Source organism: Cetorhinus maximus, chromosome 34, assembly GCF_964194155.1.
Source record: "Cetorhinus maximus chromosome 34, sCetMax3.hap1.1, whole genome shotgun sequence".
NCBI lineage: Eukaryota > Metazoa > Chordata > Chondrichthyes > Lamniformes > Cetorhinidae > Cetorhinus > Cetorhinus maximus.
This window is the reverse complement of record NC_135912.1, coordinates 2,547,806-2,608,753: the sequence shown is the minus strand read 5'-3', so window position 1 is coordinate 2,608,753 and position 60,948 is coordinate 2,547,806. Positions and strand designations below refer to the sequence as shown.

Genomic DNA, 60,948 nt, shown 5'->3' with positions numbered 1-60,948 from the left:
CCATTTACAAACCTTTCATTATCAAGACTACCATATTGGCAAGTCATGTCTGGTTTAGCTAGTATTAACCATATAAACGTTGGCAGTACACAGAGTATGGAGCAGAAGCATGATGTTGGTAAAATATTTTATTGAGGCGCCCATCTTCCTCTTCACTTGTGGCTCTCCAACTTGGCAACTGAACAGGAGGAGGTCATTCAGCCCCTTGAGCCTGTTCCGCCAGTAAATTAAATCATGGCTGCTCTCTCCCTCAACTCCATCCACCCACTCCGGTTAAAAAAAAAATCTATCAATCTTAGTTTTGAAATTTACAATTGTCTCCCAGCTGGAGGAGTGTGTTCCAGATTTCCAGTACTCTTCGTGTGAAGAAGTGCTCCCTGGAATCACCCCTGGACGGCCTAGCTCTGATTCTAAAATAATGACTCCTTATTCTGAACGCCCTCATCCTGACCAGAGGAAGTAGTTTCTCTCTATCTACCATTATCAAACCCATTAATCTTTTCTCACATCTCAATTGGATCACGCCTTAACTTTCTATACGCAAGGGAACACAAGCCCAGTCTATGCAACACGAAGAAAATGAAGAAAAGAAGTGGCCATCTTCACGAATACAAAAAAAAAAGTTGCATTTATATAGCACCTTTCACAGCTACCAGATGTCTCAAAGTGCTTTACAGCCAAGGAAGCATTTTTGAGGAGTTGTCGCCAGGGCCAGGGAGAGAAATCATGGGCTCTGGTGCTTCTCCTGTTTCCAGGCCCCTAATTCCTACCCCCCAACCGCCATCTCCCACCTTTAACCCTCCCCCTCACATCCTTTAGGTGCCCAGAATTGGGAACCATAGTCACAGTGGGGTCAAACTGTTTTATATAGGGGTGTCAACTGTGGCTCAGTTCATAGCACCCTCGCCTTTGAATCAGAGGGTTGTGGGTTCATGTCCCACTCCCGGAAACCAAGAACTGTGATTGTACTCAAAAGAGTTGCAATCTGTGACTGTTGATAACTCGAAAGAGTTTCAGCAAAACTCGTTGGCTTTTGTACTCTATGCCTCCATTTAGAAAGACCATCAAAAGCTGAGCTTTCAATTACAATTGCAGTCTTGTCAGGCAATTACACGCAACTTGGTCATTCATATTATGCAAACATCTCTGCTTCTTTGAACCAGGCCCTGTGCAATATCCAGGCATCAACATCCAAAACACTTGAACCTCACAAGCACTATAAACAACAATCCTATGTGCAAATGAGAATACCTTGAACTAACAGTGACATATTGTATTGGCGCATACCTCCTGGTTTTGCTTCCAAGTTTAGGGATGGCAAAACCTTCCAGTAAATTAGCGCTGACCAATGTTAACAGAAAAATTACATTTTGCATTGAGTGATAAATATTTTTTCATTTTAAATTGAAACTAACCACAGTTATAAATTCCCAGCATGGAGCACATAATAGGACACTGCAGATGCTGGAAATCTGAAATATACACAGAAAATGCTGGAGACACTCAGAAGGCCAAGCAGCATCTGCGGAGAGAGAAACAGGGTTAATGCTTCAGGTCTACGATATGCTTTAAATTCTGACAAAGTGTCGTCAGCCTCTGTTTCTCTCTGCACAGGTTCAGCCAGACATGTGAGCATTTTCAACACTTCCTGTTTCTATTGGAGCAAAATTAACCCCTTTTGCCAGCCCTCCAGAAAGCAGTCAGACTTCAATGTGAGTCTCTCATTCCCCATCAGCAAGATACCCAGCAGCAGCTGCCTTGGATCTGGTTTGGCACAGCATTAAACATCAATGTCAAAGAAAAAAAGTTAAGGTACGAAGAAAACAAACACATGTTGCTGAGCAAAAAAATAATCAATGTCAAGGTGATAAATTTATCATTTAAAAAAATAGTGATTAATGAAGATGATCATTAAAAAGTGCCAAGCAGCAGAGCTAACTAATAAAACCTTTGTTGTCTTTTCACTTAAGAAGGAGAGCTAGAAAGAGACAAACTAGGGCCCAAGATTCGGCCACCTGGGAAGAGGGAGGGAACCGGGTCCGAGCTCAGGAGTTGGGTTTAACTAACACTGACCTTACGTTCGCCCCTGGTGGTACAGACTCCAAGCTGGCCTTGGTGGGATTCGTATGAAAGTGGGGGTCGGAGGCAGGTTGGCTTTCAGCCTGGGTTTTCTTCCTCTCCCTGGCTGGTGGGGTAGGTTTTCGGGGAGGGAGGAGCGGCCGGGGGCGGGGGGAGATCAGGGGCAAGGTGTTTGTGTGTGTCCACACTAAGCAGCCTGTGTGTGTGTGTGTGTCCACACCAAGCAGCCTGTGTGTGTGTGTGTGTGCGTCCACACCGAGCAGCCTGTGTGAGTGTGTGTGTGTATGTCCACACCGAGCAGCCTGTGTGTGTGTGTGTGTCCACACCGAACAGCCTGTGTGTGTGTGTGTGCGTGTGTGTCCAGTTCACTCTCAGTCTCAGGGTTCTCACTCAATTTCGAGGGAGGGAGGGATTGTCCCCACTACAGGATGTGCATCTCATCTTGTCAAGGTGCCAACACCACAGAGAGAAAACCAGAAATAGAGATTCCATCCCGAAGGTCTCATGATCAGTGAATTAGGAAACGGCAGGGGTGTGCCACCATAGCGCCCCAGGTCAGGTCGCAGTGAAAATAAACCTGGGGATACAGAAACACGGCGCACGCTTCGAGACCTAGGCGGTCATCGGTTATTTCTCGTGAACCTACCTCATTATATTGATGAGATGGAGCTGAAAGGATTTTACACAGGATATGGCAACCTTTCTTCATGTTAACACCAAGAGTAGTGGCTGAGGGGGTGGGAAAGGGCCTGGCACAGTGGCCTGGGCCCACACACCATCGAGGGAGGAGGGAGCGGGAGAGGTGAGGCACTAGGCGCTTTACCTCTTACAGAATCACAGGCCTTACTCTGCTCCTGCATATGTTCTTTCCCATTTCTATTTTGAAAAACAAACCATCCAGGAGTTTTCACAGCTTCGTTTGAACTTTGATAGCAATCTTTTGGGTTTCAATGGGTTTCAACAACTGCCCTTGTGCCCAGCCCTGCACCTTTGCATATGAACTCTTTTATCCCAAAATCCTGCTGGACTGTCCTGTACACTATTGAAATTCTACTCAGCTTCTCAGTCGCTATGTCTACCGCCTTGGACTTCCAGGCCTATCTCTTGCATGCCAAATACCTGCAGTAGATTCTGTGCCAAATTAAATTTTCATTAGGCGCCTAGTAGAAGGATTTGCTGACACAACCAAGGTACAAGAAGGATGATACGTCAAGGTATGGAAGGCCCTCAATGGCGATCAGACTTCCAGGTCTCAATTTAGCATCTTTTGCTCCACCTAACTGGAAGGACCTTGAAGGCAGACTCGAATTCCATTTATGGCCAACACTAGCAGTCTCGAGCTGCCCAGCTTGCCCCCCCAATCCCCTTGCGCCACCGCCGCTCTATTACCCAGTGCCACCCAACTCGACATCTGTTGCCATCAAAACTGGCCAGATGCACGGGGGCAGGAGGGGAGGTAGAGGGGGCTGGCTTTAAATCTCAAAACGGCCCCCGGGGGCCCAGGAGTTGGTTCCAGTGAATTGAGGATTTGAAATGGATAATTCAGGCCTGAAGAGGAATCCACTTGCCCGCACTTTACAGGGGAAACAGGTGGGGGATGAGGTGGGGGAAATGGTGTGAGGGGTACCTGCTTTAAAACAGCTGTCACCAACCCACTTGCGGTCCAGCCAGGTCTGAAGATTAAGGAAGCAGCAGCACCTCATGACGATGAGGCCCAAACAGGAATCTGACGCGTCCTACTACTCAACCAATTATTGTTGTGGTTCAGAACAACATCAATCATTGGTCAAGTAGCCTGTCAATCGGGATCGTCTATTTGCCGGATTGGCTGCTTTGGATACTGACCATCCAGATTGACAGGTCTCTTGGCCAATGAGTCCAGACTCCCCAGAGGCATGGACTCCAGTGATTAGGACTGTCTGCACCCCCCTCTCCCAGGCCCTGGTTGTCACTGTTGTCATGTAAAAAACACAGTAGCCAATTTGCACACAGCAAACTCCCACAAACAGCAATGTGATAAGGTTCTGATGAAGGGTCATACGGACTCAAAACGTCAACTGTATTCCTCTCCGCAGATGATGTCGGACTTGCTGAGTTTTTCCAGGTATTTTTGTTTTTGTTCTAGATTTCCAGCATCCACAGTATTTTGCTTTTATTATAGCAATGTGATAATGATCAGGTAATCTATTTTGTGATGTTGATTGATGGATAAATATTAACCAGGAAACCAGGGAGAACTCCCCTATTGTTCTTCAAAATGATGGACGTGGGATCTTTTCCATCCACCTGGGAGGACAGATGGCGGCCGGTGACTAGTGGAGTTCCGCAGGGGTCAGTGTTGGGACAACTTTTCACTTTAGACATTAATGATCTAGATGAAGGAACTGAGGGCATTCTGGCTAAGTTTGCAGATGATACAAAGATAGGTGGAGGGACAGGTAGTATTGAGGAGGCGGGGAGGCTGCAGAAGGATTTGGACAGGTTAGGAGAATGGGCAAAGAAGTGGCAGATGGAATACAACGTGGGGAAGTGTGAGGTCATGCACTTTGGTAGGAAGAATAGAGGCATAGACTATTTTCTAAATGGGGAGAGAATTCAGAAATCTGGATGGCAAAGGGACTTGGGAGTCCTAGTCCAGGATTCTCTTAAGGTTAACTTGCATGTTGAGTCGGTAATTAGGAAGGCAAATGCAATGTTGGCATTTATTTCGAGAGGACTAGAATATAAAAGCAGGGATGTGCTGCTGAGGCTTTATAAGGCTCTGGTCAGACCACATTTAGAATATTGTGAGCAATTTTGGGCCCCATATCTCAGGAAGGATGTTCTGGCCCTGGAGAGGGTCCAGAGGAGGTTCACGAGAACGATCCCAAGAATGAAAGGCTTAACATATGAGGAACGTTTGAGGACTCTGGGTCTATACTCGATGGAGTTTAGAAGGATGAGGGGGGATTTGATTGAAACTTACAGAATACTGAGAGGCCTGGATAGAGTGGACGTGGGGAAGATGTTTCCATTAGTAGGAGAGACTAGGACCCGAGGGCACAGCCTCAGAGTAAAGGGAAGACCTTTTAGAACAGAGATGAGGAGAAGCTTCTTTAGCCAGAGAGTGGTGAATCTATGGAATTCATTGCCACAGAAGGCTGTGGAGGCCAGGTCATTGAGTGTATTTAAGACCGAGATAGATAGGTTCTTGATTGGTAAGGGGATCAAAGGTTACGGGGCGAAGGCAGGAGAATGGGGTTGAGAAACTTATCAGCCATGATTGAATGGCGGAGCAGACTTGATGGGCTGAATGGCCTAATTTCTGCTCCTATGTCTTATGGTCTATGACAGACAGGACCTCAGTTTAACGTCTCATCTGGCAGTGCAGCACTCCGTCAATATTGGCACCTGAGCGTCAACCTGGAATTTGTCTCTGGAGGAGGACTCGCAACCACAACCTTCTGACTCAGAGGCAAGAGTGTGCTACCTAATGGGATGGCTGACAGAAATGATCTGGGGAGGAAAAAGAAATTTGTATGCTTTGGGCAACTGGTTGCAACAAAAAGGAAAATAAACTTGTGTCAGTGAGCACACTCACGACTGAAGCACAAGGTTGTGGGTTCAAATCCCACTCCAGGGCTTGAGTGCCAAGATCAAAGCTCACACTGCAGAGCAGTACCGAGGGAGTGCTGCACTTTTGGAGGTGATGTGTTTCGGATGAGATGTTAAACTGAAGGCCACATTAGCCTGCTTGGGTGAATGTAAAAGATCTGATGGGACCAGAGGGCAGTGGGAAACATTCATCCCTTAACTAACATCATGAAATAAAGGTCATCTGGTCATTATCACCGGGACATGGCGGTGTAGTGATGATGTCACTGGGCTAGTAATCCAGTGGCCAAGGTAGATTGCTTTGGGGACATGAGTTCAAATCTCAACACGGCAGCTGGTGGAAGTTAAATTAAATTAATAAAAAATCTGGAATTGAAAGCTAGACTCAGCAATGTTGACTGTGAAACTATTATTGATTGTGGTAAAAACGCATCTGTTTCACCAATGTCCTTTAGCGAGGAAAATCTGCCGTCCTTACCTGGTCTTGGCCTAGATGTGACTCCAGAACTGCCCTCTAAAATGGCCTAACAAGCTACTCAGTTCAAGGTCAATTAGCAGAACCAATGCTGGCCATGCCAGTGATGGCCACATCCCATCAGGGAATAAACCACATCGCTGTTTGTGGGATCTTGCTGTGTGCATATTGGCTACTGTGTTTCCTACATTACAACAGTGACTGACTACACACCAAAAAGTACTTCATTGGCTGTAAAGTGCTTTGACAGGTCCAGTGGTGGTGAGTCAACTAAATTGGATAGAGTTGGCCTTTCAGGCGGCCATCTTTGATTTTCCCCTCTGCTACGGTTGGGCGGGGCTTTCCATCGACGTCATCACGCCCACCCTGCGTGCCCCGCCTCGCGCGCCTGGTGGTCGACGACGCGCACCCCCCCTCCTTCCCCGGGCCGAACGCGGCGTCCGGTGTGTGACGACGGGACGCAGGGCACGCAATGACGCACGCTGCGCGCGTTGGCGTGGGTCAGGTGCCCTCCGCAGGAATGTGCCGGAACAGCAGGATGGAAACTTAGCAACCGTGCGGCGCCAGCGAGACTTTCGGCGCTTCTTGTCGCCGAAAAAAAATTCTACACCCCTGCTTCCCTTCCCGGCCACATAATTAAGCGGCGAAAAAAATGGATGAAATTCGGAGACGCGACGATTTGATTCCCTGAAGGACTTTTTCGCGTCCTCCCCCCCCCCTCCCCCTCGCGGCTCAGTCTTTGGTTGGGGCCTTTCCGTCGAGGCTTTCGTCGGCTTCGAGTTGGTGCTGGCGGAGGAGGGGGCCGGGTGGCTGCTGTGTCGACGCGGGGCTACGCGAGCCCGAGGCTGTACGGCCTGCAGTTCACGCCTCCCTCCTCTCGATGGCGCAGGAGGAGCGGATGGAGGTGGACCAGTGCGCGTGCGCGGCGGCCGGCGCGGCAATGCCGGCAGGCAGTGGGGGAGGGGCGGTGCTGCGCAGGTCCAACAGCGCCCCTATGATCAGCAACATCAGGTAAATCAACCAGTCAATCAATCAATAACTCTCTTGTCCAGGCTGTTGACTGAACTTAAACCCAAACTGCACTGACTGAAATGCTCCTGAACAGTGGCCCTCACTTTCAACGCAGTTTGTTTTGAAAGTATTGCAGTACTGGGAATTATATGCAACTGTCAGATAGGACAAGAAGTCAGTGTTGCTACTAGCATTTCAGTAAAGTGCAATAGTTCTGTTCTCGTCCTATGTTATGTGTTGGTTTAAGATGAAAGTTTGTGTTTTAAGCAAGTGTTCTCATTAGGCATGAATTGCACAAATTAAGGTTTGTTCACCCCTGGAATTTCAAAGCTTAAGGGTGATTTGATCAAAGTTTTCAAGATATTAAGGGGAACAGATTGAGTTGATAGAAACTATTTACTCTGGTTGGGAAGTCTAGGAGTCGTGCAATTAGGAAATACTTCTACACACAAAGGACGGCGGAAGTTCGAACTCTTCCGCAGAAGGCAATTGTTGCTATATCAATTGTTAGTTTTAAATCGGAATTTGATAGAATTTTGTTATCCGTAGGTGTTAAGGGATATGGGGCAAAGGATATAGAGTTAGGGCGCAGATCAGCCATGATTTCATTGATGGCAGAACAGGTGCGTGGGGCTGAATGGCCACCTCCTGTTCTAAGGCTGATCCAATTTGTAAACACTGGAGGTCAATTACTGGGCAAGTCTTAAAAGCCAAGTGCGAAATGGCTGTCTTTGTTTGGCATCAGTTACTAAGATATGAAGTGCAGCGGACATGTCCTGGACGCACATTTGCGTATAATTAGGCCCCCCCCCCTTACATCGAGTAGGTGAGAAGTAACGAATGGTAGTACATCTGGATGTTGAATTCACCTGAAACATACAAGAGTGAAACACCATAATACCGTTGGTCGAAGCCTTTATTCACTGATGGTTGTAGGAATTTGTAAAGAGGTTTGTGGAAATGGCTCACAACCATTAAAGACCATTGATCGGATACACGGCCCTGTGAATGAATTGAAATAAGGCACTTAATAGAGAATTTGAAGATTTTGCCAGCTACGTCACGGTGGATAGCATTTGCCTGCCTCTGAGTCTGAAGGTTGTCGGTTTGAGCTCCACTTCAGAGATTCGAGCACAAAATCCAGGCCTACACCTCTGGCGGTACTGAGGAAGCGCCGCACTGTTCAAGGTGCCTTCTATCGAATGGGATGTTCAGCCATGCGAGAATGTGACACAGTTTGAAGAAGAGGAGTGTAGTTTTCCTCCGACGTTCTGTCCAGTGTGTATCATTTCACCAGCATCAGTTAAAACAGATTATCTGGTTATTTATCTGTTTTTGGGAGCTTGCTATGTGCGACAGGGCTGTTGTCTTTCCCTACGTTACAACAGTAACTACACTTCAGAGGTCCTTTGTTGGCTATGAAATATTTTGGGGTGCCATGAGGTGAGGAATTGCACAGTGTAAAGGTAAGTTCACACTTTACTTCCTTCACATGCCCCAGTCAGTAAGGTAGACGTTCTTGGAGGGGAGCTTGTAGATAAATGATGTTTCCATGATACTGCTGAGTATGGCTTTTTCAATGGTGGAGGTCTAAGGGCTGGGAGAAGTTGTTGAAGTATAAACTCGGTGCTCCTTCTGCATCTCTGAGGAAAATTAATTGAAAATGCCTGACTTGGATTTTAGAAGTTTGCGCAGAGTGCGTTCCCACATGTCTGACAGTACATAGAGAATATGTTGCTACTTTTTTACTCCCTGATGGGATGTGGGCATTGTTGGCAAGGCTAGAATTTGTCATCTATCACTAATTGCCCTTGAAATGAGTGGCTTGCATCACCATTTCAGAGGGCAGTTAAGAGTCACCCACATTGCTATGGGTCTGGGGTCATTTGTAGGCCAGACCAGGTAAGGATGGCAGATTTCCTTCCCTAAAGGAAGAACCAGATGGGTTTTTACAACAATCAATGACAGCTTAATGATCACCAATAAAGAGACTAGCTTTATATTCCAGATGGATTAATTGAATTTAAATTCCAGTAGCTGCCGTGGTGGGATTTGAACCCGTGTCCCCAGAGCATTAGTCTGGACCTCTGGATTACTAGCCAGTGACATTACCACCGTCTTCCCCCTAAAATTTGTGGGGGAGACCAAAACTAGCAATCGTCAACAGAATTTAGTCACTTAAATAAATAGATGGAATATAATTTGGGAAAATGTGAGGTTACGCACTTTGGCAGAAAGAATAGAGGAGCTGAATATTATTTAAATGGAGAAAGACTGCAGAAAGCTGCAGCACAGAGGGATTTGGGGGTCCTCTTGCATGAATCACGAAAAGCTAACATACAATTCAGGTAATAGGGAAGGCAAATGGAATGTTGGCCTTTATTTCAAAGGGAATGGGGTATAAAAATAAGGAAGTCTTGCTAAAACTATACAAGGCACTAGTTAGACTGCACCTAGAATACTGTGAACAGTTTTGGTCTCCTTATCCAAGGAAAGATATACTGACATTGGAGGCAGTCCAGGGAAGGTTCACTAGGTTGATCCTGGGTATGGAGGGATTTTCTTATGAGGTGAGGTTGAGTAGGTTGGGCCTATACTTAATGGAGTTTAGAAGAATGAGAGAGTTTATTGAAACATATAAGATTCTTAGGGGGTTTGACAGATTGAATGCTGAGACGTTGTTTCCCCTTGTGGGAGAGTCTAGGACCAGAGGGCATAATCTCAGAGTAAGGGGTCACCTATTTAAAACGGAGATGAGGAATTTCTTCTCTGAGGGTAGTGAATCTGTGGAATTCTTTACCGCAGAGGGCTGTAGAGGCTGGGGGTCGTTAAGTATATTCAAGACTGAGATGGACAGATTTTAAATCAGTAAGGGAATCAAGGGTTATGGGGAAAAGGCAGGAAAGTGGAGTTGAGGATTATCAGATCAGCCATGATCTCATTGAATGGCGGAGCAGACTCGATGTGCCCAGTGGCCTACTTCTGCCCCTATGTCTTATGGTTATGGCCTAAATCCGATAGGGAATTCAGGAGAAACCTCTTTACCCAGAGAATGGTGAGAATGTGGAACTCGCTACCACAGGGAGCAGTTGGGATAGATAGCATTTATAAAGGGAAGGCAGAGAAACGTCCGAGGGAGTAAGTTGAAAGTTATGCTGATGGAGTTGATAAAGAGGATTTTGGAGGAAGCTCGTGTGGAGCAAAAACAGCCGCCTGGACCAGTTGGGCAGAATGGCCTGTTTCTGGGCTCTTATCCCTATGTAATGTAGTAGGGAGGGTGGGGAAGCAGTAGCGTTGGCAAAAACTTGGGGTTAGTGATCATTGAAGATGGTTAGGTCAGCAGTGCAAAGTGCGGGATGTCGAAAGCAGACCTTGAGGTGGGGGGAGTGCCTATTTTAAAAATAGCCCCAATCTTTCAATTCTGTTTTTGTAATTGTATTCCCTCGTGCCAGATCAGCAGCCTAAAATCTGTACTTGCGCTCTCTGCATGCCTGTTGGCGTTTGTGGTGTGGAGCCTAGATTTGCATAGAGTAGATATAAAATCTCTAACTTCATTTTAAGCATTTCAAGATGTGGAAAGTAAGCACTCTGGAATGGAAGACTTTCCGTTTCGGGTGCCCAGCGTCAGTGCCAAGTCTTCCCAGGACAGGTAGACAGACTGCTGCCGGATCCATTGTGCTTCACTCCCTAATGTACCAGAGTGGCCATGCCACTTGTCGCCACACCAACCATCCTGTGGCTCCTGAGTTAATTTGCCGGTTGGTGTTTAATTAGGGATATTGGTGTACAGAACAAGGGGACATACAGATGTAATATTAATTTGGAAAGATATAGGAGCAGGATGAAGTTTTTTTTTTACGCATAATTGTGAGACTATGGAATGCGCGATTAAAATGAGTGGTCGAAACAGATACTCTTGTTATGGTTTAAGATTTGAGAAAGGGCAATAAAGTAACAGGATGGGTATGTGAGGATAAACCCCAGCACAGATGGTTGGGCCAAGTGGTTCATATTCTTCCATTCGGAAATGGATTGAGGAGGCCCAAACTTAGGGGAACCATTATTTCATCGGCCTAATTACCCTCCTCCATCACTACAATCCTCCGAGATCTCTGCATTCCTCATGTGCCCACCCCCCCACCACTTCCTTCGCTCCACCATCGGCGGCCTTGCCCTAAGCTCCAGAATTCCCTCCCTAAACCCCGCTGCCTCTCTATCCCTCTCTCTCTCTCTCTCTACCTTAAAACCTAGCTGTTTGACCAAGATTTTGGTCACTTGTCTTAATATCTTCTGTAGCTTGCTGCCAAATTTTGTCTGATCCTGCTTCTGCCAAGTGCCTTGGAACATTAACAGTGCTGTATAAATACAAATCCTTGCTGTTAACTGGATTTGAACCCAGGTCCTAAAGGTGAAAGGTTATTGTCTAACCTACTGTTTGACTATGGCCGATCTGACCTCTACTGGAGGAGCTCTGTGAAAGTACAAGCGTCAGTTGTTTTGACGGCCACGTGAAGATCAGCCAGGCGGGCAGAGCTGCTGGAGGGTAGCCAATGGCCTTTGGTGTGAAGGAAAATAACTGTCTATCCTCAGACAGTGTCTCTGTCATTTCTGGGCTCGCCATTGCTGGTCACTTCAACTCTTCCTCCCCCGCCCCACCCCCTTATAGGCATCGATCTGGCTCTTGCCAGATCCAGGATTGTTGGTGAGCAGTCCGATTGGAAATCGGGCTGATTGCCATCCACTTGGATTCCGATCGGGAGGCATCCGTGCTTGGAACATTCAGTACTGGCTGCGCATGCAGCAGCTGTTACTTTTGATTCTTTCTGTAGAGGAGACGTGGAGCAAATCCTGAGTTGGCTTTCTGTGTTTTGGAAGGCGCTGCCTCTTTCCGGGGTACAGTCCTACAGTAACCAGCGGTTTTCTGGCCATTCCTCATGTGTGAGCCTCGACGGTGAGTTTTAATGGGCCATTAACCACAGGCAGCAGCGCAGCCAGCTCCAACTGACGTTCTGCCCTCTTCCTGACCCGGTATTCCAGCGAGGTCATGTGATGGGAATATGAAGCTGGAATCCCATCAAACATTGTGGCCAAACAGTAATGATCAATACTCGGGCTTGTCTCCACACACACACCGGGACCAAGCCTAACACTTGCCTGACTTGTACTTTACGTGGCACTGTAGTTATGAACCAAACGATATCTAAGTTATGGAGTGCTTCCTCCTATCAGTAAATAGCAGCAGTCCACGCCAGGAGCATCATTGGCTGAGCACTCCTGCTTCGTGAGTTACATACGGCAGATGGTATGCCTTGTGGAGGCTCAAACATGCAACCTTGCATGTCGAACCTTGACTTGGTGACCCTTTGCGTGTCCAAACTGGGGTGGTCTCAACATGTCTCCTGATTGTGAGACTATACAACAGGTCACGTGTTCTTGGACTGAGGGCAGGGGGGTGAAATTTAATAGGATTATAGTTTGAAATTGATGCCTGACATTGGCAATGGTGACAAGGTTGAGGAATTTTCCAAAGATACGGATTCTCCAATTTTTCTGGAAGAGAGTGAAAACCTGACCCACTGAGTTTAGCCTCGGCTGCCATGAGCTTTCTTGGTAAGAGTCCCTCCATGTGGGTGAAATTCATTCCTGAGCTTTGAACAGAGCGTAGGTTAGTAGGTGCACCATCGGGTGTAATATCCAAAGCAGGTAGTTAAAGTCAGGTAACTGGCAAACATTTACTGTGCATTGTATTCAACTTGTTTCTAATGCCTGTCTCTCCTGTGCATGTGATGTGTCTCAATATTTGTGAGAAAATACAACGAGACTGGTCCAAAACAAGCAAACTGTATTTTGGCTTGCGTACGCTAACACTGTGAAAACAGTAAGGCCCTGTGTGAGTCCTCGGTGAAAGCACTAGCTAATCCCTCTCTCCCTCTCTCTCTCTCTCTCTCTGTCTGTCTGTCTGTCTCTCTCTCTCTCGATTATTTCTTTCAGCGACTCGTCTCCAGTGTTTCAGCCAACCTTGCTCCGGTGCCGGAGGAGCAGTGCCTCAGTAAACCTCAGCTGCCCAAGCTCGGTATGTAATGCGAGACTTTTTCCCCACCGCTTAACGTGGGTTTCAGTTCTGGCGTTGTTTTGGGCACCAGGTTGACTTAAATATTTCTGGGCTGGGAATTTCTTTTCTGGACAAATTTGCTGTTTAAACAGTAACAGGGTGGGGATTTTTGGTTTAACATTCCCGGGAACCAAAATTACTATCTCCTGAGTAACAAGATTGATTCTGTGATGCTTAAGGTTCATTTTGCAACAACACCAACCTGCATTTATATAGTGCCATTTATGTAGGAAAATGTCTCGAGGCGTTTCGCAGGAATGTTGTCAAGACAAAATTTGTCACCGCGCTAGATATTACGTTAGGACAGGAAACTAAAAGCTTGGTCAGAAGTTTTAAGGAGGGGGTCTTTGATGAGCGACTGAGTAGTTCGGTGAATGCCACAGTTTAGGACTTAGATTACTGAAGGTGAAGAGAGTGGGACGGGCACTAGGCTTGAGCTGGAGGAATGCAGAGTTCTGTTTTGAGTTGGAGGACTGGAGGAGACTGCAGGGATAGAGGGGTGAGGCCACAGGGAGGTTTTGGACACGAGGAAGTAAATTTTACGTCCTCCAGGCCGCAGAGCAGCGTGTTAACCAGCTGAGTCAAGCTGACGTAATACTCCTGAACTGTTCTGTTCTGTAAACTGAGCTGATTACTTGTTGGAGCTTTGCCATGCATTTTATTGTCTTCAGATATTTTAGGACTTTGTTTAAGCTCTGACATGCATCTGTCGTATTTCCTATGCTATGACAGTGATTACGCTTCAAAAATAAAGTACATCATTGGTTGTAAAGTGATTTGGGATTGAGGTCATGAGGTCACAGAAGGTGCTACAGAAATGTACACCTGTCTTTTGTTCTATCCCATCCCAGTGCCATCCAAGATAGCAGCCGCCCAACTTTCTCTTCACCCCTCCCCCTGCCATGTTTTTTAAGCATATCCATTACCAAGAGGTGTGCAAAGACCTGTGGAGGCTGAATCTCGGGTTCCACCTTTCCAATCCTTTCCTTTCAGAAAGCGCCAGGCTTGGTATCATTCCAAAACAAAAACAGAATTACCTGGAAAAACTCAGCAGGTCTGGCAGCATCGGTGGAGAAGAAATCAGTTAACGTTTCGAGCCTTCACGACCCTTCGGCAGAACTGAAGCATAGTTAGGAGAAAGGAGAAATATAAGCTGGTTTAAGGTGGGGGGGCGGGGGAGAGAGAAGTTGAGGGTGTGGTGATTGTGGAGATAAGCAAGCAGTGATAGGACCAGATAATCAAAAGATGTCACAGACAAAAGGATCAAAGAGGTGTTGAAGGTGGTGATATTTGTCTAAGAAAAGTGCTAATTAAGAATGGAAGACAGAACACTCAAAGTACAGCTCTAGTGGGGGTGGGGCGGAAAGACTAACAAGGTTTTAGTTTTAGATTTAAAAATAATGGAAATAGTTGGGGAAAGAAGAATCTATATAAATTATTGAAAAAAAGGGGAGGGGGGGCCCTCCTCCCATCCCCACCCCGTTTCTCCCCCCTTTTTTTTAGTATTCGGTTATAACTATTTGTTGAGTCGGGACAAAACTTCAATTTATATAGCGCCTTAAGCATAATAAAACGTTCCAAGGCGTTTCACAGAGGCATTATAAAACAAAATATTTTACTGCGCCACATATGGAGCTATTAGGTCAGGTGACCAAAAGCTTAGTCCCAAGGAGGTAGGTTTTAAGGGGTGAATTAAAGGAGGCAGAGAGGTTTAGGGAGAGAATTCCAGAGCTTAGAATCAAGCCAGCTGAAAGCGCAGCCAAACAATGGTGGAGTGATTAAAATCAACGATGTGCAAGAGGCCAGAGTTAGAGGAATACAGAGATCTCGGAGGGTTGTTGGGCTGGGGGAGATTACAGAACTAGGGAGGATGAGGCCATGGAGGGACTTTTAAACAGGGATGAGAATTTTAAAACAAAGACGCTGCTTGAGTGAGAGCCAGTGAAAGTCAGTGAGCCCAGGGGTGATAGGGGAATGGGACTTCCTATGAGTTAAGACACAGGCAGCTGAACTTTGGATGACCTCAAGTTTACGGAATCTAGAAGTATCGAAGGCTTAGATGAGGTGCTCTGGCAACAAACAGTGGAAACTTGTGGTATGTAGGTGACGCACCAAATTACTTGCCCTATCCATGCTTATAAGTTGCTTTTCAACTTATCTAAGCTTTCAATTGGCATGGATGTGTAATGGCTGCCTTCTACCTTGGGTGTGCAGTGCAATTTGCAGACCTGACTGGTAATCACATAACACATGGGTCAGTGGTGAAATAGAAAGGAGATGGGGGTCTTTACATTCAGATATTCCTTACTGGAGATGCATCCTTATTTAGTCGGGATACCTGGAAAAGTGTTCCAATCAAAAGAGGGAAATCGTCCCAACGTCGTCTGGATGACCTGACCAGGGTAAAACAACGTGGAGACTGGGAATTCTTAGCTGCGCCAGGAATGCAGGGAAAGGAGACCACCTGATGTGTTTTGATCTGTTCATTTGTGCCTTGGTTTCCTGTTCAAATCCCACTTCATTTCACAGCTGCTCAGCAGAACAGAGATTCCACAGTTTAGCTGGTTACGTAAACTCTAAATATTCAGGTCAATTTCCAATTAGTAACACAATGAGTTAGTTGAATGATGGACTTTGTTTTTGTTCCCCTCCCCTCCTCCAGTCTTTCCCGCTGTCACCATTCCGAACCTTCAGCAGCCGGATTGACCAGATTAGGCAGGTAAGGGTTACCTCATCATGCCTGGTGCCTTAAACTTGGTCGGATGCATTGAGTCAGCGTCTTCCTGTTAAGATCAAGAGATTTCCTTTGCAGACTAGGTGTGAGCGGTAAATGTGCCTTTAGGTCAATTGCTTAACCACATGGCAGTGTCATTGCTACCAGAGTGTACAGCTGTGAAACAGGCCTTTCGGGCCAACTGGTCTGTGCTGATGTTAACCCTGTACACGAGGCTCCTTGCACCCTTCTTCGTCTCATCCTATCAGCAATCCTAGAACGGATTTTACTATTGTTCTTAATGATAATAGGTAAGTTATTCTCTTTTAAGAAGTATGATAGATCAATATTTCATAACTTTTGTATCCATTGTCCAGTACAGGAAATTTCCTGATTGTTCCCTCTGACTTGGGGTGATTAGCAGCTGCATGTAAATGGTTAAAGTTGGCTGGCAGTAAAATGTACATGCTTTATAGCACTGAAACCTTTTCTCATTTATTGCCATCTGGCCTTATTATGAGAACAGACTAGGAACTCTTCACAACAAATAATTTGTATTAATGCACTTGTTAAGCTTAGGATTAAAAAAAAGTTGCAACATGAATATTCATTGCTGATCATGACATAACCCTCAAACTGAAGCTAATTATAACAAACACAATAAATAGCCAATGGACCTTCTGCAACTTAACACAGATACAACCTTACAATGACATACGAATATAAATAGGCATAGGAATAGAGGCCGTTCGGCTCTTCGAGCCTTTTCCACCATTTAATAAGATCTATTTCAGTTCTACTTTCTTGCACAATCCATATAACCCCTTGATTTTCTTAGGATCCAAAAATCTATTGACCTCTACTTTGAATATACTCAATGACTTGGCATTCACAGCTCCCTGGGGTAGAGAATTCTAAAGATTCACAGCCCTCTGAGTGAAGAAATCTCTTGTCATCTTGGTCCTAAATGGGCGACCTTTATTCTATGACTGTGATCCCCAGTTCTAGACTCTCCAGCTAGGGGAAACATCCTCCCACTCTGTCAGGTCCTTTAAGAATTCAGTATGTTTCAATGAGATCACCTCTTACTCCAAAGAATATGGATTGATTCTACTCAATCTTTCCTTATAAGACAATCCCCTCTTTCCAGGAATCAATCTAGTGAGCCTTAGTTGTGTCCCCTCTGAGACAGGTGTATCCTTCCTTAAGTAGGAGGACAAATCAGCACACACTACTCCAGGTGTGGTCTTAGGCGCATAGGACTTTGGAATAGGCCATTTGGCCCTTCTGGCCTGCTGTGCTATTTGGTAAGATTGTGGCTGATCTGATTGTGCCCTCAACTCCACTTTCCTGACTGCTCCCCATAACCTTTGACTCCCTTGTCTATCAAGAATCTATCTAACTTAGCCTTGAATAAATTCAGTGATCCAGCCTCCACTGCTTTCTGGGGAAGAGAATTCCACAGGCTAACGAGAGAAAAAAATTCTCCCCATCTGTCTTAAAAGGGAGACCTGTTATTCTTAAACTGTGCCCCCTAGTTCTAGTCTACCCCATGAGAGGAAACATCCTTCTGGCATCTACCCTATCAAATCCCCTCAGGATCTTCTATGTTTCAGAACCTTCATTCTTCTAAACTCTAATGGGTATAGGTCCAACCTGTTCAACCTTTCTTCATAAGATAAGACCTTTATCGCGGAGTGAGTTGGTTGAACCTCTCTGAACTGCTTCTAATGCAATTATATCTTTTAAATAAGGAGACCAAAACTGTACACAGTACCCCAGATGTAGTCTCACCAAGGCCCTGTACAGCTGCAGCAAAATTTCCTTGCTTTTATATTCCATTCTCCTTGCCGATAAACGCCAACATTCCATTTGCCTTCCTAACCATTTGCTGTACCTGCATTCTAACTTTTTGTGATTCATGTACCGGGACAGCCATAACCCTCTGTACCGGAGAGTTCTGCAGTCTCTCTCCATTTAAATAATACGCTGCTTTCATGTACCGGGACAGCCATAACCCTCTGTACCGGAGAGTTCTGCACTCTCTCTCCGTTTAAATAATACGCTGCTTTCATGTACCGGGACAGCCATAACCCTCTGTACCGGAGAGTTCTGCAGTCTCTCTCCGTTTAAATAATACGCTGCTTTCATGTACCGGGACAGCCATAACCCTCTGTACCGGAGAGTTCTGCACTCTCTCTCCGTTTAAATAATACGCTGCTTTCATGTACCGGGACAGCCATAACCCTCTGTACCGGAGAGTTCTGCACTCTCTCTCCGTTTAAATAATACGCTGCTTTCATGTACCGGGACAGCCATAACCCTCTGTACCGGAGAGTTCTGCAGTCTCATCTCCGTTTAAATAATACGCTGCTTTCATGTACCGGGACAGCCATAACCCTCTGTACCGGAGAGTTCTGCAGTCTCTCTCCGTTTAAATAATACGCTGCTTTCATGTACCGGGACAGCCATAACCCTCTGTACCGGAGAGTTCTGCAGTCTCTCTCCGTTTAAATAATACGCTGCTTTCATGTACCGGGACAGCCATAACCCTCTGTACCGGAGAGTTCTGCACTCTCTCTCCGTTTAAATAATACGCTGCTTTCATGTACCGGGACAGCCATAACCCTCTGTACCGGAGAGTTCTGCAGTCTCTCTCCGTTTAAATAATACGCTGCTTTCATGTACCGGGACAGCCATAACCCTCTGTACCGGAGAGTTCTGCACTCTCTCTCCGTTTAAATAATACGCTGCTTTCATGTACCGGGACAGCCATAACCCTCTGTACCGGAGAGTTCTGCAGTCTCTCTCCGTTTAAATAATACGCTGCTTTCATGTACCGGGACAGCCATAACCCTCTGTACCGGAGAGTTCTGCACTCTCTCTTCGTTTAAATAATACGCTGCTTTCATGTACCGGGACAGCCATAACCCTCTGTACCGGAGAGTTCTGCAGTCTCTCTCCGTTTAAATAATACGCTGCTTTCATGTACCGGGACAGCCATAACCCTCTGTACCGGAGAGTTCTGCAGTCTCTCTCCGTTTAAATAATACGCTGCTTTCTGTGCTTCCTGCCAAGGTGGACAAGTTCACATTTCTCCACATTATACTCCCATCTGCCAAATTTTTGCTGACTCACTTAACCTATCTGTATGCCTTTGTAGATTCTTTACCTCCTCTTGACAACTCTGTACAGTGTTTCTTTCAGTACCATCCTTAACTTCCTTATTTAGTCACAGATGATGCATTCTTCTCATAGAATCAGTCTTTCTTACTAGGGTATATTTTTGCTGAAAGTTATTATATATCTCCTTAAAGTCTGCCACTGCTTCTCTAATGTCCTACCTTTAACCTAGTTTCCCAGTTCACTTTAGCCAACTCTGCCTTCTTACCCTTATAGTTACCTTTATTTAGGTTTAAAACAGTAGTTTTAGACCCACCCTTCTCATATTCAAGCTGAACGTGAAATTCTATCATGTTATGATCACTGTTGTCTAGAGGCTCCTTTACTATGAGGTTATTGATTAATTCTGTCTTCTTATTCATTGCCAGGACTAGAGTAGCCTGTGCCCTTGGTTGGTGCTAGAACATACTGCTCTAAGAAATTGTCACAAACACACCCTATGAACCAATTTTCCAGGCTGCCTTAGCAAAGGTGGTGTGGTCCTATGTAGTCCCACAAAGTCATGACACCTTATCTTTTAAGCATACGTACTGACATCTCCTTTCCTCGGTCAACTAGTAGGATAAAGTTTGCAACAGATTCTTCTAGAAAGCCATAAAAGCAACTTTTGCAGATTGCGATAACACCTTGCCTCCTGTAATGTGGTATAAAATGACAAGGAGAGTTTAATGGAGACTTATTTTGGGGATTCCACACCTTCTTGACTATTCACCCAATACAGAACGCATGTTAGATTACAAGCTGGCGATGCATATGATTAGTTCACATTTGAGTGGCAGCATTCATTGGAAGGGTCTTGGCTTAGGCAAGGTGGGTGGGTTCAAATGCAATGGTGGGTGTTGCTTTTGGACATGCATTAGGTGCAAAAAAATTAACCATTCTTGGATTTGTCCACCACCCTTTCACAAGTAAGATGTCTCCAGTAGCAGAGGCCGTTGCTGGTGACTATGCGCAGATGTAAAAGGCAGTTGTGTGTTTTTGTTTCAGGAGGAGAGCATGGATGTGATGAATCGGGAGACTGCACATGAAAGGTAAGATTGGCATTTGGAACTTTCCACTCTCTGCCCACTTCAGTGAAATCCTTGATTTCTGAGGCACCTTTGGTTGTGTCTCAACTGGAGTTTGCGCTCGCCTCCAGTTCCCCTTTCCAATTTTCATCCTGCACTGCACATCCACTGCACCCTCCCCCCACCACCACCACCTCCACACTTGCATCCGCCTCCACACTTGTGTCGTGCCGGGGTAAGGCTCCCCTGGTCATAGAATGGTGCAACACAGAAATTGGCAGTTCAGCCCATTGCACATGTACCAGCTCTTTGAAACCCACTCCCCAGAGCACGACAGTGTCTTCCTTTACAAGTATGTATCCATTTTCCCCTTTTGACAATTCCTGTTGAATCTGCATCCACCGCCCTTTCAGGCAGTGCATTCCAGATCACAACAACTGTGTAAAATAAATTAAATCATCATGAGCCTTGCTGAAGTGACCATTCTTCAAGTGATGGGACTCGAGGCATTTAATAGGGAATTGGCTTATTATCTGAAAAAGAACACAAGGAAAAGGAGCAGGAGTAGATTCTATGGCCCGTTGAGCCTGCTGTACCATTTAATACAATCATGTTTTAAAATCAGGGGTCGCCCTTATAATACAGAGATGAGGAGAAATTTTTTCTTTGAGGGTTGTATGACTTTGGAACACTCTGCCTCAGAAGGTAGTGGAGTGGGTCATTGAATATTTTTTAAGGCAGAGGTTGATAGATTCTTGTTAGGCAAGGGAGTCAAAGGTTATTGGGGTTAGATGGGAATGTGGAAGTCGAAACACAAGATCGTCAGCCATGAGCTTATTGAATGACAGAGCATTCTATGGTCTACTCCTGTTCCTATTTCTTATGTTCTATGGCTGATCTTGTGCTTCAGCTCCACTTTCCTGCCCGCTCCTCATATCCCTCATTTCCCTGAGAGACTAAATATATCCAACGATGGAGCACCCACAACCCTCTGGGGCAGCCAATTCCAAAGATTCACAACACTTTGAGATGAGGAAAAATTTCTTCATTCAATCGTAAACGATTGGTGCCTCATCCTGAGATTGTGTCCCTGTGTTTTAGATTCCCCAACCAGAGGAAACAATCTCTGTGTCTAACTTACCAAATCCCTTCAGGATCTTGTATGTTTCAATGAGATCACCAATGAGGAAGAACATGCAGCACTACAGGGAACAGGCCAGGGAGTGACACTAGGTAAATTGCTCCTTCAGAGAGCCAGCACAGGCATGATGGGCCAAATGGCCTCGTTTCTGTGCTGAAACCATTCTGTGGTAATGTTTGTAAGGCTGCTTTTGATCTCTGGTTTCCTTAACCTGCGGTCTCTACTGCTGCCCTAGCTCGGTACGAACTGCAATTGAAGCTGAGCTTATTGTGATGTCTGTAATCTTGGCCTCATGAGGCAGTGCATTTATGGATTGGGAAGTACTGCATATACTTGCCTCCCTGTTTGGAATTGAGCATGTCAGACTGATGAGGCTCCTGTTTATGTTGTACATGGGTCACATCCTCCCTCCTGGTGGTGCTGGTTTCTCCACAGACTCTGCACCTGGCAGCAGCTCCAAACCTGTGTTTCCACCCCGCCCCCACACCACCCCACCCCCACTGTCCTCTGCTCCTCCATGCCCTGATACTTAAACGGCAATTTCCACTCCCAGCACACGCGCCCGTGCACACGCTCCTGCTGTTGACTTATACTTGGAGGGAATCCAGTAGACAGATGCAAGGCGAGAGAAGGGAGTACTGTGGGAGAGCTGCAGTTTAAATATCACAATGATGGGAGTAAAAGCAGATAGGAATGTGCCAGTTCCAGTTGGAAATGGCTGGGAAGACAGTATATTTTAGGACACCGTGGGAGTGGGAATTTTGGTTGATGTAAGTTTTTGAATGTTGATGTTCATTGTGTCTGAGTTCTGATAAAAATATTTTGCAGAGGTGGGCAGTGGTGTTTGACTGTCTTATCCATAGGATGCATTGTGTTGAATTGCTGTCAAATTCTAAGTACCATATACACACGCATTGGTGTTTCTTGGTGCCTTTTTTTTTAACAATGTCTGGAGGTTAACAGCCTGATAATGTGTGAAATTCCCTCAAACGTGGCAGCATGTAATTCAGTTCCACTGATGAGTATGGCAATTATCTTCACCTATTTGAAAATGGGGGAAAAAACACAAACTGACACGTTTATTCATGAACACACCTGAAGATATCTGCTTGTTTCTGTAATGAGGTCGGGACTGATTGCTGCACTGATATTGCTTATTGTTCAGGGATGTGATCATACGTCTGAAAGTGCTGCAGACTTGTGCCTCTTCTGGGCTCTGTGAAATAGTTGGAATGGGCGGTGGCGGTGGGAGGTGTGGTGGGGGTTGGCGGTGGGAGATGTGGTGGGGGGGTGGGCGATGGATTTTAAGGATTGCTACTGCTTTTAAGTTTGGACCAGAATCATGGTTTTTTTTCTGTTTGAGTGGTGTGTCTGGAAATGTTTACGGTTGAAATTGGACAGCACTCTAATCCGTTATCATGAATAGAAATTGGTGAGATTATTGAGGTTTTCAATTAATTTTAGCGAGTGAAGATGAAATCTGCACTTGTGCTCTCTGTCTAGTTTTGGATTTTTAAAAAATAGTTGCACCTTTACTAAATCTCATTAAAATTCCCAGTGTTCATAGCACAAAACCTACCCCTGTTCAGCCTTGATTGGATAGTGTCCATGAATTATGTTCAGCATTGCGAAGGAAGCTCTGAAATGCAGCATAAGTTCCTAATCCTGATGCGTTGCTGCTTTAAGCCACTGGTGAGAAGTGGAAAAAGATCAGAGTTTTTCTCATCTGCCTTAAGCAGGCTGTAATGAACCCCGTGTTTATTTGGGGGAGGGAGGGGTCGGGGGTCATGTTGTTCTGGTGTCTAATTTGTGTTTTTCCCTCTGCTCCATCTCTCTTAAGAGGGATCCACACAGCCATGCAAATGAGCTTCACACGGGAGGATGGTTTTACGCTGGTGAGTATCTCACGCCTCTGCCAGGTTAAGTAACCACTCGGCGACGCGCCGACATCTCCAACCAGGGCCCGGGAGAGGGAGCGCAGACGGTTCCAAAATACCGGGGTCCGGTTCGCTGTTTTAAATGGAGTTCTTGTCATCCACGGTGAGCAGCCAGAGCTCAGGACCCGACAGGCCGGCTTAAAAAAAATTGGAACTCTCGGGCTGAGAGATCTGATTTGCTGAAGCCGGTCTGCCAGGTAAATTTCACTTGATGTGCTGCTGCTGAGGGTGTGGGGGAGCGGGGAGGGGGGCGTGGGGGAGGTTGGGGATGGGCGGGGTGTTGCGGAAGTTGGGGAGGGGCGGGAGGTTGGGGAAGTTGGGGAGAGGCGGGAGGTTGGGGTGAGGAGGTGGTTGGGGGGGGGAGGAATTGGGGGTGGTTGGGGGGGGAGGAATTGGGGGTGTTTGGGAGGGTGGCAGTTTGGGGGTGGGGGAGATTGTTAGAGGGAGGCTTGAGAAAGATTGATGGCAAGGGGACACTAATACTTTTCACTTAAAAAGCATCGTTTTACTGACTTTTGAGGACTCCAATGTTTAATACATAAAACAAATGTTTTTGTAGATTTAGAAATGATATGGACAACACGTTTTCTTAGAGCTCTGGCATCTCAAAATTTGGCACTGCACCCCTGCTTGGCGGCTAATAAATACAAGAGTTCCAGATTTCCACTCCCCTTTGTGTGAAGAAGTGCTTCCTGACATCACCCCTGAACAGCCTGGCTCTAATCTTAAGGTTCTGCCCCCTTGTTCTGGACTCCCCCCTTCAAAGGAAATTGTTTCTCTCTATCGACTCTATCAAGTCCATTAACCATCTTAAAAAGCTCAATTAGGTCCTTTAATGATCTGTGCCCGAGGGAATACAGCGTTAGTCTCCTCCCCTGTTCTTGCAATTTAACCCTTTAAGCACTCGTATTGTTCTGAAAATGCCCTATGCATCCCATTGAGGATTTACTGAATGCAGCAGATGGCATGAGTACCAGTTAGGAGCAGCCTGTCTATGGGAACAGTTGCTGGGTATGCAGCACATTGATTTGGTGGGTGTCTCTGGCTGGTCTGAAGTCGTGTTGTAAAGTGATTTATTTTCCTCTTCCCTCACTTGCTCTATCAAACCCCTCCCAAAATAAAACCAGTGCACAGGGTTACTGAGGATATCTACAGATAGTCGACTGTGTCGATCGAATTGTATAATCAGACTGTAATTTGTCTGAATGATAAGGTGGAAATAATCAAACTGCTTACCCGGTGCTAATATCTCTTTTGCAGTGCGACCAGATGGTGACTGCTGAGCAGGACGACCGGATTTTGACTCTGCGGAGGGAGGATATTTTCCCCCTCTCCCCTTCTCCTTCTCCGACGCGGATTGGTAAGGTAAGGCAGGTGGCTGTTGCATTTGTGGTTCAAATTTGCAGCGTTAAATTTAATTGTGCAAGCAAAGGAATGTGGCGAGTTTGTGGTGTTTTGGGGTTGCAGTCAGGAATATGACAATTCTCCTTGTTTGCAAACTTCACCCATTTTGAGATACCTGCCAAAAGCCTCTGAATCACAAGGTTGTGAGTTCAAGTCCCTCTTCATACGTTTGAGCACATCATCCCGGTTGACGCTGCCCCAGCAGTGCTGCACTGTCGCAAGAGCTGTCTTCCAGGTGAGACTTTAAACCAAGACACCGTCTGCCTTCTCTTGTAGAAGTATAGCGCTATTTCGAAGAAGAACAGGGGAGTTCTCCCTGGTGTACTGGGCTGTGTTCCCTCTAATTTTTTTTTGTTCTGTGATCTTTAATCTTTTGCATGGCTGCGCATGGGTATTAACCTAAAGGGGCCAACTCGTGCTTGGCCTCTGCGAGAGCATGTGGGTCACTTAGAACGGAACATTGGTGCTGGGCCAATATTTATCCCTCATTTGGCATCATGAAAACAGATGATGTGGTTATTATCAAAATTCTATTTGTGGGAGCTTTCTGTGTGCAAATTGACTGCTGTTTCCTATGTCGCAACAGTGATTATAATCAAAAGTACGTTGTTGTCCATAAATTGCTTTGGGATGTACTCGGGTGGTGAGAGGGGCCACGTAAATGCAAGTCTCTTTCTTTTGAGTAGAGCAGTCATGGATTTGTCTTGACAGAATTGAACCATCCAATTGCACTGTTTAAATCCTCTCGTGAAAACCTGTCAAAGCCACCTTTTTTTTAATGTGAGACATGCTAACTAAGATCTTATTTATTATTCATCTCCAGCTGTCTTCAGCTGATCTGCTTCATAAGACTTAAGAGGCCATTAAGAATCAGCCTTGTAGATCGGGACTGGGGTCACTTCAGTGCTGTACTGGGTAATGAATCCTGGCTTGTTTTTACAGCTTGCCATAATGGGATTTGAATTTGACCTCTGGGCTGCTAAACCCATCCTATAACCATTACATGAAGCATCCTGCTTGATCGGCACCCCATCTACCGCCTTAAACATTCACTACATCACTGTTACACCATTGCCACAGTGTTCACAAGATGCTATGCGGCAACTCACTAAGGCTTCGACAGCACTTTCGAAACTTGCGGTCTCTACCACCTAGAAGAACAAGGGCAGCGAACCCACGGGAACACCACTACCTGCAAGCTCCTCTCCAAGTCGCACACCATCCCGGCTTAGAACTCTATCGTCGTTCCTTCACCGTTGCTGAGTCAAAATCCTGGAACTCCCTCCCTATCTGGACTCTACACCACATGGACTGCAGTGGTTCAAGAAGGTGACTCACCACCACCTTTTCAATCAAGGGCAGTTAGAGATGGGCAATGCGCTCACCCTATGAATTTAATTTAGGAAAAAAACACTATAATCCATGGTTGACCTGACCTTGGATTTTGGCACAGCGAAAGTAAAAACCAAAATGATATAAGGTTGGTCCTTCTTTAGACCCATCAGTCTGCGCTGTTACTTGTACTCCAGTGAATGGAAATGGCTGTGTGAAATTTTCATTCGGTCGCATTGCGGACAGTTCTTGCGTTGTGAAAAGCATCTGGCGGCGCAGTTACAGATTTTATTCTTCCAGACTTGGAGAGAAGATTGTGCGGTTTACAAAGTTGCTCAAAATCCTTGTGGTCACAGGCCTGTCACTGCTTGGTGGTGAGGAAGTAATTTGAGGTGATATGTTAAGGAAGACTTGCATTTCTGCAATGCCTTTCACAACATCAGGACATCCCCCAAGCACTTTACAGCCAGCGAAGAACTTTTGAAGTGTTGTCACTGTTGTAATGTGGGAAACGTGGCACTTGACTTGTGCACAGTAAGATCCCACAAGCAGCTGCGAGACGATGGACCAGATAATTTTTTTCCCCCGTGAAGTTGGTTGAAGGGTTAGAAAAAATGTTGACGCCAGGAGGCCGGGGAGGCCTTCCCTGCGTCTTCCGAGAGAGAGAGTTGCAAAAGAAGCAAATTGGCGCTCTGCTGCATTTAAAGGATCCTCATGACAGCACTGCCAGTCAGGGTGGCAACTATCTGACCATTCAGTTTCTTCCCTTGTTTACCGAGCTGCCTGAGAAGCCCAGGGTGATTCAAAAACCTCATCATTAAAGACGTCAATTTTAATATTCTTCGTTTCGGATCAGTCGTTAAACCGAGGCCCCCTCAGGTGAACATAAAAGATCCCACGGCCACTTTTTCAAAGAAGGACAGGGGAGTTCTCCCGCCACCACACAGTGTTGGACTAATATTTATCCCTCACCCAACATCACAAAAACGGATTATCTGGTCATTAACACATTGTTTGTGGGAACTTGCTGTGTGCGAATTAGCTGCCGGGTGTCCCACATTACAAACGGTCATGAATGATGCTATATAAATGCAAGTCTTTCTTTTTATATTTACTCCCTAATGGGGTGAGAACAGGAATTGATATGTTGATGGTGTGTGCAGATCAGAGCCCTCCCAGTGTGTCTTGGCCCTCCGCTGCCACCCAGTGAAAGCATGCTGCCTATTTGTTTCAGTTGTGTGTAAGCTCGTGTATCTATCTCTTGTTTGGCCAGTTTTACTCTGAACCTGATCTCTTTGGGGCACTCAGCCCCACTGGTCACCTTTGTCGAGATTTCCAAAAAATAACATTGGGAACATTCATCAAATTCTGTTTAATGCCTCATCCAGCACCTCTGAAGGTATAGCACTCTGTACTGGAAGTGTCAGTTTGGATTATGTGCAGAAGCCTCTGGAGTGGGACTTGAACCCATGGCTTTCTGACTTGGGCGAGAGGGAGTGCTACCCATTGAGCCACGACTGATATAAAAGAATGGCTGCTTCTCACGCAGTCACAGTTTGCAATGTGGCTGTGTCTCTTAGCCGTTCACACTGAGAAACAAGCAGCTGGTGGGTTGCTCTCGCAAGACATTTGCCGCTGTGCCACTTTTAGTAAAGAGGCTGTGTGAGGCAGAGAAATGACGGAACACCCTCTGTGCAAACTGCAGTCTGGCTTTTGTGTAGTTTAAGCTGTCTGACATGCCATGCATTTGATATTTCGCCTCATGCTGCAGTGATCTGACTTCTAGGGGACTCGCCAGATGGCCTTACCTGAATCACTTCAAATCATTGACTTCAGGGAATTGTGATTCTGCAGTTGGTATTTGTGGAAAGCATTCAACAGTTGCAATATTTTATGTTTTAAGAAGTTGCGAATAAAACAATGTGGTATGTGCCATCTGGTGGCCAGAAGTGGGTTTACATCTACAATTTCATTTTAAGAGATCCACTGCTTAAACTATCCCCGTTGACCCTTGATAACCACTTGTATCAACAAAAGGTGCTAATAATTAACCATTAAGGGGCCTGGATAGAGATGTGGAGAAACTGTTCCTGTTTGTGGAAGGATTGAGAACCATAGGGCACTGCTTGGCAAAAGAAGCAATGGTGACATGAGGAAAAACTTCTTCACACAACGAGTGGTTAGGTTCTGGAATGCAATTCCTGAGCTTGGTGAGGGAAGGCTCAGTCATGGCTTTTAAAAGAGAATTGGATAATTATCTGAAGAAAAGAATTTGCAGGGCTACGGAGAAAAGCTGAAGGAAGGGGACAAGGTGAGTTGCTCCCGCAGAGAGCTGGCATGGATACAGTAGGCTGAATGGCCTCCTTCTGTGCTGTAACCATTCTATGATTCTATTAAAAGAAATACCAATTACAAAGACACAGCTTAAACCGTATTAAGCATGCCAAATATTTCAGAAAGTTCGAACTGCTGTTCGCCCCTCACGATTACCTGCCATTAAAAGCCAAAACCCCTTCGAATGGCCTCTTGAACTCTTGCCGCTGTTGCAAACCCTTCTCAATGAGGTCGAAGCCTTCTGACTACTTTTATCGAATTAACAGTGACAGTCTCGCTGCACCTTAAACAGACCCAGGCTGTTGATCTCCCACCCAAGTTGCTGATAAATCAAGCGCTGCGGGGTTAACTGGTGCAGATGGCAATGGGTGGCGGGAGGGGTGCGACAGGTTAATTGTTTGCCAGGGGCTAATGAATGCCTTCCTTTTACAGCAGTACTTCTCCTCATCCCAGCCGATTCTGATACCCAAAGGTGGCGTCACGCCCAATTCCTCTCCAAGTCCCACTCGACGTATTGCAAGGTGAGAGGGATCTCAAGTTTGCCGTCCCCGAGTTATAACTTTCTGATTTACATTGTGGTTTGCTTCCTAACCGTTTTCAGGTATGATGGTGTCCTGCAGTGTGGACTTGTGTATTGTAGTTATAAAAGAGAAACCCTTTCTCCCTGTCATAATTATTTGAACGTATATTCCAGGAGAAGCTGTTTTCAGTGCTTATTTCCTCCTCATTCCTCGGCAAAGGGGGCCTACATGTTTTCCACAATGTATCTATCGTTGGACAACCTCTTGAGACTGGGGTGCTAAGCCGTGATACTTTAGCACTGAGCTGCTTGCTCAGTGACCTTGTTTTTCTGAGATTCGTGCAGCTCATTTCAGTCAGTAATGCTGTTTTGTGCACCTAATCTGGAGTAATGCCATCATACTTTTCTGAGTCTCCCAAGCTGTGAAAATATTCCATTACATAAAGCGCGCCAGATGTCAACAGGCAATTTTGAAACATATTTTGCAAGCATATGCCCCTTCAGTACTTTTGCACCAACCAGTTTTACAGTACCTTAAAATTAGATGCATTGAGTACTGTGGATGGGTTCACTCTCCAACTGGGAGCTCTGAATGTTAATCTCTCAATTTCAACATCGGTAGATACCAGTAAATGACCCATGCCATTTCATCATGCCCCTTGATGAACAGAGGGTTTACCTACCAGCGTGTAGATGAGATCACTCCTGATCTGTATCTTAACTCCATCTTAAGATACAGACCAGCCGTGATCTAATTGAGTGGTGGAACAGGCTCAAGGGGCTGCTGACCACCTCCTGTTCCTACGAGTGCCTGTTCCTGTATCATTTACAGGTATCTGCTTACATGCAGAAAGATGCTTAATCTTAATGCAAGCAATCTCTATGTTAAATGTTGACATAAAAGTGTGACCAAACATTATGTCAGCAGAAAGGGCAATCATACACAAGCTACATATACAAAAACAGAATTACCTGGAAAAACTCAGCAGGTCTGGCAGCATCGACGGAGAAGAAAAGAGTTGACGTTTCGAGTCCTCATGACCCTTCAGCAGAACTGTTCGAGTTCTGCTGAAGGGTCATGAGGACTCGAAACGTCAACTCTTTTCTTCTCCGCCGATGCTGCTAGACCTGCTGAGATTTTCCAGGTAATTCTGTTTTTGTTTTGGATTTCCAGCATCCGCAGTAGTTTTTTGTTTTTATACAAGCTACATATAGTTTGGTGGACGGGAGAAGCTGCAGGGGTATGATGGCCCAGTTGCGACAGTCCCTCGATTTGAGGACGAAACCTGCTTGGGGTCGCGAGTTTCTGCCATGGGTCTTCATGTGACTGAACAGACCGATTCTTGACCTACAGATCTTTGGGCACGTGGGGCAGGATGTTCCATGAGGTAGTGGGATACGGAGTGTGGGATTTGCTTCCTTTTCTTCTTTGCTGCCATTCTGCCTCACCTTTAAGACAATGTGACTTAAAGCATGATGCCGCTTGATTGGTAAGTTGTTACCATTCTGAACGGTTGGTAGCAAACTCCTCCCAGTCATTAATGTCAAAGCTGCTGCACTTCAAGGAGAGCTTCAGTTGTCTTTGAAGTGTATTCTTTGTCCTCCCCAGAATGTTGGCCATTTGAGAATTTAGGTACAGCAGCAGTGCCTGTACGGGTATTGTTACAGGGCCCTGCAGTCTTAGAGGCTTCCTTTATTTTCAAACAGTAGTCCTTGCTCAATCCAGCCACATCTTCAAACATTTTCTAATGCACGTTACACAAAGCAAGATCGCACAACAGCTCTCTTAGCTCATTTCACAGCCTTTCACTATCATTGAGCTCAGTCTCACTTCCTCGGCTTCTCAGTCTTCCTTGCGCTTCTCTCTCTCTCTCCACCTCGCGCTTCTCTCTCTCTCTCTCTCTCCCCCTCGCGCTTCTCTCTCTCTCTCTCTCTCCCCCTCGCGCTTCTCTCTCTCCCCCTCGCACTTCTCTCTCTCTCCCCTTCGCACTTCTCTCTCCCCCTCGCGCTTCTCTCTCTCTCCCCCTCGCGCTTCTCTCTCTCTCCCCCTCGCGCTTCTCTCTCTCTCCCCCTCGCGCTTCTCTCTCTCTCCCCCTCGCGCTTCTCTCTCTCTCCCCCTCGCGCTTCTCTCTCCCCCTCGCGCTTCTCTCTCTCTCCCCCTCGCGCTTCTCTCTCTCCCCCTCGCGCTTCTCTCTCTCCCCCTCGCGCTTCTCTCCCCCTCGCGCTTCTCTCTCTCTCTCCCCCTCGCGCTTCTCTCTCTCTCTCCCCCTCGCGCTTCTCTCTCTCTCTCCCCCTCGCGCTTCTCTCTCTCTCTCCCCCTCGCGCTTCTCTCTCTCTCTCCCCCTCGCGCTTCTCTCTCTCTCTCCCCCTTGCGCCTCTCTCTCTCTCTCCCCCTCGCGCTTCTCTCTCTCTCTCCCCCTCGCGCTTCTCTCTCTCTCTCCCCCTCGCGCCTCTCTCTCTCTCTCCCCCTCGCGCCTCTCTCTCTCTCTCCCCCTCGCGCTTCTCTCTCTCTCTCTCCCCCTCGCGCTTCTCTCTCTCTCTCCCCCTCGCGCCTCTCTCTCTCTCTCTCTCTCTCCCCTCCCTCCCTCATGCTTTCTCTGTCTCTCTCTGCATTAAATTATTTTCCATATAGAGTTATACAGCACAGAAACAGGCCCACCGTGTCTCTGCTGGCCATCAAGTACCTATCTATTCTAATCCCGTTTTCTAGCGCTTGGCCCGTAGCCCTGTATGCTATGGCTTTTCAAGTGCTCATCTAAATACTTCTCAAATGTTGTGAAGGTTCCCACCTCTACCACCGCCTCAGGCAGTGTGTTCAAGTTTCCAACCACCCTCTGGGTGAAATTTGTTTTCCACAAATCCCCTCTACACCTCCAGCCTCTTACCTTAAATCTATGCCCCCTGGTTATTGACACCTCCGCTAAGTGGAAAAGTTTCTTCCTATCTACCCTATTATGCCCCTCAATTTTGTATACCTCTATCAGGTCCCTCCTCAGCCTTCTCAGCTCTTAAGGAAAACAACCCTAGCCTATCCAGCTGAAACACTCCAGCCCAGGCAACATCCTGATGAATCTCCTCTGCAACCCCTCCAATGCAATCACATCCTTCCTATAATGTGGCGACCAGAACTGCACATGGTACTCCAGCTGTGGCCTAACTAGCGCTTTATACAGTTCCAACATAACCTCCATGCTCTTATGTTCTACGCCTCAGCTAATAAAGGCAAGTATCCCATATGCCTCCTTAGCCACCTTATCTACCTGTGCAGCTGCCTTCAGGGATCTATGGACATGTACACCAAGGTCCCTCTGACCCTCTGTACTTCCTAGGGTCCTACCATTCATCGTGTATCCCCTTGCCGTGTTAGTCCTCCCAAAATGCATCACCTCACACTTCCCAGTGTTAAATTCCATTTGCCACTGCTCTATCCATCTTATCGCCCATCTATATCGTCCTGTAATCTAAGGCTTTCCTCCTCACTATTTATGACACCATCAATTTTTGTGTCATCTATGAACTTACTGATCATACTTCCTACATTTATGTCTAAATCATTAACGTACACTACAAACAGCAAGGTTCCCAGCACCGATCCCTGCGGTACACCACTCGTACAGGCTACCAGTCACAAGAACACCCCTTGACCATCACCCTCTGCCTCCTGCCACTAAGCCAATTTTGGATCCAATTTGCCAAATTGCCCTGGATCCCATGGGCTCTTACCTTTTTGACCATTCTCCCATGTGGGACCTTGTCAAAAGCCATTGAAATCCATGTAGACCACATCAACTGCACTGCCCTCATTTACACAACTAGTCACCTCCTTGAAAAATTCAATAAATTTGTCAGGCATGATCTCCCCCTGACAAAGCCTTGCTGACTATCCCTGATTAATCCCTGCATCTCCATGTGGAGATTAATCCTGTCCCTCAGAATTTTTTCCAATAGTTTCCTTACCACTAATGTTAGACTCGCTGGCCTGTAATTACCTGGTTTATCCTGCTACCCTTCTTAAATAATGGTACCACATTAGCTGTCCTCCAGTCCTCTGGCACCTCTTCTGTGGCCAGAGACAATTTGAAAATTAGTGTCAGAGCCCCTGCTATCTCCTCCCTTGCCTCACATAGCAGCCTGGGATACATCTCATCTGGGCCTGAGGATTTATCCACTTTTAAGCCCGCTAAAACCACTAATACCTCCTGCCTTTAAATGCTAATTTGTTCAAGTGTATCACAGTCCCCCTCCCTGATTTCTACAGCTACATCGTCCTTCTCCATAGTGAACACAGATGAAAAGTAATCATTCAAAACCTCACCTACGTCCTCCAGCTCCATGCACAGATTGCCACTTTGGTCCCTAATGGGCCCTACTCTTTCCCTGGTTATCCCCTTGCCCTTAATATTTATGAAATGCCTTTGGATTTTCCTTTATCTTGCCCCCAAGTATTTTTTCATGCCCCTTCTTTGCTCTCCTAATTACTTTTTTAAGTACCCCCTACACTTTCTATACTTCTCTAGGGTTTCCACTATTTTCAGCCCTCTGTATTTGCCATAAGCCTCTTTTTTTTCACCTTATCCAATCCTCTATATCTCCTGACATCCAGAGTTCCCTGGAGTTGTTGGTCCTACCATTCACCTTTACCCAAACATGTTGGGCCTGAACTCTTACTATTTTCTTTTTGAATGGCTCCCACTGGTCTGATGTACTCCCCTACAGGTAGCTGCTCCCAATCCACTTTGGCCTTCCCCCAATTCAGGACCTTTATTTCCGGTCCGTCTTTGCCCCTTTCCATAACTAATTAGCCTTGTTAAAGTCACTTCTTTCTAGTCTAGCCTATGTTTCCTCTGCATTCCAGACTCAGTAGAGTTTTAACTTCTAATTCCATCTCAGCTCCTCTCCCCTCTGAGTTACTTTTCAGGATCGCATCCCCCTGCCCCCTCGCTTTCACTCTGTCCCCCCTCTCGCGCACGCACGTGTGCACACACACTCTCTCTCCTCCCCACTCTCTCTCCTCCTCCCTCTCCTCCTCCCTCTCCTCCTCCCTCTCCTCCTCCCTCTCTCCTCCCTCTCCCTCCTCCCTCTCTCTCCTCCTCCCTCTCCCTCCTCCCTCTCTCTCCTCCTCCCTCTCCCTCCTCCCTCTCTCTCCTCCTCCCTCTCTCTCCTCCTCCCTCTCTCTCCTCCCTCTCTCTCCTCCTCCCTCTCTCTCCTCCTCCCTCTCTCTCCTCCTCCTCCCTCTCTCTCCTCCTCCTCCCTCTCTCTCCTCCTCCTCCTCCCTCTCCTCCTCCTCCTCCCTCTCCTCCTCCTCGCTCTCTCTCCTCCTCCCTCTCTCTCCTCCTCCCTCTCTCTCCTCCTCCTCCCTCTCTCTCCTCCTCCCTCTCTCTCCTCCTCCCTCTCACTACCTTTAATTCTCCTGAATCTCCCCTTTTTTGTTCACTGGGCTAAGTCGTCTCCTACTTCAGGTGCAATTATCTTTAAAGGGGATGTTCATAAAGAGTGGGGGGGGTGGGGGGGGAGGAGGTGATGGTGTGGACACCCTTACTCTAGGACCAGAGCCTTCATTCACTCTGCCTCAATATATAGTGTGGCAGGGCAATTTTAGCTGCAACAATTGATGGCAATCCAAACGCAGGCGCTTGCCAAAGTTTAACTTTTCTTTGCCTTTACAGCAGGAGAAGTGTCAGCCCGAGTGTTGCATTACGACCCAGTGCCTTGGGGCCATTGAAGAGGAAAGGTAAGGAGTCTTCAATAATGCCTCTTCAAAATACAAGTACAAATTGCGCATTTAATAATAGACATTTAAATTTCAATCTTATACTTTGTGGAAAAGAGAGACATGCTTCCAAAGCTTTTCATCTTGCACTCAACAGGACAAATGGCAAATTTCAAACAATTCAACAGCTTATACTAAAGGAGAAAAGGGTGGTGATTGGTTGGCAGTGACCTGTGCTGTAACTATTCTGTGATTCTATAAACGTACACTTAAAAAACAGTATCTAAAGAGTGACCCCAATCCAAAAATATGAGCACAAAGTGCTGGAAGTATATCGCAGATTCGTCGGTCATTTGTAACAGCAAAGGACAGGTTAGCAGTTCAGGTGCAATAAAAACAGAAAATGCTGGAAAAGCTCAGCAGGTCTGACAGCATCTGTGGAGAGAGCAACAGAGTTAACGTTTTGAGTCCGTATGACCCTTCTTCAGAGCGGAGACGGCGGCCAGAGGCCTAGGCTAATGCGCTTGGGACACTGGTTTAAATCCCACCACAGCAGCTGGTAAATTTGAATTCAATGAATAAATACAGAATTGAATGTTAGCCTCAGCAATGGCGACCATGATAACTACCATCCATTGTCATAAAAACCCATCTGGTTCACTAATGTCCTTCAGAGGAAGGAAATCTACCATCCTTACCTCGTCTGGCCTACGTGTAATTCCACACCCACAGCAATGTGGTTGACTCTTGACTGCCCTGTGCAATGGCCACTCAGTGCAAGGGAAATTAGGGATGAGTAACAAATGCTGGCCTGGCAACGATACCCACACCCTATGAAAGAATAAGAAAAAAGTTCAATTAACGTCCATCTATAAAACTACTTGACTGAAGTTTTCAAACATAAGCAAAATATTATAGGCCTGAAAGGAAAAGCAGAAAATGATGCAGACACTCAGCGTGTCAGGCAGCATTCATGGCGAGAGAAACAGTTAACTTTTCATCTGTGGCATTTCATTAGTTCTAATGAAAGGTCATTGCCCTGAAGTATGTTAACCTCTTGTTTCTGTCCCCACACATTCTCTTTCTGACTTGCTGAGTGTTTGCAGCATTTGCTGAATTTTTCAGAACTAATTTCAGTATTCCCTCTAAATTCTGTTTTGTGCAAAAAAAACACACACTATGTGCGTTCCATTTTTAATTTGTAAATAGGCTGGTGATGTTTTCCTTGGAACACGGGTGGCTTAATTGAGGTGAATAACACTACAAGGAGCCTAGACAGAATAAACAGGGACCACCTATTTACCTTAGCAGAGGGGTCAAAAACCAGGGGCCATAGATTTAAAGTAATTGGTAGTAGGATGAGAGGGGAGATGAGGAAACCATTTTTCACCCAGTGGGTGGTAGGGGCATGGAATTTGCTGCCTGAAAAGGTGGTAGAGACAGGAACCTTCACCACATCAAAGAAGTATTTGAATGCTTACTTGAAGAGCAGGGCTATGGACTCCAGTGCTGGAAGGTAGGATTAGGCTGGATAGCTCTTCGTTGACCAGCACAGACAAGATGGCCTGAGTGGCCTCCTTTTGCGTCACAGATTTTCTATGATTCCTATGTTCGTGAATTTGAGAAATGAGGCTGGAGAATAGTATCTAATAATGCCAGTACCACGACTCGTATCCTTTGCCTATGGTATGCCTTGCTATTCCTGATGTATTGTAGTCATAAAAACATAGGCAATAGGAGCAGGAGTAGGCCATTTGGCCCCTTGAATCTGCTCCACCATTCAGTAAGATCATGGTTGGTCTTCTACCTCAACTCACTTTCCCTCCCTATCCTCAGATCCCTTGATTCCCTTAATGCGCAAAAATCAATTGGATCTGAGTCTTGTATATATGAATGATTGAACAGCCCCTCCACAGCCCTCTGGGATAGAGAGTTCCAAAGATTCACAATCCTCTAGTGAGGAGATTTCTCCTCATCTCAATCCTAAATGGCTGTCCCCTTGTCCTGAGTCTGTGCCTCCTTGTTCTAAACTGTTCAGCCAGGTGAAACATCCTCCTAGTACCTGCCCAGTTGAGTCCTCTCAGAAGGTTATATATTTCAGTGAGGTCATCCTTTATTCTTCTAACCTCCAGAGAAGATAGGCCCATTCTACTCTATCTCTCCTTGTTGGACAACCCTCCCATTCCAGGACTCAATTTGGTAAACCTTTGTTGCACCCCTCCAAGGCAGGTATACCCTTCCTTAGGTAAGGAGACCAATACACACACCATACTGAAGGATAATTCAGCATGACTCCTTACCCTTACACTTGCAACCCTCCTGCAGTAAAGACCAACGTATCATTTGCTTTCCTAATTGCTTGCTGTACCTGCAGTTAACTTGCTGTAATTCATGTACACTAACTCTGCATACCAACATTTACTAGTCTCTCAGCTTTTAAAAATTGTTGTGTTTTTTAAAGGATCAGTTTGAGTCTGAATTTCCTCTCTGCACTGTAGCATTTGGAGAATTGTGTTCTCATTCAGCTCCTGTCTGTGCTGTCCCAATGGTTGTACAAGCAATTTAAACAAGTTCAAAAATGTATTAAAATAGTCCTAGAGATGAATTTAGTAAGAATATGTTAATCAGCACAGTAAAAATAGCGCAATTGCAGAGCACAGTTAAAAGTCAATGACACTGCTGTGGGTCTGGAGCCAGACCAGGTAAGGATGGCAGATTTCCTTCCCTTAAGGACATTAGTGGACCAGTTGGGATTTTACAAAAATCGATGATTCATGGTCACCATTACTAAGACTACTTTCAATTCCAGATTTATTAATTAATTGAACTTAAATTCCAGTAGCTGCCGTGGTGAGATTTGAACCCATGTCCCCAGAGCATTAGTCTGGGCCTCTGGATTACTAGTGGAGTGACATTACTACTATGCCACTATTTCCCCATTGAAGGTGGCAACAGATGTATGAGGATAAACAGTGGAATTTCATCTCTGTGGTTATTAAAACCCTGGCTGATGCTAGCTTTTCTTGAACCCTTATCCCTTCCTCTGTACTTTATACAAGTTGTATGCTTATTTCTATACGCCCATCAGTTTATGTCATTCTGCAATAATGAGCCAGTGGCATCTATCACTGTCCTGCAGTAGATGGAGAAAGTACCACAGTACTAGGATCAGTGCAGGCCCCAGGGGTGAAATTCTAGTGTCTGGCCCCTTATACCACTCATACACCTGTTGTCTTAATTTTCTAGTGCAATTGATGCACTTGAGAACCTTGTGCCTTCCGTTCTCTCTCTCTCTCTCTCTCTCTCTCTCCCCCCCCCCCCCCCCCCCCCTCTCTCTCTCTCTCTCTGCCCTCAGTCCATGGCTTTTGCTTCTTCCTACAGGTGACATGGAAGTGGATTCACCTCCAAAGAAATTATTTGTCAGTGGGGTCCCTGGGATTGGAAATGCTGAGACTACTCTGCTAACGCCGTTGCTTTCACACAGGTACGTAAAATACAAGCTGCTTTCTTTCAAAGGTGATATGAACTATATCTAGAGTCATGGTATGTTCACAGGAGTAGATTCGTCTCTCTTCGCCATCACCCACTACTGACACTTTCAGTGATAATTTAAAGACCTATTATTAAACATTCTGTTCTGACTGAGTGTAAGGTTGACTGTTGCCAAAGGCCATTCCATGTTATTTTCCACTTTCACCTATCCTGGAGGCACTGATTCTTGCTGTTTATTGGGTTGCATAGTTTTCTCCAGTATTTCATTTGTTACGATCCTGTTAGTGACCAGTAACTTTTTGTTTAAAGTAGACAAAGTTTGAAATCCCAGTTACCCACTAGGAGAATAAAACCACAAGATTCTATGAGTTTAAACAAACAAAATAAACTTTACCAGACAAAGTCAGAAAAGTAAAACGATCTATTTTATACTCTAACATTCAGAATTAAGATGATGTAAATATGAATTAACAGGCAAACCGTGGTTGAACAGAACACATTGCACGTTAAATGGCAGATGCGACCAAGACAGATCCAATGGATTTTTCAGTAATGCACCCAGATACAGTGACCACTGAGAGTCACAAAATCACGTTAAAACTGTCTCCCTTGCGAGGGATTTTAACTCCTCACTTTCGAAGATCTAATCTCTGAATTCCCTCAAAAGCTGCTCTGACTTGGACTGCCTCAATGACTGCTCACCTTCCAATGGATCAGTCTCTCCTCCTGAGACTGCATTCCATGGGATTCAGAAAGTTGCACTCCAGCCTCTGATTACCAGCACATTTACAAATCTTTTGTAGATGTCTAGCTGTCCCTGGGTTTCTCCAAACTCCAGTCTCCCAGCTGCACCGAGCTATAGATGACTCCCAGGCCTTCTCCTGAGTCTTAACCCTCTCCAACACGGAACCAGTGACTATCCACCACCACCTCAGCTCCCCAGGACTTCTCCTAAGCCCTAACTGCACCGAATGGATCCCAGGGCTTCTCTGTGAACTGCAAACCATAAAAGGTCCGAACTGCAATAAGACTCTTTCCCAGCAAACACATAGGTAAATTGAAACCTGAGAACCTTCTTAAACTCCACCCGTCTCCATGACAATGTAGCCTTTCAGGGTTCTTTGAATGTTTCTAAACTCATTTAACCCTAACTTCCAAAATAAAACATCTCACTGGACTGCACTTCTTTGCAAGCTGTATAGACACCACCTCGCCGGCTAAGTAAGCCCACCTAACAGAATCGTAACAGGTGAAATACAGGATCTTACCTTTCTAGCTGTTAACCCCTTAAGTCAACATGGCCCCCAACTTTGAAGTGTAATAGACTCTAAGCTGCTTTAATTGCATTTAGTTCCATTTTCTACAGTTCAACAGTAATCTTCCCAGAACATTACCTCTAAAATATTAACATGAACTACAAACTAGATATTTGTCACATGCACAAATACCTGTTCAAGTGAGTATAAGTAGCAATGCACGTTACTAACGAGCCTGATCTTGTTCTTGCCTGGTGGCAATAGGGGTCACTGTACAGAGCAGAAATCTTGACTCATTTCCGCCTTCTTTCCTGCCTCCTAACCGATTGATTGATCAAAGCCATCACCTGGTGTGGGTCATATCCGAGGTCCTTGGGTTGTTACCCTCACTCTGCTGAGTTTGTTGGTCTCGGCTGAACTACAATTGCTTCAGTGCAGGAGCGAGCAAAAATCAGCTGCAGCTCCTGTGCTTTATTTCCTGTCAACATGCGAGGAGTTGGAGAAGGTATAAGAGAGCTCTTGGTTCCACATACTACATTTAAAGGTGCCATATAAATGTGAGTTGTTGTTGTATCTAACTTCTACCAGCCCTGCAACCCTCTGAGATCTCTGTGCTCCTCCAATTTTGGTCTTCTGTGCATTCCCTGTTTTAAATGCTCCACCACTGGTGGCCATGCTTAGGCCCTAAGCTCTGGAAATTCTTCCATCAACCTCACTGCCCCCCTCTCTCCTGCTCTCAGTCCTTTAAAATCTACCTCTTTGACCAAGCCTTTGGTCACCCACCCTTATTTAATTTGGTTTAATTATACTTCTATGAAGCCCCTTGGGACATTTCACTACGTTAAAGGCGCTGTATAAATACAAGTTGTTTTTGTTGTACCTTGGAAAGAATTGATGACTTGAGAAGGAGGAGAAGGAAAATTGGGAGGAAAGCCCAACCAAGAATTTTGAGCTTCTTGCTCCAAAAGTGCAGATGAACTGTTACTTACATCGGCTTTTTCCCTTATATTTTTGTCTGTCTGTTTCAGCCTAGAATGTGTGATCAACAGCCCTCCTCAGACCGTGCCTCCATCAGGGCCTTACGTTGCGACTTCACCATCCGCCACTGAGATTGGTTTCACTTCGCCATTCACCTCTGTGGCTCACCCACCTGGAATGTGAACAAAAAAGACAATCACCTATATTCTAAGAGATGGGCTACATAAAGCACTTTGTTAGAGGACACTGTATAATAGCATTCCTAATCAGTATTTTATAGTCAACTGTATAGTTCATTAGTGAGAGAAACTTTTTAAGGATGGTCAGTGAGTAGGGGAACAGAACTCGCTCCTGCCTGTCACTTGGCCTGGAACTGCACAATCCACGGTTGGAGCTAACCTGACTCTTTGCCATTTGGGTTCAGACCTAGTGTCTGCCCACTGTATATACCACTGTATGGATCGCTGTAGAAAAATTTAAGTTGTGAGGTTACAAGAGAGTTGAGGAGCTGCTCCTGCCCTGTGTGTGTGTGTATATGTGTGTATGTGTGTGTGTCTGCACGCACGCCAATAGGGCTGGAGCCTGCGCTAAGACAAGGTTGATCAGTGTCAACCATTACAAGTATGACTTGACAGAATGGGATAATGTTCTGCATACATGACAACCAGATATTATGGAAGGCTGCAGATGGGGCCAGTCATTACTCTGATGGCAAGTGAGCTTTACCAGTGGGAGTAAGGGGGCTCCTGTCTCCTATCACCCTTTGAAGTCAGCCATGGTTCTACCATGAGCTGAGAGCTGCTGGCTGCATTGGCAGGATGTGCAGAATGTAATGACACACAAAGGTCACTTCCACATGCTTCAAGACAGTGATTGGCTTCATGGCTCACTGTTGCTTTATCAGATCCAATTTTTCTGTGAATTTGGTTCCTGGATCATTTAACCAAAAATTTACATATCATTTGGGTTAATCTCTGTGTTAACCTCTGTTGGAGCTGCATTTAACAAAGGAAAAGAGCAGATTACAAAGGTTGGACAGATCACTGCTTACTGGTGGTATTGAAAGCCATCATGTGGGCATGCAGTCGTTGTATAGGATGCAAATACTTTCATGACATACATTGTGATTCTTTTGCAGTTTCCTCCTACACAATTGGATCCCCAAATATTATTACATTCAGCTCTCAGTGGTTTCCTTATTGGAACAATGTCTTACATCAAACAATCTCTCCTGGAACTAACTTTGTTTATCTCTACCTAACATGACTCTTTTTCTGAGGCAGGATCTCTCATTTGCCCCGCAAAGCTTATGGGATCCCTTCCTTAATACAGAAACCACCACCTCTTGTCGTAAAACTGCCTTCTGCGTGGCCCTGACATTATATGGGGTGAATCTGGTGTTGCTGGGTACAAGCTGGGGTGACGGTTCAGTATTACAGTATTATAAATATAGCTGTCTGCATCCAGTGGTTCAGTGCTGACGGTGGGAGCAATGAAAGGCAGGCCATGTGGGGAGAGTGAACCGTTGCCAGACTTGTACGTAAGTGCAGCCGTGTTGTTTTTAACTTTGGATGTGGTAATTATGTAACTGAGGTCCAGGAAATTTGGAACATAGCTGACCAAAAACTGCAGTAGAGACTCCTGGAACCAGACAGTTTTGTTCATGTGGGAGGTGCTTGAAACTGGAAATTTCATTTAGTAGGAGAAAGGCAGGATCCTTTTTTAAGTTGAATGTAATGGAGAAGGAGATTTAATGCTGAAATAGAGATTGATTGCTTGAGCTTACCAGGATGGATGGAATTTCTTGGTAAGTCATGAGCAAGTGGATCTGTCCGTCTTATCGAGACCAAATGGCCACTGCCTTGCAAACCTAAAGACAATTGTGTGCAATGTTTTGGGCTGCAGACATCTGGAAGACCTGTAGCTTTATTTTACTTTTTGCTTCTTTTGGAAGGTTAGCTGTTGTGTGTTGCTTCAGCAACTTGTACTATACTGGTCCCAACACTGTTGCTGTGGGGTTCCAAGCTTGGAGCCACTGAATTTCTGAAGTTCCCAGTCACATGCCGGGGAGATGACTGACGAGCAGTTGAGAATTTCAATGAACCCCTCTCGACCCACCCACCAGCTCCCCTTCCACCCCCTCTGTAATTTTGTTCTGTAACTAGCTACCTGCTTTTAATAAACCACCATTGCTGCTTCTATTCAGAAAGCCGGTAAGTGGATAGTGCTGGTTAAATGTTCGAAGTCTTGGAACTTCGGTTGAGCTTTCATTTTGTTTGTCGACTTTTTCCGGCAGCCCCTCCTGTCTGAGACCGTGTGACTGGTTGGCCGGTAGGACCTGTGGGACTCTAGACTTAACATCAAGTATTGGCTCACTTCACTCATTTCGTACCAAAGCCTTTTAAGAGAAAAAACGTGGAGTAGATGAGGCTTTTTTTTAGAAAGGAAGAACTCGAGGTGTGTGATTGCCTTTGATGCCCCTCTGTGCTTGGTTTCCATTTACTTGCTGTTTAACACTGTACAGCACTCGTGTTATCAGATAGTACTGTGATATTCCAGTTAACGTGCTGTAACTCAGAAGGGTTAAAAATTATTCTTTACAATCACTGGTCTAGAGAACCACTCAGTAGGGAAGGCACAATATATGAAGAAAATAAATTTACGGTCATTGGTGCCAATTTTATATTTTTTATATAATATTTAATTATATATAGATATATATATATAATATATATATGTATATATACATGCAGTGAGAGTTGTCTAACTTCCGGCTATCCAGAGAGATCAGTCTTGTCTATTGTTGCCACTCAATATCATTACAAACAATAAATTCATTGATTGCCAGGATATGAGTGAGAATTTCAAAGAGCTCCAACAAGTGTTCGCAGCTGGAAACCATGCAAAGAAACAAGAGAGGCACAACTCGCTTAACACCATGGAGCGTGGTAAAGGGTAACTTAGAATGGAATTATTCACAGAGAATTCTGAGAGACTTTACAAAAAATGTAGAGATAGGAAAAAGAGAAAATGCATTCCTTGGATTGGTCCCATTTTGTAAGGAAGACCCGGCTATCTGAAGTAAGCCTCAGCTGCGATGGTTATAGATGAGTATTCTTCACACGCCCCCCCCCCGCCCAATGTATTAATTGTTTCCTGAGCTTTTTGAAATGGGGCTTGAGGTGATCATGCAAATCATTAAACACACACGTTGCTAAAATGTTTATGCTGCGACTTAACAGTTTTTTGAGTTGCTGGCTGTCAAATCAAATTGACCTTTTTTCCTGATTCATCACCAAAAGCCCAGGTGGCTAAAAAATAGTTTGTTTGACTGAATTGTGTGTGTGTGTGTGTGTGTGTCCCTCAACAACAATCTTTAAGGAAAAAGTGTTTCTACAGTATTCAAAAAATCAGGTACACTGTTACCACATAATATATGATAATTTTAGTAAAATACTAATCTACCCCTTGCACTCAAGTGTAGCCTTTAGGTGAATTAGAGCTAAAGGCCAGGAGAATATTTGGACCAGGGCGCATTTTAAAGTCAGACATTCTATCCTCACGTTTATGTTTCCATTATAAATTGTTCGTCCACATTTAATAACCGCCCATTTAAACTTGTTATTCTGTAATAACACCCCCCTGCCAGTAGTAATGACTTTTTTTTTCTTTATTCTTTCATGGGATGTAGGCATCGCTGGCAAGGCCAGCATTTGTTGCTCATCCTTAATCACCCTGGAACTGAGTAGTTTACTAGGCCATTTCAGAGGGCAGTTCGTGTGGATTTGGAGTCACATGTAGGACAGCCCGGGTAAGGTTGCCAGATTTCCTTCCCTCAAGGACATTAGTGAACCAGATGGATTTTTACAACAATCGATGATAATTCATGGTCACAAATACTGAGGCTGGATTTATATCCCAGATTGCGACAAGTGGGGTGCAGGTATAATTAAAGCCTGATATGTTTAACACTGGGAGTTTCCATTAGAATTGGGGTTATAAATTTATAATGGGAGGGATAGTTGATTAGGATTTATGTTTTAGAACCCTTTTCTTAGCTCTGTGGGATTGAAGTTGAGGTACAGCCCACCTGCACTAGGCATGGTTGAAAATCTGTTTGGTCACCTTACCCAAGTTACCAGTGGGTGGAAGTCGAGAGCAGAATAGCGTTGTTGATTGGTGGCATGCTTCATCAATGCATTAGATTTATTCAGAGACCAAAATGAGTTGTAGGGAGCAGGACAAAAAAAAAAATCACGGGGATTTACAAGGTATCTTGTACTTTTCTGATTTACAGATTGTCCATTTCAAACTAACCATCATAAACTGCAGCACAGAAGGAGGCCATTCATCCCATGATGTCCGCGTAGGCTCTCTGCAAGAACAATTCAGCTAGTGCTGCTCCCCTGCCGTTTCCCTGTAGCCCTGTAAATTTTCCCTCTTTGGGTAAGGATCCAAATGATATATGATTGGGATTTTTTTTTTTTAAGATCCTTTTGCGAGTTCTCCAAAATAGTATTTTGTGAGGATTGTCGGGTACACTGGCTATTTGAAAATAAAATCTTTTAAAGCTGAGGAAATCTTTTCAATAAGCTTGAGCATCTGATGATGCATCATGAACAGCCATGTTCCTCCTGGAGTTTACTTGATTGTCTCGGGGAGGTAGGGAAGATTTATTTCCTCAATCGGTTAGTCTTTTTGTCACAACTAACGAATAGAAAAAGCAATAAGGGGGGCTAAATGGTTTTTCCCATATGCTTATGTGAAATAAGTGGAATAATTTATTGGTGACAATAGCTACATCTAAAACAAGACCCCCTTTCAGAGCAATCTGACAGACAGTTCTCAGTGAAACATTTGTGAAATATGTTGAAATGTAGGTGAGTACTCCACTTCATTCCTCCATATGTGTTTCTTCTCCCCCAACTTCATTCAGTACAGTGACAGGGAAAATTATGGGCCTTAGCCCTTAAACAGCCTGACTAGCTGTGGGCACAGTGAAACGTTTTTTTTTTCCTTAACAAGTGGAAATGAATATGAGAGAGATAAGTCAGCACTTTGGAGCGACTGGCCAACAGGTTCTTCAGATGCAGTGTACTGAATAATCCTGCATGGCTTTCTCTTGTGGAGCTTTTACAGTGCAATGAGTTAAGTAGCACTTATTCTTTACAAAAATCCAAGGACCAATAATGATATGCAAGTTGATGTGGTCTTTTGTACATAGCTCTGATTTGCTCAGTATGTTAGGCGATCTCTTTGCTTGGAAAGTCAATCATGGCATTGTGTCTATAGGGACCCAGGTGGTGGCATGGGGTACCCAAGCTCCAAATTTCCATAGTACAGCCTGTTCTGGTTGAGTCCCATTCCAATTAAGTGGACGGGATTCATGTCTTTGAAGATTTTAGATTTGACGTGTGGCCATGCATCTAATATCAATAGTTGATGCAGTGAGCATGATCGGGGAGTTCTGGAGTTTTATTCTGCATCTGCATAGTTCTGATAACCATTTGGAAAACAGATTAATTTATTGGATCAGGGTGTTACCTGCTGTAAGTATGGCACCTCATAGACCAGATTGAGTTAGCAGTCAAGTTGGCTCCAGCATCTTTAGTCTATAAAATGCTCATATGTGGACAGCAGATGAGAACAGGACCTGCTTTGGGTGTGATGTGCCAGTGTGGGCAAATAGCCTAGCAATACCCATTTACTTCATAGGAAAAATGGGCACCAGGGGTGCGGTGCTGGTTGGCATCCAGTGCCTATGGAACTGCACTCCAGCTGTAATCTCCAGCTGCTAGAGATTAAACAAGAAAAAATAACATTTTCCTTTTGGGGGTTGGACTATAGGGAGTGCTAAAACAATTGTGGCATTACATCAGCAATCCACAGTATGTGAGTTGACATTTGCAATCCAGTCATGCACAGATAAAGGCACAAGTAACACCTTCATTTGAAAATATTTCTTCAACCTCACTACTACACAGGACATCATCTATCCTGTGCCCAGCTGCACCAGTGTAAAGTCTCTGCTTTGCAATGTTACCTGTCGTCAAAGATTCTTTGATTTTGCAATTTCATCACTGCACGATATAATGGATCTGAATATGCTCTGGCTTCATGTGTGTAATGGCTTGGCATGGATCATAGGGCACTCTCTATTTGGCATGCACAGAACCACACTTTTGTGAATGGGGGACCGCAACCTGGGTAGGTGTGTTTTGTAAATTGGGAATACAGTGTTTTTGCATTGTCCTGTTTGTGTGGCTCTGTTGAGAATGCCACAGCTCATCTGTAAAAAGCAGTGAACGTGATATGTTTATACATACAAATTAAATAATGAAACATTAAATATACCTAGTCTTTTTCAGATGAAAATCATAAAAGGGCAGGATATCAATTTTATGGTCTTTAAATCCAAGAAGCAGCAGTTAAATAACCTGTTTTCCTAAAAGTAATTGATCTTCTGACTACATTGACAAGACTATAAAAGAAAAAAAACTTGCATTCTCAGGATGCCTCAAAACGCTTTATAGCCAATGAAGTAATTTTGAAGTGTAGTCACTGTTAAAGAATTTGTCCTACGCCAGTATTTGTATGTTAATTAGCTTTTCAATTCAAAATATCACCATTTTCAGCACTGCATTTGAACTTCTGGGAAGTTTTATGCTAGGGCTCTTGACCTTTGCCATCCTATAATCTCCTTCATTGAATCTGTATCTTTAATGCTTTGATTTGTTCGTTACATTGATGGCCGTATACCCTTGAGAGTTACAGTCTTCTGGATTGGAATTCTGGAATTCCCTCCCTAAATCTCTCTTCACACCAGCCCCCCCCCCCAAATGCCTGTGTGTCTCTTAAAACATTCAGAAAACCTACTTATGACTAAGCTTTTCAGTTGTCATGATATCTCCTTATCTGGCTTGGTGTCAAATTGTGTTTGATAATGCTGTGAAGTGCCTTGGGATGTTTCAATGCGTTAAAAGTGCTGTATAAATGCAAGTTGTTATCTGCTTAAATCTTTGGTTTGCTGACTTCGAAAATCTCTCAGTTTTGTATCTGGCCTTTGCCCTATCACTGACATGACATTGATAGCCTTTGTAAAGCCATCAATGCCGCTAGAGTGGGAAATGGACATGTCACGCCTCTGTAGCAAGATCTGCCTTTAAATGGGGATTTAGGCATCCGATGAAGAATTATTACTAGTGAATCTCCTGTAGTAGTGTTCCTCAGCAGTCTGGAATACTATAATGTTTAGCTGCTAACATAGCCGTCCCTTCAAGCCAGGTGCTCCCTTTGGAGAATCATAGACTCTTACAGCACAGGAGACTATTTGGCTCATTGTGCCTGTCTCGGTTCTTTGAAATAATTATCCAGGTAGTCTCCATTGCCCTGCATTTTTTCTCCCCTTCAAGTATTTATGCAATTACCTTTTGAAAGTTATTATTGAATCTGTTTCCATCTCCCTTTCAGGCAGTGCATTCCAGATCGCAACTCACTGTGTAAGAAAAAATTCTCCTCTGCTCCCCTATGGCTCTTTTGGCAATTAACTATAAACCTGTGTCCATGTGGTAACCCACCATCCTGCCATTGGAAACAATTTCTCTTTGTCTACTCTTAGAAACTCTTTCAAAATTTTGCTTGATTTTGTATGCCTCTGTTAAATATACCCTTAACCTTCTCTGCTCAAAGGAGAACAATTCCAGCTTCTCCAGCCTCTCCACATAACTGAAGTATCTCATCCCTGGTACATTCAGGTAAATCTCCCCAAGGTGATCTAAATAGGCACAGTGAGATAGCTGCTTGTAGATGATATGATCACTCAATTATTACAGCTACTTGCACATTTTTGGCTCCAGGTCAGGAAAAAAAAATTGTGAATTCCCCTTTTTTTTAAAAAAGAGGAATATTTTGCATTTGTAAGAAAGTTTGACGATGATAACTTTTATATATGTTCATAAGCTCTGCAGATTTTTGAATACTGTAACACAAGTTATATTGTTGAGATTGAATATGTAGATGGTGGTCATAGAAGGCTTAATAGTTGCCTTCCTTTATTATCCACCATGTGGAGAAAGCCCATCTTTATGGCAGTGTCCAAACAGATGGAAGTACTATAAGCTGAATAGAAGATTTAAAAGTTTGCTGTGGACCATAGAACCTTTATTTTAATTTCTGGTGCAAACCGCTCTGACAGTCTAAGGTAAAACTTTTACTTCATGTGTTCCTTATAATGGTTGGGTTTGGTGGGACATCCATAACAAAGGATCAAGTGAACCTAAGTGATATAAGTGACCTTGGAAACTTGTGCATTGAATCCAAATTGTTGTAACCTAAAAATTGGGAGACTGCCCTCCCTCAGGGATGCTGTTGCCTGAGTTGTACAAGTCATTGAATTTAACTGGGTATAGGGCCTACTTATATGATGAGAGGCAACACCATTGGAGTTTTAAAATAGGGAAGTCTTGTTACAACTGTACAGGGCGTTGGTGAGGCCGCACCTGGAGTACTGTGTAAAGTTTTGGTCCCCGTATTTAAGAAAGGATATACTGGCAACGGAGGCAGTGCAAAAGAGATTCACCAGGCTGATTCTGGGATGAAGGGGTTGACTTATCAAGAATGGCTAAACAGGTTAGGCCTTTATTCATTGGAGTCTAGAAGAATGAAGGGTGATCTTATTGAAACATACAAGATTCTGAGGGGGCTTGACAGGGTTAATGTTGAGAAGATGTTTCCACTAGTGGGGGAACCTCGAACTAGAGGACATTGCTACAGTATAAGGGGATACTCATTTAAAACTGAGATGCGAAGGAATTTCTTCTCTGGGGGTAGTGAATGTCTGGAGTTCTCTACCTCAGAGAGTTGTGAGGCTAGATCACTGAAAGTATTTAAAAGAGGAGGTAGATTTTTGAAATATCGGGCTATGAGGAGCTGGCAGGAAAGAGGAGTTAAGGCCTGGGGCAGATCAGCCATGATCTTATTGAATGGCGGGGCAGGCTTGAGGGGCTGAGTGGCCTACTCCTCCTATTTCTTATGTTCTTATGTCATGCTTTTTTCTACCAGATTTATTAATTGCTGCATAATTAAGTTGCAGCAGTACCTGTTCACTTTGCCTGCCCTAACACAGAACCAAATTAGAACTCTTGAAAAATGGCAAGTTATAACTCCCAGTTTTAAAGAGTGACTGTGACACAGTTGCACACACAGACATTGAGGTAGTCCTTCAGCAGAGTCAAGTGTTTCTCGGCCTTTAGAAGTATACTTGGCCGTTCATAATTCATCTCGTTTTGGAAGACAGATGAAGCATCATCAAATCAGCTCTCAGATTCTCTTCGTTCATATCCTGTTGTCAATAACTTGATCAACGAGGATTTGGAAGGCAGAGTTCCATGTTGAAGAAAAGGCCCTGGAAGGCTTCAGACTAATCCAGGATTAGCTTTATTTCAAGAAATATTTGTTTCCACTGTGCACATTTCGCAATGTTTGTCTAGTCCAGAACACACTGCTCTCCTAGTCCGATTCCTACCTGTCCCAATACTCGGCATTACATCCTAAGTGTTCTGCAACTGCTGGCAATGTGGTTACATGCGATGTGTCCCAGATTCCACTATTGCTATGCTCACAAATTATATATCACCTGGCAACATCATCCAATAAATCATACAATATTGCAACATCCAAGCTATATCATTTTGTCTGAGAGATAATATAATGAGTGTCTCATGGTTTAATGTACCTGCCATTAAACATATCTTTCAACTTGCTATGTGCAAAGCCTACAAAGACCGGAACTCTCAACAGACAAGAGAAATCAGAGTTCCTGCTCCTGACTGTATCGACTGAACTATCCTGGATGTCATCAATGCAGACGTCAGGTGAAAGTAGATCCAAACTGGCTGTGATGCTTCTCTCACTGCCAAAATTGAAGATACGTATGAGGGAAATTTTATTAGCAAAGGAGTTGTGCTAAAGAACTACAGGATGGTAAATGTTACATCCTTCAAGGAAGAGGTAAGGGAGGAGCCAGGAAATTATAGCCAGTTAGTCTTGTCTGTGGTTAATGTCTATTATAGCTTTTCAAACTAGTTTAATCCTGTGTGGGATAATCCAAAATAGTCCACTGAAGTCACATTGGTCCTCATCCATTTCGTTGAGTTTATTTAAGTTGCAACGTAAAGAAAATTGGAATACTGTGGATTTTGGAGACATGAATTTAAGAAGGTGCTGTATGAGAGGTTAATTAGGAAACTAAGGTAAATATTCAAAGGTATGTAGCCACATCCAAGGGGAAGAAGAGTTGGGGTAAATGAATGTTTACCGAGGTGCTAGAGCTGGTTTATATAAATGACTCAATCACTGAATTGTTACAGCACAGGAGGAGGCCATTTGGCCCATCGTGTCTGCACCGGCTCTCCGAACGTCCAATTCACCTATTGTCTTTTCCCTGCCTTCCCATAGCCCTGTACATTCTTCTTTTTCAGATAACAGTCTAATTCCACTTTGAATGTCTCTATTGAACCTGCCTCCCTCACATTCTCTCAGTCATTGCATTCCAGACCTTAACCACTTGCTGTGTGAGAAAGCTTTTCCTCATGTCGCTTGTCTCTCCATGTTCTTCCTACCAAACTGAAACACTTCACATTTTTTTCGCATTGAACTTCATCTGCCACCTGTCCATCCATTCCACCAACTAGTCTATGTTCTTTTGAAGTTCTATACTATCCTCCACAGCTCACAATGCTTCCAAGTTCTGTATCATGACTCATGGACAAAAGATGATTAATATCAAAGTTCTCTGATGAGACCAAATTGAGGGACATGGCAAACTGTAAAGACTACAGATTAAATAGACAAGCTAAAGGGTGAGCAGATACGTGGCAGATGCAATTCAGTATTGGGTAATGCATAGTAGATTTTGTGGGAAAAGAACAGTAAATGATATTGAAAAATGTAATGTTGAGGTTGGAAAAACAAATAGATCAAAGGGTGCAGTTTCATAGATTTATAAAGTTGTGAATGCAAGTAGAAAAGGCAATAAAAGGTTAATTAGGTTTCCTACATGGACAAGAGACTGATTTTGATTAAATACTAGTTGGTACCGTTGCATTCAGTTCTGGCTATCCCATTATGGAATTGAACCATGGAAAGAATCAAGGGATTACAGTGGTTTGAAACCAGCAATACTGGTAGATGCCTGATGACCCAAATGGTTTTCTCTAATTTTATTTCGATATTAATGGATTTCCTATTGTGTTACTCATGGATATGGTGTCGTTATAATGGCCATCAATCGAGCCTAGACAGCAAACATTATTCACAATCTTGCCCTCATAATTTTTCTTTACTTCTGTGAACATTAATAACTATGCACAGCAGTGACTACACTTCGAAAATACTTCATTGGCTTTGGGTTGGTCTGAGGTCACGAAAGGTGCTATATAAATGCAAGTCTTTCTTTCTTATTTCTTCTGCAGGGGAGTTTTTCTTTAGGCCCAGCTTTTATTTCCTTCAGTTTGCTGAAGCTTTGCTTTTATATAGTACCTTTTCACACCCTCAATGTCTAAAAGTGCTTCAGCTAATGCATTTATTTTGCTGTGTAGTCACTATTATTGTGCAGGCTAGGTTCTACAATAATCAAGGAATTGAATGACCAGTTAATCTATTTTGTCGTTTGGTAGTACGGAACTTGAGTATTGCTGAAAAAAGAAATGTCTAAGCTTTTTGTCTTGCACTCATCAGGATGCTCGCAAGCACACCAATATAAGGGAAAACAACAATTTATATTGTGTGAAGAGAGTGCTGATCGGTTGGCAAGTGGCGTTGCCATGGAGAATGCACCAGTGATGGTGACTGACAGTTAACTGCCAAGCGTGTGAAATTTAAACCAGTCAGCTTTACTCTTGTAAAGGCATTGCCCTGAGGAATGAGTCAGCAAATGGCTGTCACTTATTTTGTTTAGCTGAAACAGGCACAATGTGTGTACATAGAGATAAAAACAAAAAACTACTGCGGATGCTGGAAATCCAAAACAAAAACAGAATTACCTGGAAAAACTCAGCAGGTCTGGCCACATCGGCAGAGAAGAAGAGTTGACGTTTCGCGTCCTCATGACCCTTCAGCAGAAGTGCCCCCAGTTTCATTTTATTCTTCGTCTCATCCGACGCCTCAACAAGAAACGTTTTCTCTTTCTCTCAAGTGCTAAGGAACGCGAGCTCCAACAACTCATTGACGCCAACACCCATCTAGGACCCTCCACCCCTGCCTGTCCCCATCCCATCTTCCAATCCCAGCCCCGGCCGTGTATTCACTATACCCCCTGACCTTCCCCTCTCCGATGCTGAACGTTCAGCAAAGGACTTAGTTTCATACCCTTACGCCCTCATCTCAATGAATTTTGGGCTCGGCATGATGCTGAACTCTTCTTCTGCCGTCTTCGTCTCCGTGCTCACTTCTTTGGGCAGGAGTCCTCTCCCCGTTCAACGGATCCTTTGACCCACCTCCAATATTTTCCCTCCACCTGGACCCCTCCCTCTGGATTCTTACCTTCTCTTGATCTTTTCATTGAGAACTGTCGGCGTGACATTAGTCGTCTCAATTTCTCTGCACCTCTCACCCATTCTAATCTGTTTCTCTCTGAACTTACTACACTTTTTTTAAAGAAAAAAAAAGTTCTGCTGAAGGGTCATGAGGACTCGAAAAGTCAACTCTTTTCTTCTCCGCCGATGCTGCCAGACCTGCTGAGTTTTTCCAGGTAATTCTGTTTTTGTTTACAATGTGTGTACATGTTCTTTTTGTCTGCAAAGGACAGGGGCCTTTGTATTAATATATCTAGCTTCCAGTATGCAAATGCGCCAGACTGCGAGTCCGACTGATGATCTTAAATTGATTGTCAGTGTAATTCTTGGCACACTGAGGATTATTTAGCAAATGTTGCTTAGACATGTCTCTTTTTCAGCAATTTTGTTGGGTACTCAACTGCAGTGGGCTTGAACCGACAGCCTGATGATACAAGCTGGTAGTGGTGAGTTCAAAAGTAAATTTGGAGCAAAAATGCTAACAAATCTAAGTGTATTTTGATAGCATCATGAAGTCTGAAAATATTGAGGAAATGGGACCAATGACTTGTGAGACTAAATAGGTTAAATGTAGGAGGACAGATTTCATATACTAGGCTTGCATTCCCTTGAGTAAATTAAAGGGTGATCTAATTGAGGTGTTTAAGATGATTAAAGAATTTGATAGGGTCGAAAGAGATAAACTATTTACTCTGGTGGATTATTTCAGAACAAGGGCGCATGATCTTAAAGTTAGAGCTAGGTCGTTCTGTGGTGATGTCAGGAAGCACTTCTTCACACAAAGGGTAGTGAAAATCTAGAACTCTCTTCTCCAAAAGCTATTGAGGTTGGGGAGTCAATTGAAAATTTCAAAACTGAGTGATACATTTTTGTTAGGCATGGGTCTTTAAGGTTTATGGAGCCAATTTGAGAAGATGGACCTAAGGAACATAGAAGCAGGAGTCGCTCATTCAGCCCTTGAGCCTGCACTGCCATTCAACTAGATCAGGGCTGATGATCTACCTCAACTCCATTTTCCCACACTATCCCCATATCCCTTGGTATCTTTAATATCTAGTTATCTATTTTAATGTATTGAATTTATTTAATAACTGAGCAATGTATTGAATTTATTTAATAACTGAGCCTCCTCAGCCCTCTGGGGTAGAGAATTCCAAAAAGTCAGCACCCTCCAAGTGAAGAAATTCCTCCTCATCTCAGTCCTAGATGACCTCCTTATTGTGAGACTGTCCATTGGTTCTGGACAACCCAGCCAGGGAAAACATCTTTCTTGCATCTATTCTGTCGTGCCCAGTAAGAATTTTGTATGCTTCGATGAGATCACCTCTCATTCTTCTAAACTCTAGAGAATTTAGGCCCAGTCTCTCATAGGACAATCCTGCCATCTCAGGGATCAGTCTGGTGAACATTTATTGCACTCGCTCCATGACAAGAGTATCCTTCCTTGGGTAAGAGACCAAAACTGTACACAATACAGGTGCAGTCTCACCAAGGCTCTATACAATTGCAGCAAGACTTATTTACTCCTGTACTCCAATCCTCTTGCAAGAAAGGTCATGATACCATTTGCCTTTCTTATTGCTTATTGCACCTGTATGTTAGCTTTCAGTGACTTATGAACAAGGACACCCTGGTCCTGTTGGACATCAACACTTCCCAATCTCTCACCATTTAAGACAGACTCTGCATTTCTGTTTTTCCTACCAAATGGATAACTTCACATTTTTCAACATCATATTCCATCTGCCATGTTCTTGTCCACTCACTAAGCCGATTTAATCCCCTTGAAGCCTCTTTGACTCTGCCCAATCCTAGCATTATTTTCTAAGTGTCCAGTTATCATATCCTTTAGTAATAGATTTTCCCTATTACTGATGTCAGGCTAACAGGCCTGTAGTTCCCAGTTTTCTCTCTTCCCTCCTTTCTTAAATAGTGGGGTCGTGTATGCTACCTTCCAATCTGCAGGAACTATTCCAGAATGAATAGAATTTTGGAAGATGACCACTAACACGTCCACTATCTCTACAGCTTCCTCTTTCAACACTCAAATGTAGATCATCAGGTCCAAGGGATTTATCAACTTTCAGTCCCATTCCTTCTCCGGTACTAGTTTTTTCACTAACTTCACTAATTTCTTTCGGTTCCTCATTCTCACTAGCCCCTTGGTTCTCTGGTATTTCATGGAGGTTTTTTTGCACCTTCCTCTGTGAAGACATACACAAAGTATTTGTTTCATTTTTCCCCACTATAAATTCTCCCGTATGTGCCTGTAGTGGGCCTGCATTTGTCTTTGCTAATCTTTTTCCTTTTTACATACCGATAGAAGCTTTTGCAGTCCATTTTTAAGTTCTTACTAGTTTACTTTCATGACCTATTTCCTCATTCTTTATCAGTTTCTTGGCCCTCCTTTGCCTGATTCTATGATACTCCCAATCCTCAGGCTTACTATTTTTCTTGGCAACTTTTTAAACCTCTTCCTTTGATCTAATCTTTAACTTCCCTTGTTAGCCATGGTTGGATCACCTTTCCTGCTGAATTTTTATGCTTCAAAGGAATATAAATTCGTGGTAAACCATGTATTAATTCTTTAAATACTAGTTATTGTCTGTCTACCATCATACCTTTTAATATACTTTCCCAATCTACCACACCAATTTGTCCCTCATACCTTCATAGTTTCCTTTGCTTAGATTTAGTTTCGTATTGAACTACATCACTTTCAATCTTGTAAAATTCCATCATATTATGGTCACACTTCCCTAGAGTCTCCTTTACAATGAGATTATTAATTAGTCCTTTCTCATTGCACAATACTAGATCTAAAATAGCACATTCGCTAGTTGGTTCCATAACATACTGTTCTAGAGAAACAGCTTGTATATATTTCAAGAATTCGTCTTCCACAACATTACTGCTAATTAGATCTACCCAGTCTTTATTTAGATTGAAACATGGTTACTCTATTACCCTTCCTACATGCACCTCTAAGTTCCTGATTTATACCATACATTAGCACTACTGTTTGACGGCCTATATCAACTTTTACCAATATTCACTGCTCATTGCTGTTTCTTATCTCCACCCAAACTAATTCTATGACTTAATTTTCTGATCTGAGATCCTCTATCACTAATGTACTGGCCTCATCCTTTATTAACAGTGCTACCCCACCTCCTTTTCCTGTTTGCTTATCATTCCGAAATGTTGAATACCCTTGAACATTCGGCTCCCAGCCTTGATCACCCTGTAGCCATGTCTGCATAATGGTAATTAGATCATACGTGTTTACTTCCACTTTTGCTGTCTACCTTATTGCGAAGGCTGTGTGCATTCGGAGTGCCTTTAATCCTGCCTTTTTATTCTTTTTACAACCTCTACCCTTATCTGCTGGTACCCTGTTAAGTTTGTATGCTCTGTCTCTTCCTGCCACACTCATTATTAATTCCCTTATTGCTACCTTGCTCTCTTACCTTTTCCTTTCTCTTCAGCTTATCACATCTTCCTTCACTTGATCCCTTCCCCCACCCCCCTCCCCCCCTGCCACACTATTTAGTTTAAAAGCTTCTCTACTGCCCTAGTAGCAGTAGTACTGCCCCTAGTTATATGACTGGCACAGTTCAGTTGAAGACCATCCCAATAATCCAGCTCCCAATTTCCCCAGTACTGTTGCCAGTTCCTATGAATTGAAACCCATTTCTTCCATACCAATCTTTGAGCAATGCATCTCTCTCATCTTATTTACCCTACTCCAATTTGATTATGTCTTGGGTAATAATTCAGAGATTATTACCTTTGAGATTCTGCTTTTTAATTTATCCCCTAGCTGCTCATACTCTCTCAGCAGAACCTCTTTCTTAGTCCGACCTATGTTGTTTGTCCCTACATGGCAGCAACTGGATCTTCCCCCTAATGCTGCACGTTCCTCTCTAGCCCAGAGAAGATGTTATGAACCCCGGCACCAGGCAGGCAACACAGCCTTTTGGACTCTCATTCTTGATGCAGAGAACTATGTTTATCCCCCTGACTATGCTGTCTCCTACGTTGCTATTAAGTCTCTCCCCACTTGAATGGCTTCCTGTACCACAATGCCATGATCAGTTCGCTTATCCACCCTGCAGCCCCTGCTTTTGTCAGAATCCAAGAACCTCAAACCTGTTGGACAATTGCAGGGCTGAGGCTCCTCCACTTCTACTGTCTCAATTCCCATACCTGCCTCACTCGCAATCCCTCCTGTCTCTGATGATGGACCAACTCAGATGACCCTATCCTACGGGGTGTGACCACCTCACCCATGATCCAGTTGAATGGTGGGAAAAGTTCGAGGGGCTGAATGGCCTACTCTTGTTCCTATGAGTGCAGCACACATTGAAGTTGGGCTGACAGTAAGAAGCATTCTGTGTATAGGCCAGGCACCCATCTTGAACAAAGGGCTACCATATTTTTTTACCATTCCAATTGGTTAGGGTTTGTGATATGGATCAGCTGATTGATTGCACTATATCATATCTTAGGTTTCATTGGTCCAACATGTAAAAATGACTGAACCAATAGAAGTTGAGAAATTTGATGGGTTGACATTCTCCCTGGATATGTTTTTATACTTTTAAACAAAAGTGGTATGAATATTCTTCTGAGTGACTAACTGAATTAGATTATTATTGGTGACTTTCACTGGGGACAGAAAAAAAAGCATATTAGTTCCCCTTTTGCTCCCAAGCTTCTAAGCATGCCTATTTTGACCATGATGGCATCTGCACCTGGTTCTGCTCAGTCATTATAATAACACTTGAACATTTTAATTTGTTTAAATTTAAATAATACTGAACTTTTTTTTGTCAACAGCTGCAATTTCTGTACAGTTTAAAAAAAACAATTTTACATTTGTAGGAGTGAGGCAAGAGATGTATTTTAAAATGGGTCACTTTCAGCTATTGGCATAAAATTGTCAGTAATATTTGAGTTTGCAAACGAAATAAATATTTAAAGAAAAATTAAATATCAAAAATGCTTGTTTATAACTAACCAAAAAGGAGGAAAATAATATATGTACATTGTTTCATATGATTCAAAGTTAATCAAGTAAAAGGCTGTTGACTTTTTTCAATTGCAAGCACACAAGCCCCTGCATTTTAAGGTTGCGTGTTCAAGCCCCACTCCAGGATTTGAACACAAAAACAGAAAACATAAAAACAGAAAATGCTGGAAAAACTCAGCAGGTCTGGCAGCATCTGTGGAAGGAGAAATAGAATTAATGTTTCGAATCCATATGACACCTCTTCAGAGCTAAAGAGAGGTACAAATGTGATGGATTTCATACTGTTTAAGAGGGGTTGGAGCAGGTGGAACAAAATAGGTCAGGGATAGGTAGGAGCTTGAGGGATTTAACAAAGATGTAATGGACACAAGACAAAGGGAGTGTTAATGGTAGTGTTAAAGACTAAAGAAGGTACTGATAGAATGTGTTAATAGCAAAACAAGGGTTCAGTGCACTGTGAAAGCAAAACATAAGAACAAGTGCAAATGGCTGTGTTGGGGGGGGGCGGGGGGTTGGGGGAAAAATAAAATTGAATTAAAAAAGGGGTCAAGATGGAGGAGAGAGTTCATGGTCTGAAGTTGTTGAACTTGATGTTAAGTCCAGAAGGTTGTAAAGTGCTTAATCGGAAGATGAGGTGCTGTTCCTCCAGTTTGCGTTGGGCTTCACTGAAACATTGCAGGAGGCCAAGGATGGGCATGTGGACATGAGAGCAAGATGGTGAGTTGAAATGGCAAGTGACAGGAAAGTCTAGGTCATGCTTGCGGACTGAGCAAACCCAGTCTGCATTTAGTCTCCCCACTGTAGGGGATTAAGGCTGATACCCCAGTGTCAGTACTGAGGGAATGCTGCATTGTTGGAGGTGCCGTTTTTTGGATGAGATGCTAAACTGAGGCCTCATCTGCTCCTTCAGGTGGAGATAAAAGATTCTGTGACACTATTTGAAGAAGAGCAGGGGAATTTTACCTGGTGTCCTGGACCAATATCTATTCCTCAATCAACATTATAGAAACAGATAATCTGGTCATTATTGCAGTGCTGTTTGAGGGAGTTTGCTGTGAGCAAATTGGCTGCCACGTTTCTTACACCAAGGACTGCAATTCACAAGTACTGTATTGGCTATAAAGCACCTATGGTTATGAAGGGTGCAATAGAAATGCAACTTTAAAAAAAAAGGTTGTCTTTGAATATTAAATTTTAGGTTGAACATTTTTAAAAAGAAGAGATATAAAATGTTTCTATGATTAAGTTAATGAAATAAAAAGTTGTTAACTATATGAATCTCACCATTGGTAAGCATTTTGATGTGTATAGAATTCTTCCTGTGATTAAATGTTAATGAAAGAAGACGCGGTTGACTTTATCACATTAGCTTAAAGTTTTGATAAATGTATGTTTTTAAAAAAAAATGTTTCTTTTATATGAATAAAAGTTAATGAAGAAAAGGCTGTTGACTTTTTGTATACCGCCTTTAGCTTGAACTTTCGAACAATATATAGGGAAAAAATCATATGATGTAAAGTTAAAGATAGAAAACATTGCTGACTTTTTGTATATCACCTCTAGCTTGAAGTTTTGATTTTTATATATAAAGTTTCATATGATTAAAAGTTAATAAAAGGTTGTTGAACATCATGTTTCAGGTTGAATATGATTAATATATACGTAGAAAATGCTTAAAAGCTAATTAAAGAAAAAGGATATTGACATATTCCTTATTTAAAAAAATAATCACCTTTGAAGGTAAGTGAACACCTTTACTGGAAGGTAGAAAGTGTTTTTCCTTTAAGCGGCAATGGGGGGGGGGGGGGGGGGCTCAGATTCCCGTCAAGCCCCGCGCCGCCGCGCGCGCCGAATGGCCGTTGGTTGTCCGTTTTTTTTCGGCGCCATTTTCCAGGTTGACCAAGTTTTCGAAATAAAATTTAAAAAAAAATCAATTTTTTTTTTCACGAATAAACGGGCGATGGAAGTTATAAGTCCGAGCTTTAGGGAGAGGCGGCGGACGGAATTATTTTTTTGGGGTGGGGTGGGCGGGGGGGTGGAGAGGTTATAAAAGACGAGTTGTGTGTGGTGAATGTTGTTGTTGTTGTTGTTGTGGTGGTGGTGGCTGCTCCCTCCTCCCATGGTGCCTGGCGCGGCTCTAACGGTTGGCTGGCGGTTTCGGCGCCATTTTCAAGCGGAGGGAGGAGGTGAGTGAGAGGATTTTTCACTGAATATTTTTTAATGATTTTTTTTTTTCCCCCTCTCTCTCTCTCTCTTCTTCCCCTCGCGTGTGTGTGAGAATATGTGTCTTTTTCTTCTCTTCGTTTCCCAACAGATACCCACCTCTTCTCCATCGACGACCGCCTTAAATAACCCCCCGAAAATGAATAATAATCCTTTTCCACACACAAAAAAAAATCATCTTTTCTTCCCCCCCCCATCTCTTCTAATCTTTACTATTTTTTTGGAAAGCTTCTCTTATTTGCTACATAAATCTCCCCTGTCAGAGAGCTTTAGTTGGGGGGATTAATTTTAAATTGGAGCAGTTTGAGTCTGATTATTCTTTATTTTGCTGGAAAAAAAAGCAATTGCACAAAAAGCTTTTGCTGATAGTATAAAAAAAAATGTTAAAAGTTTGTATGTCGAGGTCGCGATATGAACAGGTCTTTTTTTTATTTAACTTCGCTTTTTTCTTGGGACCGCGCTGCAGAATTTCGTGCAGTCGAGTCACTTTTGTCAGAGTTTGTAACTCGACAGGAAGGTGACTGTTTAAAACCAGTTTTAGCAATGTTTTATCCCGTGGACTGCTAAGGGTGTGGCAGCTGGGATTAGAGACCTTAAATGCCCGATATCTTTTGAAGCAGCCTTCAATAAATGACAATTCAACTTGTCCATGCTGCAAGAAATGTCCAGTCGTCCCTGAGAAATATTGTTATAAATCCATATGTTTAACGTGCTCTTGTAGGAATTGTAATTAGATTGCCAATGGAAGTGTTTATTATCTAAGTGCTTTTCTTGGCATTCATCATTTCAACCGACTTTTGCCACTTTCAAATGAATTGAGAAATTCAGAATTTGAAATAA

General features: G+C 44.0%; 1 protein-coding gene across 4 annotated transcripts; it reads left to right on the top strand.

The window, feature by feature from the left end:
• The first annotated feature begins 6,655 nt into the window (after positions 1 to 6,655).
• LOC144671756 (P2R1A-PPP2R2A-interacting phosphatase regulator 1-like) lies at positions 6,656 to 40,789 on the top strand. 4 transcript variants are annotated; one of them, XM_078533770.1, is made up of 10 exons: positions 6,656 to 7,159; positions 13,151 to 13,232; positions 15,934 to 15,990; positions 20,155 to 20,198; positions 23,156 to 23,210; positions 24,513 to 24,617; positions 28,755 to 28,843; positions 34,509 to 34,573; positions 37,934 to 38,036; positions 40,329 to 40,789. In XM_078533770.1, exons 1-10 carry the CDS (start codon positions 7,029 to 7,031, stop codon positions 40,459 to 40,461), a joined length of 864 nt encoding a protein of 287 aa, XP_078389896.1. In that variant the 5' UTR covers positions 6,656 to 7,028; the 3' UTR covers positions 40,462 to 40,789. The 4 variants fall into 4 exon arrangements, with proteins under 4 accessions (XP_078389896.1, XP_078389899.1, XP_078389898.1 ...); XM_078533771.1 differs by having other exon boundaries at positions 6,886 to 7,159; positions 28,758 to 28,843; XM_078533773.1 differs by lacking the exon at positions 15,934 to 15,990 and having other exon boundaries at positions 28,758 to 28,843.
• The last annotated feature ends 20,159 nt before the right edge of the window (positions 40,790 to 60,948 follow it).

Coding starts and splice junctions, on each gene's coding strand:
- LOC144671756 (XM_078533770.1), top strand. CDS start 7,029: ATGGCGCAGGAGGAGCGGATGGAGGTGGACCAGTGCGCGTGCGCGGCG. Junction 28,844..34,508: donor CCCACTCGACGTATTGCAAG/GTGAGAGGGATC, acceptor TTGCCTTTACAG/CAGGAGAAGTGTCAGCCCGA. Junction 34,574..37,933: donor GGGGCCATTGAAGAGGAAAG/GTAAGGAGTCTT, acceptor TTCTTCCTACAG/GTGACATGGAAGTGGATTCA.